The 72,089-nt window shown below is 41.8% G+C and overlaps 1 protein-coding gene across 2 annotated transcripts; it reads right to left on the bottom strand.

The window, feature by feature from the left end:
* Positions 1 to 34,322: 34,322 nt before the first annotated feature.
* On the bottom strand, positions 34,323 to 52,561 carry MMADHC (metabolism of cobalamin associated D). 2 transcript variants are annotated; one of them, XM_032769525.2, is made up of 8 exons: positions 52,477 to 52,561; positions 51,780 to 51,825; positions 47,846 to 47,990; positions 47,375 to 47,592; positions 44,013 to 44,118; positions 40,969 to 41,099; positions 38,000 to 38,086; positions 34,323 to 34,648 (listed from the first exon to the last, which is right to left on the bottom strand). In XM_032769525.2, exons 2-8 carry the CDS (start codon positions 51,786 to 51,788, stop codon positions 34,454 to 34,456), a joined length of 891 nt encoding a protein of 296 aa, XP_032625416.1. In that variant the 5' UTR covers positions 51,789 to 51,825; positions 52,477 to 52,561; the 3' UTR covers positions 34,323 to 34,453. The 2 variants fall into 2 exon arrangements, with proteins under 2 accessions (XP_032625416.1, XP_032625415.1); XM_032769524.2 differs by lacking the exon at positions 52,477 to 52,561 and adding an exon at positions 51,909 to 52,250.
* Positions 52,562 to 72,089: the final 19,528 nt, after the last annotated feature.

Here is a 72,089-nt window from a genome sequence, read left to right as displayed (position 1 = left end):
CCTGCCCTTTGGGCTCCTGGCGAGTTAATGCCGTGGCTCTCAGTTTCACATAGTTTGGCCCCATCTTGAGTAGACTTTCTTAGGTTATTAAAGCCCAATCTTGTGAGCTGCTCTGCACCCTCAGCTCCCATTGGCATTAGGGCTGCATAGGTCAGCCACTGAGATTGCAAGAGTAGTCTCTCTATATGTAAGCTGTATCTCTATATTTAATACTTTTCCTGTAGAATTTACATTTTCAATTCTTGGTTAACTGGGTGATATTTTTAGGTTACTGCTGAAGCCTCACCAAACATTACCAATATTTTGATGAGCTAGATGAGTAGAACCATCTTGACTATGCTGCAGTAGTGGCTATCCTTTTTACTAGAGAGGGATTATATTTTATTAATAGTAGTAGCATTGAAGAAAAGGTTTTGCACCTACCATTTGTGTAGTTAAATGACATATGGCTAAATTCTGTGTGTGTCTGTGCAGATGCGCTCACAGGCAAGAAAGCCCTGGGAGCCACTATGCAGACCTCATATCAAGGGAGTGCTAGACTGAGACATGGCTTGTGAACCCAGTAATGCTCTCCAGCCATAGCAGGTACAAAGCTGTGTCAGGGCACATACTCACCTTTCCAAAGCAACAGGTACAGCCACTGCTAATCATGTTCTCCAGCACCAACCCAAGCTATTCTGATGGTTTCATCGTTGCATTGATGGAATGATTCAGGCTACTTCTGCTTTGCAGCTCCATCTCCTCTAACCTCATCCCCATCAGTGCATTGCAAGTGTGCAAGGACTCAGTCTTGTCCGTAAAAGGAGATGTTGGAACTGTCAAATGAAGTTGCTACCAGTTCTGTTATATACAGATACATGGGGTTTGGTCAACAAATAAGTCAGAGTTACTGAGAATGTACAGTGTGGGAGATAGCTGTATTTATAATAGTTTTAAAAAAATACATTTTCTGAAAATGTTTACAGAGAATCTGTGCATAAGTCTCCTTTTTGCCTCAAACTCTTAGCCAGTCTGTGGATGTAGTATAATATTTTAATAGCATATAAATGTTGAGATGCTACATATTTATTTGTAGGCTCTGAACAACATATCTTCTTTTTAAATATCTGATTTTTTAAATGTTGTAAATATTGTACATTGTGTAAATAAATGAGGTTTTAAATATAAAAGTTGATTTGTCTGATAATCTCTATGTATTTTAAATTGTTTTGATAATTCCAGCTCTTCCACTAGGTTTTCTAGCCATCCTCCTCTTCTTAGAAAATAATTGCATACTTTCTTTTGTCCTTCATTAGCTTCTTTTAGGTCCCATTAGCAAAGGAAGAACCTTTGAAGACAAGAAGTACATTCATTGCTCCCACAGAAAGAAGTGCCCATGGGTCTGATCCATTTCCCACTAAACCTAATGTGAATCTTTTCATTGATTTCAGTGGGAGCTGGGTTGGATCCTATATATTTATCCTCTGGCACTCACTAAGAGAAGTCCATGGTAGTTCCATGCACAGAGTACCAGCAGGATTGGGATGTAAATGTTCCAGTATATGCTTATATTCTGTTAAGTTCAGTAATCTTCTTTCTCATGAAAATAGTAGAAGGATGTAGACTGTCAATTATTCCTCCCAGGTGATTTTGTTACTTCTAGGTTTAGGAGGAACTGCAATCATGCCAGGTTTCCAACAATCCCATATTAAGCAGTGAGTAGCTTGTGTTCTTACTGCTGTTGACATTAATTAAAATTCAGCATATAATAAAAAGTGAATATAAGGTGGTTTAAAATAGGCTTGGAAGGATTCGATTTTTAACAGTAAATGTCAACACACATAAACCAATGAAAAAAAATATTTCCATCGATAACAGAAATTTGCAGATACCACAGTAAGAAAAATGCTGCTTGAGAACTTATTAGAGTTTTTTTTAAGGATATTTACTTGGTATATTTTGACATGCAATGGTGACAAGTTATATTTTAGTGTTTATAAAGTTTTAACTTTTTGAATCTCAGCATCTCCTGTCAGCAAATAATTGTTGTCAGATCCTTCAATACCTGAACCCCCATCAATTTCCCACAACTGTGAAAATTTAAATTGGTAAAAATGGGGGGAAATGCTTAAAAATAAACATTGATCTTATCCATTGAAATTATAAAGAAAATTGAATTCTGCCAAGCCTAAAATTAGTCTAATTTGTAATTGTGTAGCTATTTCCTGCTTTCTTGATAAATTGTAATTTTCTAAACAAAGGGTCTAATTCTTCTCTCTCCCCAGTTTAACACCAGTATACCTTTCTGTTGCTTTCATGTAGTTACTCCCCATTTATATCATTATGAGCTCTGATTCAATTGCAAAAACTTCAGACAACTAAAGAACTAATTCAGACTTAAACTTCATGTGAAGCTCATAGACACAGTTTACATCTCTTTGCTCAGAAGATATTGTACTGTGCTTTCTCGTAAAGGTTTCAATTTACAGAAGTAATTTTAGCTGGTTTTCCTAGATTCATTTTTGTACCATAAAAGAAACATTTTGTTGTTAACTAGAAATACAAGATTTTCCAATGGACTTTTGTTAAGGCTGTGCTGGGATCAGCCAGCTGGTAACTCTGTATACTATCTTGATAGCATCCTGAAATTGCTTTCAGAAAGGACGACTCTCATATGGACATGAAATATAAACAAAATCCCCCAGACACTTATGAGGGTTCTTATCAGCAGCGGTATTCCTCAGATGTCCCATGGAGATCTATAGGCTTCTTAAAAAAATAAACTACCTAGTCTATGTAGCTGAAAGCAATCCAAGACAGAAAAAAAAAATAAAAGTTGTTAACGAAACAGTTTTTTATAGGTCTCTTTTACCCATTAAAGATGTTGTCTCCAGTCTGTACTAACTATTTAGTGCCTGGAGAGAGAAATGCTAAGACTACCCAAAGCTCACTATCAACCCCAAACAAATAAATGTCCTGTTTGCAATACAGTGAGTCTGCTTAAACGTCTGAAGAAAGAGGGTGGTGAGAGTCAACAGGGAATCACTGTTATATAATGGAGAGTTTCCAGAAATCGCCTCCAGAGAGTGGTCTTATGAAAAATACCAAGCTTTTTATATATGTTTCCTATAAATGGGTTTTAATGAGGGGCAGGGGGAGGTTCCCCTTCTTTTCTAGTATAGTTTACAGCAATAATAGGACTCTAGCAGTTCAAGGTTGCTGTTGGCATGGTTTCCAAATGCTATGTGTGTCTCCGTGCTTCTCCGTGCATTCATTATCCCTACTGGACTGAAGGGCAGTCAGTGAACTTGTCAGAAATGGGAAAGAAGCTTGCATAAGTCTGTTGTAGAAAGTTATAATAAAGGTCATTACAGATCACTGATCACTTTCGTGGTGGGAAAGGCTGATCTGAGGGTCTTCTGGCAGCAGAAGGTGATGCCGGGGCAAAAGAAAAAAAGACTAAACAAACTTTACAGAGGAAGGATATTACAAATGCTCGGAGAGCAAAAATGAAAATAGATCCCATTGTAAAGTGTAATTAATGCTAAATGCTTAAAGCATCAGGAAGAGTGTTTGCATTGATAGTATTCTCTCTGTGGAGTAGACGTGGGAGTTCATTAACAATTTATAAAGCAATTTTACAGGACTATTCATTAGGTCGCTGTTTGCTTGGGAGAAAGAATAATTGCATTGGTCAAGGATTTAGCAGCAATTTACAATGAAGACACAAAACAGGCCTTTGGATGTTTGCAATGTCATGGGGCATATCAAGAAAGAATAAGATTCACTATCAACAGTGAAATATTTACCTACAAGGAATAATGTGCTCAGCAGTCACATACGGGCTTTTCCCCTGCAGAGTTTCAAAATGTACCAGTTAGAAGAACAGCAGAGATGATGCAATTTATACCAATGCTCAGCTCTTTAATTATTATGTACTTGTATGCTAGTAGTGTCTACAATGTGCTAGGCATTGTCCCAACACAAGGGAAAACGCATTCCAACCCCTGAAGTAACCCACCCTCTCTCCAATTATTGCCCCGAGCATCCCACACGTTCCTACTCTGTATATCAGTCCCTGCCTTCTGCATTTCCTCACTCCCACCTTAATCATAAAATATGTACTGCTCCGAGCCCTCAGAGCTTCTGTACGCATTCCTGTTTATAATCATGCCTCATGGTCAAAGGCTCATTCATATTTCAACAGGTGCATCCAGCAACACTCAAGCACAGATTAATTACACTAAACTACAGCCCATCCCAGGCTTACAGAATGTATTTTAGCCCACCTCCTAAAGCAGCGATACTCTACTACAGGAGAGTGTCTCTGAGCAGATGTTAACATTCACAAATGTTTGTTTTACTTCTGGATCTGCACGATGTTTAAATTCACTGACAGCCAGACCAGTCAAGCTATATCAGTTATGATCTAGCTCATGTTGTTTGTCTTTAAAATCGCCACCACCACCTTTGACCTCAATCTAAAGGCCATAGGTTTCTTTCTTAAGGATAGCAAGTGGCCCATGAGGGCTCGCCTAACACCATGCACCCTATTAACTACAGTACCAGGACTACCAAATCCACAATGGATTGTCTCAGGAGCGTCCCACCTCGCATAGTAGGCTGTGGATCACATGCTTAGGCACCTGTGTCTCCCCATTCATCGTTCAGGAAGCCTAACTCAGGTTTTATAGATTGCAATGCTGTTCCTATGATTTTCAAAGTGCCTAAGTCCCTTGGTGGCTCTGGGTCTGAGTCCTTTTGTAACCTTTTTGATTTTTCTGGGCCTTGGTTTTATCTTCTCACCTTAGGAAATCCTTGTCCCAAATAAGAAAATTCACTGAATTCTAATCAGCCAGCTGCACAGTTTCTGATCCAGGGGGAGAGAGAGAGAGGGGAAAATAGTGAAAGCTCCTAGCAGTGTTGTGAATCCCACCTACCAGACAACAATATGTTGCCTACAAACCTCTCACGTGGATGTAGACCTGGGAATCATGTTATACACATTGGTGGGGGCATAGCCTGCGGGTGCCAGACATTCAGGTGCAGCGATAGAAGAGACCAAGCAGCTTGCAAACTTTTGCCTCAACATGTTTTTGTTATTGCCCTACATACTTGCTGTTGGACGGCTGCAGGGAGAGGACTCTGATGAGTAAATGGAGTCAATGGTAATTTTCATTGGCAATTTTTTGGGATGAGGAGGGCTTGGTTTGATTCAGGCTATTTTGGCCTTGACATGTGAGATCACCAGCAGAGCAAGTTGAAGAACTATTTTGTACAAGCTGACTACATGATCTATTGCATTTAAACATGTGACACAGTGGATTGCTTTCCTGTCAGAGGGTGTAATGCTGGGCAAAGACTTCATAAGCTACAGCTAACTTTGGGGCCAGATGCTCCATTGATCCCTGCCTGTGTAAAGGCTCACTAGAGATATGTCTGTGCAGCTGCAAGGTAAGAGTCCCATGGTGTGTACACAGACTCGTGCTAGCTCTGCTCAAGGTAGTGCGCTAAAAGTAGCAGTGTAGATGGGGTGGCTCGGGCTAGCTGCCTGAGCTTGCATCCTAAAAGGCGAGCTGGGGGAGGGGGTTGCGCAGGCTTGGACTTAGGGAGTCCCAGCTGCTGCCCATTTTAGGGTTTCTCCCCTGTCTCGTACTCAGTGCTCGGTACTGGATGGGACAGCCTTTTGAAGAGTGCACCATGCAGCCCACCCATCTGCCACCAGTGTGACTGCACACACAAAAATCATGCTGGGGGGGGTGGAGTGAGGGAGAGGCTCATTGCTGTCTTAAAGATGGTGCCCACTGGCACAGGTGCTGGAACTAGGGGTGCTGGAGGTGCTGCTGCCACACCCCCTGGCTTGAAGTGGTTTCCATTATATACAGGGTTTACAGTTTGGTTCAATGACCCTCAGCACGCCCACTATACAAATTGTTCCAGCACTCCTATCCATTGCATGCATCTGCGGTCATACCAGCAGGGGTGGGGAGCACACTAGCAGGGGCAGGCCCCCGCCAGTCCTGGATATGCTAGAATGTCTGGTATTCCAGGAAGGCATGAATGGCCACCCTATGTTATGTCCACACTGCTATTTTTAGTGCGCCAGCTCTTTAAACCACGTTTACCCCTCCCCACACTCAGGCTTTGTGCCTAGCCCCAGTCGTCTGGCAATGAGGCTGTAGGGTAATATGAGCTCGGTTAGCAACTACAGGAAGAAACAAACCAACCTTAAATTAAAGCTCAGAATCACTGAACTTAAATACATAAGGCCTGCTTTTGATCTTACTCCGTAGTGTGATGGATCTGTGAAACAGGGACTGTAATGCCCGTCAGCCCCCTCCTGACTCTGCCTTCCCTTCCTGCTGGCCAAGCAGTGACTGTGTTTTCTGTCAGTCCCAACCCCACTGCACTCCCCTTCCTCTGGCCAGATAAGAGATGAGACTAATGAGCGGGCCTGAACCAGGAAGTGGCTGGCTCTGTTTGGGAGGGAATGAGAGTCTCATGGCAGCAGGGAGCTGGGGAGAAGCGGCCCCAGAAACTGAGGGTGTAGCTACACTTAAAAATGCTACAGTTGTAGCACTCTGTGTGTGTTAGACACTTACTACAGCAATGGGGTGTGTGTGAGGGGGGTGTCTTGTTGCTGTAGTTAATTGCTACGCGGTAGCTAGGTGGATGGAAAAATTTGCCCATCGCACTAGCTATACCAGGCGGTAAATTGGCATAGCCACATAACTTTACACACTGCTGAGAAACGTAGCTATGTTGAGGTAAAATTTCAGCGTAGTCCAGCTCTTAGTCTGTGGACAGAGCTGCAGGTGGAACAGGCTCTGACTGACAGATATCACAGATGGGTGCAATTCTGTGTGGGACTTATGGGAGCAGCAGCGCCTGGGCAGGAAACTAGTACAAAGGGACCTCAATAAATGACACTAACTGAGCCTGACATGGAAACTCATAAATACTTATTTCCTTGAATAGAGACTAGACTGTAGAGGGCACCCAAGGCACTAGGCTGACGAGCCCTGACTCGTGATTGTGCTGCACCAGGGCCCCACAACAAGAACTGCTATTGCGCTCTTTGAACTGTAACTGTTTGGGTATTTGCAACCTTTCCCCTTTCCTGCCAGCTCTAGCAAAATCCTTTCCCTTAGCCATGTGTCTCAGTAGTTATTGGACCCCACAAGGGCTAGCATCTACAAGGCCTTGCTGCTGGAGCAGCTACAATGTTTTCCTCCAAGACACGTGACACTGAAGCTACATTTAGACTACCCTCCGTATCGGCGGGCTAAAATCGATTGCTCGGGGATCGATATATCGCGTATCATCTAGACGCGATATATCAATCCCCGAGCGCGCTTATATCGATTCCGGAACTCCACCAACCCCAACGGAGTTCTGGACTAGACAGGGGAAGCCGCGGACATCGATCCAGCGCGGTGAGGACGGGTGAGTAATCCGATCTTAGATATTTGACTTTAGCTATGTTATTCATGTAGCTGAAGTTGCGTATTTAAGATCGATTTCCCCCCGTAGTGTAGACCAGCCCTGAGCATGCTATTGGCATCCTAGAGGCTTGGGGTAGAGTGTAATCCCAATAATTACAGTATTTACACTGACGCAAGGAACACTATTTCTCAGCAAGTCAGTTGGGTTTCATAAGTGTAATCAGAAGCGGACTTCTAAGTGTGAGGCAGGACAGCGTGTTACAGAACTTCTTGAGAAATGTATTTGATTATGGTTTTTAATGCAAGCTCAAGAACAACTGCTATGGGAAACCCTGAAAAGGTGGTAGCAGCGGGAGGGGGTAGAAAAGAAGCATTTCATGTCCCAAAGAGCAACATCCTTGATTTCCTCATTTCAGAGGGGTTGTGCCAGGAACGCTTGCTCATGAGGGTAGTTTTTACTAGTGGTGGTTGAAAAAATAATAGAAAATACTTTTTATGAAACATTTGGAAAGAAAATGAACAGGCGTGGCCTAAGTGGTTGGTGTGACGTAAAGGAGCCTGAACAGTCATGGTTCAGACCATGAGTGGATGTATAGGCACTACATAGGGAAGCTGTAAGGCTACCTCCAGAGGCCTCTTTGCAATCCCTGTTTGGGGTGGGTATGGGCTGAAAGTGTGCACTGACAGTAATGCCAAGCTGAGGTGATTCCCATAAGTTTTAGGCTCCAGAGGTGAGCCCACAGAGTCTGCTATAAACTAGACAGGACCCAAGGTCTTCTCCAGCCCCCCAAAATAGCCCAGGATTGGTCAAGTCTAAAGATGGTGGAAAGCCATCATCAATTCCCTCTCCCCTGGACTGTGAGTTCAGTGTTGTACCTCAGAGCCACAGCACAGAAGCTCACCTAGTGTCATGTTATTCTGAGCACATCACTTCTGCCCATGTTGAATACCTCCAGTAGGCTGACTCCCCATCTTTTACTACATGAAATTCGACTTCTTACCCTCACCGCCAGGACTCTTCACCAGTTTGCCCTGCCTCACTGAGCTGCTCTTATCTTTTATGCTATCACCCTGCCTTCTTCACACCAGCAATGATGCCAGCCTTGATGGTCCAGTTGATTTCCCACAAATGGCTCTCTGCTGTCCTCCATACATAGAATATTCTCTTTGAATTAACCTGTAAACTCACTTACTCTTCTCCTTCAGAGCCAAAGTTTAACCTGGTTGATTTTCTTAACAAAAAGTCACAGCATTCACACTAGCAATGCTAATAGGAGTGGTTTTCAAGCTTTTTCATTTATGGACCCCCTAAAAATTTTCCAATGGAGGTGTGTACCCCTTTGGAAATATTAAACATAGTCTGTGAACCCCCAGGGGTCTGCAGATCATAAATTGAAACCCATTATTCTATGGTAATGACAATCTTTCACCGACCCCTTAGACATAGTCTGCAGACCCCTTGGGGTCCACCAACCACATGTTGAAAACCACTGGCTAATAAGATACATTTAATTGTCCATATATCACTAAAATCCCGTCGAGTTTTAAACATGTAGCATTCTATGTTTTTAGATAGAATTTCTAATCTATAAATCTGGGGTTAGACATCGAACAGATGACACTATTGTATACGCCAGCTTTGGCATATACAATATAGTCCTTATAGAGTCATAGAATTTAAGGCCAAAAGGGATCATTAGATCATTTAGTCTGACCTCCTGTATACGACAGACCTTTACATTTCAAAGAGTTATCCTATATTAAGCCAAATAACTTGTGTTTGGTTCAAGCTTATCTTCTATGTAGGCATCCAACTTTGGTTGGAAGACACCACTTCCCTTGTCAGCTTGTTCCAATGGTTAATGAGCCTCTTGGTTAAAAAATGTGCATTTATTTCTAATGTGAATTTGTCTAGATTCAGCTTCCAGCCATTGGTAGTTGTTATGCCTTTTGATGCTAGATTACAGAACCCTGCACTTGTACACTGTAATGAAATCACCACTCAATCTTCCTTTGTACAAGATAAACTTAGAGGTCAATAAATTTCTCACTGTAAATCATTTTCTTCAGCTCTCAAATCATTTTTATGGCTCTTCTCTGGACCCTCTCCAAGTTTTCCACCTCCCTTTAAAAATGTGGCCACCACAATCGTGCGCAGAATTCCAGTATCAGTCTCATTGGTGCAGTAGATAAAGGTAAACTCACCTCTCTTTTACTAGTTTTTACTCCCCTGTTTATACATCCAAGGAGAATATTAGCACTTTTTTATGACTCACTAAATCCTTTTCAGTCATTGCTTTCCAGGATACAAGCCCCCATTCTGTGGGTATGGCCTGCATTTCTTTTTCCCTGGACGCACATATATGTATGCGTCTGTCTGTATTAAAACAAACTTTGTTTGACTGGGCCCAATATACCAAGCAATTCACATTGTTTTGTATGCCTTTCCTGTCATCATCATTTACCACTCTACCTGCCATCTTTGTATCAGCCACAAAGTATATCAGCAGTGATTTTACATTTACTTCCAGATTCCTGATGAAAATGTTAAATAGCATCTGGCCTTGTACCAATCGCTGCAGAGCCCCACTAGGAACACACCCATTCAATGACAATTCTCCATTGACAACTACTTTTTTAAATCAGTTCTTAATCCATTTGCGCTCAGGTCTGAATCCATTTAACATGTGCTTTATTGGTATTGTATAGTGCTAATGTTTTAATCAGACCATCTTGGGGTATTAAGTAAAATGCCTTACAGGTTATGTCTACGCTACGAAATTAGGTTGATATTATAGAAATAAATTTTTAGAAATCGATTTTATACAGTCGGCTGAATATGTCCACACTAAGCGCATTAAGTCGGCAGAGTGTGTCCTCACTACTGTGGCTAGCATCTACTCACAGAGTGGTGCACTGTGGGTTACTATCCCACAGTTCCCACAGTCTCCACAGCCCATTGCAATTCTGTGTTAAGCTCCCAATGCCTGATGGGGCAAAAACATTGTTGCGGGTGGTTTTGGGTACATGTCATCAGTCGCCCCTCCCTCTGTGAAAGCAACATCAGACAATGGTTTTGCGCCTTTTCCCCATGCAGACGCCATACCATGGCAAGCATGGAGCCCGCTCAGCTCTGCTTACCATCACCACTGCTGTTGTGTCCTGGGTGCTGCTGTCAGCAGACAGTGCAGTAGAAATGCTAACTGTCATCATCCACTGCTTCTGCTGCAACTCTGCTGTCCCGCAGACACCATGCCACGGCAAGCAGAATCAGGCTAAAAGACATCAGCATGGGGACGATTGTCAGGAGGACATAGCTACAGATGATCCAGACAGTTAGGGCTGTGGCATCATGGCGGCACTGGGGGCTGGTTGATACAGTGGAACGTCGATTCTGGCCCAGGCAAACAAGCACAGACTGGTGGGACTGCATAGTGTTGCAGGTATGGGATGATTGACAGTAGCTGTGAAACTTTTGCATGTGTAAGAACACTTTCCTGGAACTCTGTGAGTTGCTTTCCCTCACCCTGAAGCACAGGAATACCAAGATGAGAGCTGCCTTGACAGTTGATAAGTGAGTGGTGATAGCCCTGTGGAAGCTTGCAATGCTTGACTGCTACTGGTCAGTTGGGAATCTATTTGGAGTGGGCAAGTCTACTGTGGGGGCTGTTGTGATCCAAGTAGCCAATGCAATCACTGACATTCTGTTATCAAGGGTAGTGACTCTGGGAAATATGCAGGTCATAGTGGATGGCTTTGCTGCAATGGGGTTCCCTAAATGTGGTGGGGTGATAGACGGAACGCATATCCCCATCTTGGCACCGGATCACCCTGCCAACCAGTACATAAACCGCAAGGGATACTTCTCACTGGTGCTGCAAGCACTGGTGCATCACAAGGGACATTTCACCAACATCAATGTGGGATGACCAGGAAAGGTGCATGATGCTCGCATTTTTAGGAACTTCGGGCTGTTTGAGCAGCTGCAAGAAGGAACTTACTTCTCAGACCAAAAAATTACCGTTGGGGATGTTGAAAATGCCAATAGTTATCCTTGGGGACCCAGCCTACCCCTCGCTCCCATGGCTCATGAAGCTTTACACAGGCAGCCTGGACAGTAGTAAGGAGTAGTTCAACTATAAGATGAGCAAGTGCAGAATAGTGGTAGAATGCGTCTTAGGATGTTTTAAACCTCGCTGGCACTGTTTGCTGACTAGGTGAGACCTCAGCGCAACCAACATTCCCATTGTTATTGCTGCTTGCTATGTGCTCCATAATATCTGTGAGAGTAAGGGGGAGACATTTATGGTGGGGTGGGAGGTTGAGGCAAATTGCCTGGCATCCGATTATGAGTAGCCAGACACTAGGGCAATTTGAAGAGCACAGCTAGGCGTGCTGCACATCAGAGAGGCTTTGAAAACCAGTTTCATGATTGGCCAGGCTTTGGTGTGACACTTGTGTGTGTTTCTCCTTGATACAAACCCGCCCCCTTGGTTGATTTTAATTCTTTGTAAGCCAACCATCCTCCCTCCTTCGAAATAAAGTAGCTATTGTTTTGAAATCATGCATTCTTTCTTTAATACTTTTTTAAAAATTAGATAATGGACAAGGTAGCTTGAGTGGGGTGGGGGAGGAGGGAAGGACAAGGCCACATAGTTTATTGTAGCCACACTACAAATCAAACTGCTTGAATGACAGTCTTCTGTTGCTTGGGCCATCCTCTGGAGTGAAGTGGCTGGGTGCCCAGGACCTCCCCCTCCCCACTCCCCGAGTTCTTGGGCATCTAGGTGAGGAAGCTATGGAACATGGGGAGGAGGGTTGGTGGTTATACAGTGGATGCATCAAGGGTCTGTACTCATGTTGGCTTTCCTGAAGCTCCAACACACGCTTCATCATGTTTGTTTGCTCTCCCATTAGCCTCAGCATCGTGTACTGCCTCCTCTCTTCATGCTCACTCAATTCTTTCCTGACCTCTGGCACTGAATGCCTCCAGGCATTGAGCTGTACCCTATCAGTGCAGGAGGACTGCATCAGCTCAGAAAACATGTCATCACGAGTGCATTTTTTTCACCTTCTAATCTGCACTAACCGTAGAGATGGAGCTGATTGGGGAAGCATAGAAACATTTGCACCTGGGGGGAGATTAAAAAGGGAGAATAAAATTGGGTTGACTCCTTATGCCTTCTTAATATGTGGGAATGTTTTCAAACTGCAGCGCCTCCCTTTCCCACAGCAAGCAATGGGTTGGGTTTCACATTTAAAAGGCAGGGTTGCAGTATTCAGGTAGATGTGCAGCACACACCTACCCCCCACCCCACTGTGTGGCTATTCTCTGGGATGATCTCTTCCCCACTCCCATCACCGCATGGCTATTCTCTGGGATGAGCCCTTTTAGCCAAGCGCAAACAGCCCAGCATGAACAGGGTCCTTTCAGTTCCCTTACAAAAATTCCCCTATTTCAACCAGGTGACCATGAACACTATTGCTTTTAAACCCTGTACTGTGGTTACAAATGTGCACTCATCAAAGGTGCCTTCTTTGGCTTCAGGGTCAGGGATCCCGCCTTGGGAGGCTATTGGCTCCAGGGTGATGAAAAGTTCCTGGCTGCCGGGGAGAACAGATTCACCGCTTGGCTGCTGTGCATTCTCCTCCTCCTCATCCGCAAAAATGCTCCTCCGTCTTCCATGAGACTCCCTCCTTGCAAGTGTCCTGGGATAGTGGTAGGGTCTCCACCTAGAATGCCATGCACCTGTTCATAGAAGCGGCATATGTGGGGCTGTGACCTGGAGCGACTCTTTGCCTCCTTTGTCTTTTGGTAGACTTGCCTGAGCTCCTTAACTTTCACGGGCACTGCTGTGTGTTCCTGGTGTAGCATCTGTCCAATGTGCCCTGTGTGATTTTGGCAACTATATTTGCATTTCTTCTTTTGGATCAGAGTTCTGCCTGCATAGTTTCTTCTCCCCATACAGCAATCTGATCCAGTGTCTCCCTTTTGGTCTATGCTGGAGCTCATATGCTGGAGATTCTGAGACTGCATGATCACCTGTGCTGCTGAGTGCTGCTGAGCTTGCCATGTTGACCAAACAGGAAATTAAATTCAAAAGTTCCCAGGGCTTTTCCTGTATATCTGGCTAGTGCATCGGAGTTGAAAGTGCTGTCCAGAGCGGTCACAATGGAGCATGCTGGGATAGCTCTCAGAGACCAATACCGTAGATTTGCGTCCACACTATCCCAAATTTGACCCATCAAAGTTGATTTTAGCACTACTCACCTCGCAGGGAGGAGTACAGAAGTCGATTTTTAAATTGACCTAATGCAGCTAAATTCACCCTAACCCCGTAGTGTAGACCAGGGCTAAGTATATTATATCTACACAGGCACCATTAGCAACCAAACTTGTAATTTCATCAAAGAATGAAATCCAGTTGGTTCGACAAGATCTATTGTCCACTAAATCACGGTGACTGGTATTAGTTATATCACTAGCCTTTAATTATTTACTAAATTAATCCCATATCAGTTTTTCCATTATTTTGTTGGGATTGATGTCAGGCTAATCAGTGTATAGTTCCCTCAATCATCCTTTTTGAATACTGGTATTACAACAGCACTCCTTCAGCTGGTGTAGATCTCTAGGGGTACACAAATTTACCTTGGCCCCAAGACTTAACCCTCCCACCCCACAGAAATACAACAGTCAACCTAAATAAAACTGGTGAAGGTAGCTTGAATAAACTGTCTTATTTAACTCTGCTCTTTTGCAAACTTTGCATAACTCACAGAAAGTAGAAATGAATCAGATTTTAATTAGGATAAAGTGATTTGCATTATAAGAGGGATAGTGCAGAATGTAAATGAGGCTGTATTTAAACAGAGCTAAAGTTCAAACTGTGAAAACTTATTAGAAATTATTTTGTTGATATATGCAAATAACAGAGTATTAAAAACAAAAACTTACTCCCAGGGGACTATGATTTGGACAGCTCATAACTTACTCCCAGGGGACTATGATTTGGATGTGAGCCAAACCATTTTTCTTGTGTGATTTTTTTTTTTATTCGGAGCTGCTTGGTGCCCTCCCACGCAAAACAGTGCGATAGGTGGCTAGGGATGCCAAAATATACAAAGGACAATCACGTTGTGGCACGTCCACAGCTGAGAAGAAAGTGGGGTTACAAGAAGACATGTAGACTAGAAGAACCGGTGAATATTCCACAAACCAATGCCTACCTTTAGTGCAGCCCCTGAGAGTACATGTGTGGATGTCACAATTTCATGTGAATGCAGAGTTATAGCTGTGGATCATCAATGCATGGATGTCCCCCTCTGAACCTTTGTCATGTCTGCTCTCTGTGTGGTTCCCTGATGCTTCTTTCCTCTCTCCAGAGAATGCTTAGTAGGCCAGTCACAACACATGGCAAGTTATGGCTGCCATGAGAAGCAGTAACTTTAGATGCCCCTTTCCTGTGTTCTGCAACATCACAGTTCTTTGTGGATGACCTCTCTCACCTTGTTTCTGACCCATGCACAGGGTGTAGCACACTTTGTATATGTTGTGAGCAGGACCGGCGCTAGCATTGAGGCAGCCTAGGCAGTTGCCTAGGGTGCCAGGATTATACGGGGGGCGACATTTTGCCGAGGGGGCGGCAGGCGGCTCCGGTTGACCTGACGTAGTCGTGCCTGCGGAGGGTCCGTTGGTCCGTGGCTCCGGTGGAGCTGCCGCAGTCTTGCCTGCGGACGGTCAGCTGCTCGCGCAGCTCCTGTGGACCTCCTGCAGGCATGACTGCGGAAGCTCCGTCGGAGCCAGGAACCAACGCATCCTCTGCAGGAATGACTGTGGCACCTCCACCGGAGCCGCGGGATCAGCACGGGGTATGGGATCAGCGCGGGGGGTGGCGAAATGGCTGTGAGCCTAGGGGGCGAGAAACCCTAGCGCCGGTCCTGGTTGTGAGCCTGCTGCTTCTGGGGGATTTGAGGCTTATAGCATGCTACCACCAGACATTTCCCTTGCCCCCTCACACTCAGCACAGGGGACTGAATTAGTTTGTAACACATTTCTTCATACAGCACAACAGAGGGAAGCCTGTCATCCCACAATTCACTGGTGCTATCATCATTATAAAAATCATTAATTGGAACAGTGAGATACAATAATTCCACCATCAGTGTCTTGACTGAGTCCTTTCCCATATTCTATTAATAGTTTCTTAAACCCCTAAGTGGTAGTACAGAATTCACTGGTGAATGAGTTAGATTAAGACTATGAATTTTAAAAAGAGATTTGTGTATTACAACATCATCCAAAAGCTTCTGTTCAGTCTCAGCTAGGGCTGCAAAGTTTTTAGCATGCACACTTGGAGCTATACTGATTTACAACAGCAGAGAATTTGGCCCTCTGGGTTTTGTTCAGGTCCTCCGGACTGAATGGGAAATTTTATCTCTAAATCATGTATTTCTAGGAGTTTGCCTTTAAAAAAAATCCTTGCACTTGTGAGGGGGGGCGTTGTCTGTCATTGAATCCTTGCAACTGCTTAAAATGGATGCTGCTATAATCCACATAAAGTGCCCCATATTGTTCAAGCAGACAGAAAAGCAGAAAATAGTGCAGTGCACTCCTCTTTACCAAAAATCTCAGCTTTCATAACTGTTAAAGCTCTATTCGTTATGTCTAGAAAAGAAATCCTACCCACAGACCACGTGGGGTTGGTATTTGCTACTTTATCTAATTCATTAAAGTCAATTATAGCAATCAGCTGGAGATTGGGGGTGGTGCAAAATATTCCATCAATTTTTTCTAACAGAAAATTGGGGTTTTGACTAATTAAATATTTTTTGCAAAAAGTGTCTGTTGTGAGATTTAACTGACTGTTTGCAAAGTGATTTGAGAAGGGTGGAATGGACTACAGAGGTGTAACATGTTGTTAAGAGTGTCAGGCCAAATTCCTGAGCAACAGGTCACTTTCCAAATTTCTAGCCTGATATTTACACCTGCATCAAACCATGTTACAGCCTGGTAAAGTTAAAACTAAGGGAGGTAGCCCCATGATAAGTCTTTTATTATTCCCACCCCAAATGGCTATGAAATTCTAGGTCAATTAGTACAATGATCAAGTCTTATCTCCTTTCAGTGTCATTTTCTGTTTCCTATAAAGATTCTGCTTTGCATTATGTTCCACAGAAATTCCAGTTTCCACATAACATGGTCATTGTTAATGCATTGTTTAGCATGAACACCTACCAGCATTTCGTGTTCACACAGAGTGTTATTCACATCCTAAATATAGACTTTCATTTCAAGCATTACTTTACTTAGAACAAACAGAATGTCATTGAGTGACATTAAAAAGAACTAGGAAATAAAATATACAATACCTGGAGAACGTTCATGTGAACAATAGAATAGCAAAGGGCCTTGCTCCTGCCTTAGGCTCCAATTCAGCACATGCCTAACTTTAAACTCATTGGCTTCAACGTGACTAGTCACATATACTGAAGTTAGGGAGTGCATATGGATCTCATTGCGCTGGGGCCTTGTTAAAGTTCATGGCTTTCTGAAAGCATGCCCCAAATCAGTACTGTTCTCTCAAAGGTAATGTTGCCCTTCTCGCATAGGCCTACATAATAAATTGTCTCTCCGTAGCTTTGTACAAATGTCCGTATTATAAAATGAAACAATAGGGCATTATTGTTTTTAAATACTTTCTCCAAAGTTAAACTCAGTAGCACATATTACTTTTCCTAAAGCTTTTCCTGCCTGTTGGGCTCTGCAGGTTTAGAATGAGAGATTACCTTCTTGATGAAGCGTGACATCCGGTCGCATGAAATTTCAGTCTCATAATCCTGTTAGTTTTTCATAGTAAGAATCCATAGTGATTCCACAGTCATGCACCTCGTGAAATGATATTTTAAGTCTTCCTGAAAAGAACAAAGAATTGCAATTGATGCAGTGAAGCACCTTTGTTTTAAGGGAACCGCAGCAGTTTGTTGAAGCTAATGGACATGACCAACTTGCAACTGTTCTTGTACATGGCCTTATGTTCCATGCAGTTTGCTGTAACTGTGAGCATGTCAGAGGTATGCGGGTCAGACCCTTGCTTTCTTCTATGGGTTGCCAAACCTTCTCCTTCAACGGAAGATTACAGAACAAACTGTGCAAGAAAAACCTTGTAGGGTGAATGGCACCATCAGGACAGTCCCTGGCCCCTCAGTGGTTATCAAGAAGTAGAGGAAGGACCTGACCAATTAATAACAGAACTTTGGTAACACTAGTGCTAGCTGAGAATTTTTCTATGAAGATTTTTCTGGGGAAATGCTGATTTGTCAAAATTTAAACTGTTTGTGGGAAAGGGGCATTTCAATGATTTTCAGCTTTCCAATATTTTTGAAAGGGGGTTGGAAGTGTGTAAATGTCTCACTTCAACATTTTCTAAATAAAACTTCCATTTTTTTTGTTCAAAATGACTTTTTGTTATTAACTGTAAGTTAATGTATAAGAAAGTAAATAAAAATAGAGCTCGAAATCAATACAGAACATGTTGAAAGTCTCAAAAATCAATGTTTTAAATGACCCAGTCTGAGTTTTTTCAGATTTTTTTCGGTTCATAAAACTTTTTGAGATTTTTGTCCTGATTTGGGATAGGAAATATTTTTGAAATCTCAAAGATTCTCACAGGATGGGAAAACAGTTTCCTGCCTAGCTTTAGTCAACCTGTATTTTGCACCTTTTAATATACAGAAGTAGATTTGCTTCTTTCAATCTAGCTATTGACTTTCCAGCAAGTGATTTGTTTGTTATTCCTGCCTCATGGAGTTTTCCAGCCCTTGGCCTCAAAGCTGGTATTTGCTGGTAGCAGAGTGGAAGGGGAAAGGCCATGCAGCCTCAAAGGTCCTGAATGTCCACACAGAAGAGAACTCACAGTAGTGTGAAGTTAAACACCTTCACATAAATAATCTTACATCTTCTCATTGCTGCTCTGAGCCCCCACCTTTTCCACTGACAGCACCACTTCCTCTGAACAGTCTGCCATTTGATGACTCCTGGTAGGGATCAATCCACGCTACATTATGTGTGTGCACATGGAGAACTGCAAAGGTTTTGTGTGGGAAGGCGGGGCAGATATATCACTGGGGCCCAGAAGAGCAGCTGGACTTCAAATTCATCAGGGGATGGAGGGGTGGGAAGCGACATGGAAAGGGAGAGCAAGGAGTCAACGGTAAATGGAAGGGAGACAAATTGGTTACTAGCTACTGGGGAAGGGTGTGAGGAAGTCTCTAGCTGCAGGGATGGGGAAGGATAAGGAGACAGCAGGCTTTTTCTGGTGAAGTGGCATAGTTTTCTGAAAAGCTGGGAATCATCACTTAGAAGATGCCTAACAAACAGTTTCCTGTGCAAAGTAGCCACTTAGGAGGTTATTTAGTGCTAGCTGCTGGATACTATTAAACTCTAAGATGAACATGTAGGAAGAACCTAATAATATGGATAGGCGAAAAAGGGCAGAAAAATCTGATTAGATAGGCAAGCAAGTCTAATCTGAAAATGACTATTTCTGCTGAACACAGACTGTGCTATTCACAGCCCTGTTGCGTCTGGCAGCCAGGCTACATGAGCTTTCAACTCATCGTTTTTATTGAGCAGTCTTGAATTTCTGTCAAAATCAGCCTGTGATAATTGTGGTTTTGTTGCAAAATGGCAAAGGCAATATGAGCTTTGTGGCTGAAGAAAATAAATAAATTTGGCTTCCTAATCTTATCCCGCCACAGGCATAGTTTAACAAGATCATCTGGAACAGCACTGGCCTTGGAGGACTGCAGAGATTAAAACCTAGGCCCTGGTGGGCCAACTAATGTGTTTAATCAGGTTCCCATGAAATATGAGTTGGGGGCCACTAGATGAGCATTTCAAAAAGAAGGTGCTTGTTTTGTGTGTGAGGGTAACTAAAACTGGAAATGAATCAAGCCCATTTAATCAGGATTTTTCTGCGTTAAGCTGTAGGTATTTTGGTCCATTTTAAAAATCTATCATTAATAGAAAATAGCTATTAATCGTCCAGCTGCTGCAGCACATACTATAGCAGGTGTGGCTAGCACATGCACACCTCCTCTGCTGCCAGACACAACTGGTAGATCCTGAAATTCCTTCTGTTTCAAAAGACTATCTATTTCAAGTAACCACAGAATCGTTGCCGAGAGGGTATGAGTGGGAGCAATGATTAAATGAAAAGGGAATATAATGAGTATCAATTTTAAACTAGACTCATCATGTAGCTACAGTACAGTAGGTTTTAATTTAAATACTATGGTGATAAGCATCTCACAAAATCACAAATAGATTAATTTTTTGGCCTACCTTATTATTCATAATCATATGCAATACACAATAACTATTTTGGTAACTCAGCAGATGTGCATTTGCTAGCCACACCCGCTGTAGAATGTTCTGCAGGAGTCAGCAGGCTAATCCCTGAACTAACCTGAGAAATCACTGTCATTTTTCCTACTTGAGTCTTTTAAATATTATCCTCAATTTCAGATGGTCTTGGAGTGTTGAGTAAAAAACTTTGTGACCTTTGTGTAACACGACTCAAAAGTCATTAAAATGCATTAAAAATCTCAAAATCACAATTTTTAGCATAACCTGGCACATTTTCTTGTGAAAATGGGCCCATTGTTGAGTGCTGGTAGCTTCTGGCTCATGAAAATGCAAAAATGCCATGTTCATGTTTCTGATGAGAAAATAGCAAATTTGTTGCAACTGGAAATAATGTGAAATGTTTTTCCTTTTAGGGTTCGGGTGAGGTGAGGGAAAGTAATACTGGGTATGCTTGTGAAAGCTTTGTGTAAAATTCCCTGAAACAAAAGTTGTGAATATCTCAGGGCTGCTCGGAGGAACCATTATGGATATAAATAACAAGGTTGAGTTAATGACTCAGGAGTCAAGGTTGGTCTCATGTTTGAATTATAATGCTCCCTGGCTGTAAATGGTCTGTTGCAATTCTCCATTACACCTTCTGTAAGAATGGCAGAGAGGCCAAAACTGTCTTATAACAGACTCTGCTAGCTTGTCAGAAAGGATGGAAGCACTTTGGGGCAAAGACTGTCTTTTTGCTCTGTTTGTCTAGCACCTAGCACAATGAAGCCCTGTTCCATGAGCAGGGCTCATAACCTCTACCGTACTATTGCTAAATAATAATAAAGGAGACTTCCTTTTGAGTGGCCTGGCAGAAGAACTGCCATTAAGGGTATGTCTACACAGAGAGCAATAACCTATGGTTGGCCTGGGTCAGCTGGCTCAGACTCTGGGGCTGAAAAATACCTGTACAGATGTTCAGGCTTGGGCTGGAGCCTGAGCTCTGGGACCCTGTGAGGATGGAGGTTACCACAGCTTGGGCTCCAGCCCAAGCGCAAACATCTACACAGTGATTTTTAGCCCCATAAACCTGAGTTGACTGACCTAGGTCAGCTGCACCCATGCCACAAGTCTTTCATCCCTGTGTAGACATACCCTAATTCATAATCAATGCTAGTTTCAGTCAGGACCCAATTCTGCAAAGTGCCACGTTCAGAAAAAAAATCTTTTGAGAAAACTTGTTCTGGTAAATTGTAGGCACCAAGTGTGGAGCTTACTGGTGGTCACGCTGGCTCTGCTGTGATGGCCAAACCAGGGTGGGTAAAGGGAGAACTAAAACTCTGCTTTTCACACTGACCTGTGCTGGAGGGAGAAAAGTGGCTCCATAAAGGCTGCTTGCCCTCTCACACTGTAACCCTTAATATGGGTAGTCTGTGGAGAGGAGTAAGGAGCACCTTATACCACCTTATGTTTCTGTATAGGCATGTCAATTGAGGCACGAGCTAGCCTAATGGAGCATAAAGGGTCTGTCTAGTTTACCCAGCCTTACACATCGCCTCTGAATTTTGCTCTTTATATTAATTCCTACAGCAAGGATTCTTCTCTAAATTGACAATCAAACAGCCATCCTTATTTGGAAGCCTGGCACTCTTGGCTAAGCTAGCTCAGCCACAGAACATTAATTCCTTTTCTCACTTGCACTCACATAGAATGAAAATGTTTCCAAAGATAGTGAATGTCTTTGTCTGTTGCACAGTACGGAGAAATGTGTCAGGAAGGTTCACTTTGACCACACCCTATAGACAAGTGGAGGCCAAACCTGTCTTTCCTCACAAGCCTAATTTTACAATTTAAAAAAGAGCCACAAAACCCTAACTGCAGTGGGTGTGGATGAGTCTACGTAATATTTACATTAATTGGAACTCATCACAAAATATACTAAAAATAATTTAAAAATTTCCAATATTCTTTTCTGTCAACATTTTGAAATGTTCTAATACGCTTTCTCTCTCTTATTCACTCACACACACTTTCTTCTTCTATGGCTTTCCCCAGTTCAGCTTCCTCTTACTTCTCTGCAGTGGTGCCGATTAGGGTGTACCCCCACCCCTGCCAAGGTTTTTATACTTTCTCACAGTTCCATAGGCTGTGGAGCCAGGGGGGTCACGGCCTGACACTTGTAAACAAAGGACCCCCTATTAATCAGTACAGCTAGAGTGGTCCATAGCATTGCACCAGGCATTTGGTCACTAAGCCATTGAACTTTGACCTGGCCACTCCTCCATACAGACAGGTGGCTGGGCCAAATGGTGTTGTGAGTCTGTTCCCATACGGTAGAGTTCAGGGAGTTCGCTAAGAACTTAACTCCTGGTAGCACTAGCTCATGGGCTGTGTGAGCAGGAGAGAGGTAGACCCAGGGTTCTTGCAGGAGGAGGAAGCAGAGCAGGGGACAAGTGGGCACTTGAACAGAGTACCTGCAGGCAGGGCAGGGACTGGAATTTGCCCCTCCTCTAAAGAAATATCTGAAGGGGCACCATGGTTCTCTGCTGGTCTCATTTTACTACCCAGTGCCCTTTTTGTTCAGTTTAAGTTGCACATTTTCTTCCTCTTTTTATATGCAGAGTTGCTGTAGCCGTGTTGGTCCCCATGGAGTAGCTAGGAGTGGACATTTGGATGGGGCGTGACTTTTGGATGGACAGGCAATGACAGACCGTGCTAGCTCAGCGTCTCCACCAATGCCATACCCTCTTCCACCTGCTGAACTGGGCACATGCATGGGGCAGCTCAGAAAATGACAAGGCAGAGCTACTGGCATGTAGCTTTTTGAAGGGTGGGCGCCTCACTTTGTCCTGATGCTCCAGGCTGCTGTAGCAGCACTCCACCCCTTCTCAGATTTGGGTGGGCCTGTAAGGTAAGTGGGTGGGTTGCAGCCCACTCAGGCCTACCTGTGGCTACACCCATTTGGTCCCAGGATGTTAGAGAGACAAAGTGAGTGAGGTGACATTTTTTATTGGACTCACGTTTGTTGGTGAGAGAGTGAAGTGCTCAAGCTTAAACCGAACTCTTTTTTCTGGTCTGGGAAACATGCTCAGAGTATCACAGCTAAAATATAAGGTGGAACAAATTGTTCAGCATGAGTAGTTAACACATATTTCAAGGGACCAGTCAAGATGAAGGGGCCTGTTAACCACCCTCCAGTCACAGAGAGGAAAGGAAGAGAGTGGGGGGCAAAAGGAAGTTTTGGGTGTGTGGCGGAGTGTTATAGATTGTTGTGATAAGCCATAGATCCAGTGTCTCTGTTCAGTCCATGATTTTTAGTATCTAGCAAAGTTATGAATTTAAACTCTCAGGCTTATCTTTTGAAGGTGTTGTGCAGATTGCCTTAAGGGCTGGTCTACACTACGGGGGGGTATCGATCTAAGATACGCAACTTCAGCTATGTGAATAGCGTAGCTGAAGCTGAAGTATCTTAGATTGATTTACCTTGGGTCCTCACGGCGTGGGATTGACGTCCGTGACTCCCTGTGTCAACTCCGCTACCGCCGCTTACGCTGGTGGGGTTCCGGAGTTGACGGGAGCATGTCCGGGGATCGATATATTGCTTCTAGATGAGACGGGATATATCGATACCGGAAAAATCGATCGTTACCCACCAATATGGCTGGTAGTCTGGACATACCCTTAGAGAATGAGGTCTGAGAGTTCTGATACAGAGTGATTGTTTTGTGAAAAGTGTTTACCGTAGATGATATGCCATACATCTACACAAGGATAAAAGACCTGCAGCATGACCACGGCTGGCCCGCGTCAGCTAACTTGGGCTTGTGGGTCTTGGGCTACAGGGCTAAAAGTCACTATGTAGCTGGTTAGACTCAGGCTGGATTTGACAAGATAAGGAAACTGTTTCTGTGCTTGTTTCATTTAAATTAAAAGGGCTAAAAGCAGCATTTTTCTTCTGCATACTGAAGTTTCAAAGCTGTATTAACTGTGACACTTTGACTGCTCTTTTACGGCATGTAGCTAACAGTGCTGTGTATTACCATCCAGTCATGCTTCAACAAGCCTCACAGCCTACTATTTTTATCATTCTGACTCAAGAAATAAATCACGGCCTCTGCAGAATACAAAGACAGATGGTTGGACGTTTAAAGGTAAGCTCATTGACTGAATAGACATACAATGTAGGCATTAACTTCTTCATAGAGTCAAGGTTTGTGAAAAATTTCTGTTATTTACAGCTAGTTGAACAATACAAAACATGAGTCACCAGTGCTTTTTGTGAATAAATGTATTGCGTTCACTCTGTTGTGATTATGGTGCTATGAAAAAGACAATATAGAAGTTTGAGCGCTAGGACTATAAAGCCTGCATCTGCAGTGAAAGCTCTCTTCGAAAGATCAGTGTGAAAGTTGGGCAAACTGCATAAGCCATAGCAGGAAGAACTAAAGTGCAGCAGTATAAAACTTACCCAGAATCCACCTACTCCAGTACCTGGCCTTGCCAATCAGCTCCTAAGTGACAGACCCAAAATTAAACTTGGGATAAAGCCGAGCAAAGGAAAAAGTAGGCATAACAACAGGAAAATGTTCTTAAACTGTGGAATATTTTCCCAAGGGAAATGGTGGAAGCTTCTTTCGTCAGCAAAATCATTTAAAACTAACGTGGATAAGGCACTTGTTAAAGCTCTAAAGGAACAATTGTATAGTGCCATGAACAATGAACTAGATGTGACCTATTGGGTCTTTTCCATGTCTAATATCTGTGATTCTTTGGGGAGGAGGGGAAGAGGAATCAACCTTTTATTGACATAAACAGTGCTTATTGCATTGTAAAATCACAAACAAGGGAGTGCTTAGGAAGAGTCCAAACTCATTGGGTTTCAGAGCCCAGGTTCCCACCCAACTGGAAACATCTACACTGCTATTTTTAACTCTGAGCCCCGCACACCTGAGTCAGTTGTCAGGGCTCTGAGACAAATGCGAGTTTTTCTAATTTTAATCTGAATACCTTGAACATGTAATTAATGCCACAGGCTTAAGAAACTCACCAGAGAAAGAGAAGGTGATTCTTGAAGTGCCAGTGCTAGAGAATGTATCAGTTACGATTATTTTTAGGACTGTTTAACTATGGTAAATTTCTGCCTCAGCTAGTGATAATATTGGTGCCATTAGATGACATGTTTCGAGCAAATTAAAAATGGATGTGGACTAAACAGTGTGAATGTGCATTTAGGGAAGCAAAGAAACTGTTATCAGCTTTGCTATTACTGCAATGGCTTGTGCTACTTCACCGTAAGCTTTAGTGCTTTCCTACATTTTTCCTAATGGCATGGAGAAACCATTTGCCTTTGTATCATGACAACTCACTACACCTGAGAAGAACTATGCACAAACAGAGTGAGAAACTCTCAGCATTAGCTTTGGAGTTTGGAAATTCCACACCTAGCTCAGCTATATGGTAGACATTTTACCTCGCTGATGGGTCTTCGCCCATTCATTTCAATTTTTGAACTGAAACATGGAATTCCATCATAAGCTGCTGCTCACATAAAATGATGGAGATTTCGACATTAAGCTAATTCCTATACTATTCAGTTCCATAAAGTGACTTAGCATTGACAATGCTGATGGGCTGTTGTGCCTGCCACACCCCACTCTCGTCAACCCAAAGAAACTTTGGACTAAGTATTCTCTCTCCTTTTGATAGCTAAGTTGCCCATCACTAGCACAGACATCAATAAAGAAACCTCCAAGGAATATGTGCTTTTCCTTGTGAAGGGAATGGTATTACAGATACAGTGTTGGGTCATAAGAATCCCCATTTACACAATTTGTGTATCATGCCTTAAAAGCTGTTTTGAGTCATCCACAGAAATGGAACAATTTCTTCCTTGTCTACAGGAACATACCACGTGCCACTACCCAGGAGACACTTGCAACTCTTTTCCTGAAGCAGTCTGTGCATATCTCTTGGGACTTACTACATCCTGAGTTGCCTCAAGTGTAGCCAAATCCCAAGCTATGCAAATTGATGGACAATGTGAGACTCATCATCGTTCTTGTCAAGTCAGGGACTTAGTAAGGACTCACAACTACAGTTGTGGAGTCAAGTAGGTACCTGGAGAACTTGTAAAATGCATGGGACCTGTTTCATTTGTGTTACAACTACCTGACAGTATTTTATGGAAACTGAATACAGACCATTACTGGAGTTCAAGGATGTTCCAGTAGGACTTTCTGTTCTTCTAATCAAACTTCCTCCCATCAAACTCCTAATTTCAAAGAATTGTTCTGAGAAACTTTGGTACCAGATCCATTTGATTCCATACTAGATCCAGTTGATGCTTGCCACTGATTGTTCCTGTTGTTCAGGATGTTGCTGCGTTGCCATCACCATGTTATCCCAAGAGAGTGCAAAAACAAGTTGTGCACCTGAATTTATCAATTGTTTAGTTCACGAATTGCTATTCCAGGGCAGAATAATCCTTTGCAATTTAAGCATCCATAGTAGCCCACCTACAATTTTTGTTGGGTTATATAGTGTTATATGTTAGCTATATAAATGATAAGGCATATATAGAGAGAGAGAGAGAGGGAGAGAGAGAGAGGAAGCTTTTTAAAGTAGGGAGGAGGAATGTGATGCCCTTGCCCTTTAAATGTTTGAGTATTTCCCCTCCTCAGTGAAATGCCTTACATGTTGCTTTCAGTTTTGCTAGCTGAACAATAAAGCAAGCACAGAGGACAGCTGTGTTTTTATCAGCTCCATCTGAGTCTGTATCTCCTTTTCTGCTGAGTCCAAGTATAACAATGCCTCCTTCTGCATGGAGCCCAAGGCCTTCTTGCAAGGAGGAAAGTCCCAGAGCCCAGGCTCCAGCCTGAGCCCAAATGTCTCTACACAGCAATTATACAGCACTGCAGCCTGAGCCCCACAAACCTGAGTCACTGACAGCCACGGGTGTTTAACAGTATGAAAGGCCTCAGTTAGGTCAGGGTTTCATTGTGCTGCAGGCTGTGCAGCCATATAATCAATGACAGTCCCTGCCTCATATTGTTTAGTTTAATTTTACAATCTTGGAATGAATTCAAAGACCAAACATCCTACTCTGTGCTCACACAGATTTTGAACCACCAAAACTTTCATGTTTATCTGAGGGACAAAACCCATGTGTACAGCAGCCCTATCATGGTCCATCTGTACTGCTGGGAAAAGAGAGTGGGGAAAACATATGCACTAGAATATTGTAATTGTCCAATTGTTGAAAATTTCTCCCAATAAAAACTCTCCATAAATTAGAGTACAAAAGTAGTATCCTGACTTTAGACTTATATTAATATAATTTGAATGTGAAACATCTTATGGGATACCATATTATTTGCATGACAATATGAATTAAAAATATATGTTCATGTAAGTTAAAACATAAGCTTTTTACTATAGATAAATTGCAGCAATTAGTTTAGATTGACTAAAAACCTTTAGATAAGACAAGTTCACAGTCCTAGTTTTACACAAGTTACAAGGAAAGAGTAGTTAATTTTAGAGAGGCTGCTTCTGAAGCCTTAGCTGCATTGGGTCAGCTACTTGGAGTAGTCTAAAATTACAAGCTTGCTTTCTTGCAGTTTTATTACCTACAGCATCTGCTGTTGAGTGACACCTCAATTACCAGTAAAGGGCAACAGGCTTGAAATCAAGATGGCAGACACAGAAAGGGCCTCTCTCCCTGTAGATGTATCTTTGACCTTTCAGATATTTTAAGGGCTTTTTTCACTCAGGTGTTGGGTGTGGAGAGAGAATAGAATTCTTTAGCATTTACGTTCCTGTGAATGAGGGCTGTTTGACTGTTTGGGTTATTTTTCCTGCTTTCTTCAAGCACATGTATAGAAACACTAATTTGATTTACAACCTTCAGGATCCTGTGTAAAAGCAAAGTGTGAAAGTAGGTCTTAATAAAAAAAAAGGCTTTAAAGACTGAGCCCACATGAAGCAGTTGGTGCAATTAATCTGATATTACATTTCAAAGCTTTACTACATTAATGGGTATTTTTATTCACTCCCTCTACATGACATGTGAGTGAAATGACTTAGTTATGCTATACTACAGAAAGATTAAATTAAGTGAAAAGATTTATTTGCTATCTTACAAGTTTTATGGCTAGTTAAATGAGGCTGTTACACCAGGGTAAAGACTGGGTAACTTCAGCAAAGCCCCTAGAATTAGTATAAAGGAGTGCAGGATCTGGCCTGAACTCTTTTTGGCATATCAATTATTAAAATACTGGCCATTTAGCTAACCTACTGTCCATTGCTAGTCAGACGACTGAGTGAACAAGTAAATCTTGCACTGTACCCTGTAGCTCATCAACTGGCAGCTCCAGTTTCAATGGAGACACTGTGGACTGATACTGATGTAACTGAGAACAGCCTATAGTGCTGAGATAGCCCCTTTCTGCACCAACTTTGAAATGTCCACAACACCAGGAACTGAAAACAATACCAACAACTATGAATCATAGTAATGACATATAAATCTCAAATGCTATTCACAGGTTTTAAAAACGATACATGACTACAAGATTAACTAGGATATGGGACATCTTTATGATTTTGAATCACACATCAACAAAAGGACATATTCTCCCTACTGTGCCTGTGCAGCCACCTCACTACACTGCAGCATTAGTGAAAGTTGTAATAGCTGGTTGCCAAATTCCACCCTTAAATACACACACACCACTCCCAGCTCAATGGGAGCAGCGTCAATGTGTGCAATAACAGAAGATGGTACTGTGAGTACAACAAATGCTAAAACCTAGCTTATTCTTATTATATATAACTATTGACCAAGCCATCTTTAGGTTGGGCTATGAATCCTGTCATAATTAATACTGGGTATTTCTCCCATTATAACTCACCCTTGGCCCCACTCAGGATGGGCTCCACTATTTCTGTTCACTTATAACTCCCTTTGGTTTTCCTTCCACATTAGGCAACTATTGTATATATTCCTTCCACAATGCCTCGTCAAGACCTGGGCACTGAGCACCGTTGAAGTTTCCAGTTCAGTGCTCATAAATGGAAGATTTAAAAAAGGCAACATTATTACCTTCTACTTATGATATCAGGGAATCTGATTTGAACTGGAAGAGATGAGAAGATAGTATCAAGGTGCATCCATGTTAAAGTTGAAATCAATTCAATGGTGCCAAAATCTTGTGAGCTATTTTTGTCCCAAAATGTCACAAGAGATCATCTGTTTGCATAGTGTTTTGAGCTCACAAGGCCTGTTCTTGTGAGATTCTGGCTGCATTGATTGTGAACCGGAAAATAGGGCTGTAGTGCTGTGCAATCTGACCCAACACCAAAAGCACCAGAACAACTTTGTATCTATAGATCCTTATATTCTAGAGATTTCATGTATAATTTGAACTAGTAAACAATGTAATTGCTAAAGGAACTGAAGTACCTTATTCAGTCCTGTAGCTATAGTGTGTGTTAAAAATGTGTTTACAGTTCCCACACATTTTGAAAATACTAAACCATATCCTTTTCTTTAAATACAAAGATTGATTTTCCCATCAAGATAAATAGTTTATCATGTCATGTAACAATGTATATTTTTCCTCTCGTTTGGTAATTGTACACACATAGGTGAACCTAGAATCTTACCAGGTATTGAATGGATCTTAAGCAGACTTGATATTCTGAAGAATGTATCTTTATTTTCACTTTTCTTAATTGTGATTGTGTAGTCTAATACAGTAGCCTAGGGAGAGTGACCCCTTCTGTTTTTCTAAAACAGCAGTAGTATATATTCACATACACATTTTAAACACCACCTCACCACTGATTTACTACAAACAACAAGAGGGACACTTCTAAGATCATGCTCCTTTACTGGGGCTTATTTCTACTGGGAAGCAACACTGGGTTGTAACACATTAACTAATAAGATGATGAACATGTGTTAGCACCTTGTGCAGCCAGGGACTTGTGTTTAAAATGTCAGCTGGCCATGGTCTAGCCAACTGACGTAATTTTTAAAATATACCATCTAAAATGCTAATTAACATGTTATAACACGACGAAAGGTCAGTGAGGTACTATCTTTCAGTAGACTAACCTCTGTTGGTGGAAAAGACAAGCTTTCTAACTGCACAGAGCTCTTCTCTGTGAAGCTCCAATAAAAGATATTACCTCACCCACCTTGTTTTCTCTCATATCCTGGGACCAAAACAGCTACAACGCTGCAAACAAAGGACATTATAAAATTGTGCTGACAAGTCTTTAGTATGGACTGTGTGCACCCCACACTGAAGTGAAGAAGAGAGGTCTAGGAGCAGGGAAAAGATACTGTTTCTTCTCTCCTATTTCCTACCACCAAATTTGAAGGCAACAGTGGGACAGCTGCCAGGCATCCACCATGCTTCAAGCAGCAGCTGGAGGAGTGAGGTGTTCAACATTGGTTTTGTGATAACCCACTTGCCCAGCTCCCCAGGAATGCTTCCACCAGACCCTCTTCCCACTTCTCTCACCTCTGATAGGGAAGGTTTGTTCTCCTGGGTCTACCTGCACAGCCTAACAGGGCCCTGATCTCATTTAGACACTACCACAATATTGGTAAGATTCATGAGAGGGGGGAATAGGTGCATCTTTCTGTCCCCTGCCTCATCCAGATTTTCTTTGGGTAGTTATTGTTTGAAGTAGCAGCAACCTCTTTGCTTTGCAAGATGTTACTTCTACTATGGTACCATGTCAGCAGTCATACTTATACACTCTCTAGCTGCGAAGACATGAGCCTTGGAAGTATAGAGATGTCACCACTGAACTCTAGGGCAAGTCTTGCAGACTCCTGCAGCCAGTGCCTTTTATGAGAATCATAGCATAAATGTTCACGATTTGCAAAACAATTTAAACACAAATTATTTGGCTCTACAGAGAGAGACACAAAACTGACAACCAGCTAATCAACAACTTTCTATTCCACTTTGACCTAACTGGGCAGGTAGAGGTTTTCCCTAAACTTCTTCTCAATTACAATGAGACAGGTGATAGTCAAACTAAGAATGGCCATACTGGGTCAGACCAACAGTCCATCTAGCCCATATCCTGCCTTTCAAGACTAGCCAGTGCAAGATGCTTCAGAGGGAATGAAAGTAAGGCAATTCATCCCATCATCCAGTCCCAGCTTTTGGCAGTCAGAGGCTCAGGGGCATCCAGAGTATGGGGTTGGATTCCTGACAATCTTGGTTAATAGGTTTCTGGAGGATAGGTCCATCTTGGCTATCTAATTTTTTTTTTTGAACCCAGTTATAGTTTTGAGCTTCACAACATCCCCTGGCAATGAGTTTTACATGTTGGCTGCACATTGTTTTAAGAAATACTTTATGTTTGTTTTAAACCTATTGCCTATTAATTTCATTGGGTGTCCCCTGGGTTAGTTATGTGAAGGGTTAACAGGTCTTTATTCACTTTCTCCACACCATTCATGCTTTGATAGACCTCTATCATATTCCACCTAAGTCATCTCTTTTCAAAGATGAACTGTCTCAGTCTTTTTAATCTCACCTCACTCAGAAGCTTTTCTATACCCTTAATCATTTTTGTTGCTCATCTGTCTCTTTTCCAATTCTAATTTTTATATATATATGTATTATATATGTATTGGGGCAGATATTCTCAGATAACTATCCACAACTCCTCCAAGATCTCTTTCTTGATGGGTAACAGCTAATTTAGAGCCCATCATTTTGTATGTGTAGTTGGAATTATATTTTCCAATGTGCATTTATCAACATTAAATTTCATCTGTCAGTCGCCCAGTTTTGTGAGATCACTGTCAATATATACCAATGTGCAAGACGGACAATATCCATTCCCCTCAATATCTTCTTGTGGGCAGTCACCTAATTCAACATTGTCATAAACAGATAGCTAAGGGTTAATGTCTATTTCACCTGAAAAGGGGTAACCAAACACCTGACCAGAGGACCAATCAGGAAACCGGATTTTTCAAAGCTCAGAGAGGGAATTTTAGGTGTGTGTCTTTGTCTCTCTGTTGCTCTCGGCTGTGAGAGTGAACTGTCTCTCTTCAAGCTTTCTAATCTTCTGTTTCCAAGTGTAAGTACAAAGGTAGAAGACAATAGGTTTTTATATTGTTTTTGTATTTACATTGTTGTAGTTGCGGGAATGTTTTTTAATTGTATTTCTTTTTGGATAAGCTGTTTATTCATTTTTCTTTTAAGCCATTAACCCTGTATATGGTCAACTTGATACAGAGAAAACATTTATGTCTTTTTCTTTCTTTTTTTATATAAATTTTCTTTTTAAGACCTGTTGGATTTTTTTCTGGTCAAGGGTTTGGTCCGCAGCTCACCAGGGAATTGGTGGGAGGAAGAAGACGGGGGAGAGAAAATCTCTTCGGGTTAGAGACAAAGCTGCTTTGCAGGGACTCTGAGTGAGGGGAAAGAAACTTGATCTCTCTGTTTGCATTTCAAGGAAGAAATAGGATGATCGCCAGGGCCATCCAGGGAGGGGAAGCCTGGGAAGAAAAAAAGAGGAGACAAGGGGAGGGGGTATTTCCTTTGTTGTAGACCCAGGCCTTGAGTCTGGGGGTCCCCAGGGAAGTTGGGAAACCAGATGCACCAGACACTGGAATCTGGCAGGTGGCAGCGCTATCAGATCCAAGCTGGTAATTAAGCTTGCAGGGTTCATGCAGGCACCCACATTTTGGACGCTAAGGTTCAGAATTGGGACTTATGCTTATAACAAACATTTCATTGATTAAATATCAGTTATAAATCCCATTTTCAGAATTTATCATGAAAATATTGTCAGTGTGATAATAGCCAGCACAATTTGATGCGTATCATCCATAAAAGGCTACAGTGGCGGTCAGTTCAAGTTCCCTAAGATTAATAGATCATGACAACCTTGGTCTTTAGCTATTTAGAAAATAGTAGGAAATAAAGACTTGTTATTTTATTGCTAAAATGTATTGTACAGGAATTAACCTTGCCCTTTTATTTTAAAATGTATGAACCCCATTAACAGAAATTTTGATATTAAAACAAAAACAAAAACCAAAAGCAAAAACTGATGTCAAGTAATTTAGCTAATTAGTCTTCTAGTTAATCGTTGCAAACTGCTTTTCCTCATCTTTGACAGGAATGGATGGTTTGCAACGTACAATGTTTAACTGTGTAAATTAAGAGGTGAGCTATGACTTTGTCTTTATTTAGAACAATTCTTGTGCTGTATAGTTTTAGACAAGGGGTGGGCAAATTATGGCCCGCGGGCCACATCCGGCCCACCAGCTGATTTAATCTGCTTCTCGAGCTCCTGCTGGGGAGCAGGGTCTGTGACTTGCCCCGCTCCTGCACTCCAGCCAGAAAGTGGGGGCAGGGGCCGCTGCGTGAGGCTCGTGGAAGCAGCGGCATTTCCCCCCTCCGGTTCCTATGCTTAGGGGCAGCCAGACTCTGCATGCTGCCCCTGCCCCAAGCACTGCCCCTGCAGCTCCCATTGGCCAGGAACTGCGGCCAATGAGAGCTGCAGGGGCGGTGCCTGTGGATGGGGCAGCACACAGAGACGCCTGGCTACGCCTCAGCGAAGGAGCCGGAGGGGGAAGGACATGCTATTGCTTTCAGGAGCTGCTTGAGGTAAGCGGTGCCCAGAGCCTGCACCCCGAGCCACTCCTGCGCCCCAGCCCTGATCCCCCTCCTGCTCCCTAACTCTCGACTGCAGCCCGGAGCACCCTCCTGCACTCCCAAACCTCTCATCCCCAGCTTCAATCCAGAACCTGTACCCCAAACAGAGAGCTGATTGGAGAGTTTTTGGTTAATGGTCTGACAATCACTTTTCTGTGTTTTATAATCAGACAATGCATTCTAAGAAAAGTACAGTAAGATGTGGTTAATTATTAAAATTCAGATTAGGTTAGTCAGACTCTTCAAGGAGACAGTGGTCCATTGCCACAAACGAGAAAGAACAAATAATTTATTTTTGTAATAAGATATTTGTGAAAATACATTGCTGTAGAGATCCTCATTGGAGAAGACAATTTACAGTCTTACTGAGAGACCAAGCATTCTTTTAGAAAATTAATATTAAATGTGTGCCTACCAAGATATTTTTTTAATTTCTGTGCAATAATTCAGTTGGTTTTGTAAACAGCAGTGCTTACTAATCTTGCAAACATTTCTGGATTTTATTCACGGGGATAAGGCCCAAAAACTCAAAGCATGTCTATATGGCATTGTTTTGGATAAGGGAGAAAATGCCTAGACAGCAAATTAAGACCCTCAGAACAGAGTAGGTTCATCTCCACAGCCTGGCAAAGCTATGAGCTCAGAGTGATCTTGCTAACAAGGATAGCGACAGGCATTTTAATTAACAAGCAGAAGGGGGCTGAATTATGCGTGGTGTTACACTTTCAAATCAACTCAGGACAAGGGTAACTGGCAGCTTAAAAATCATATGGCATATCTGCATACCTATAACTAAAATGTTGTCAATTAATATTGTAAATCATGTGGTGAATATGTATTGCACGCAGATTAAAATAAATAACAGTTATTTTATTATTTATAAGTGAGCATACTCTAAAACCTGGCATTTTCTGACAGTGTTTATAGACAAATTATCAAGTAAAAATACAAGTTTATATTTGACCTGTGTAAGACAGTTGCTATTTTCCACTTAATTTCTTCATGATAGGGCTTTCAGGTTCAGCACTTGTGAAAATACTTCCTACAACCACATGGGTACCCCAGAGATTATGACGAATAACTTTGCAGCAGCCAAGGTCATCAACACAGAATCCTAAATGACGGTATCGTTCATCTGTTTCAAACAGTGTGTTGTTCGTGTATGGCCCAAAAAACTGGGGAAAAAAAAAGACAATTTTCATATTTTAAAGATATTTTGATTAATCACTTCAGCATAGTGACATTCTTACAAAATAGAGGTTTAAGACTTAAAATATTACAGATCTACTTGAGTTCAAACAAAATGCAAACCTAGCAATACTAGTAACAAAACTGCTTCTAAAATCTGTAAAGTGATTTCACTGTGAATAAGCTACTTAGGATTTTTTTGGGGGGGGGGGGGGGGGCGCTGATTTTTAAAAGAGAAACACATAATTAATTCCTAGCCCCAAAAGATTTTGGCATAGGTTGTTTAAACACATAATTAAACACTTTGTAAGCTCTGTTTTGGCATAAGTACAGTGGTTGCCCTTAACAATATGTTTGGTTCTGAAATATTTTACTATTTCTTGAAGCATTCCTTAAGATAAAGAATATCCCTAAAATGGTAACATTAAAAAACAAAACAGTAGGACTTTTAAAAGGAGCCCACTGTATTAAAGTTACTTCTGAAGAGTAGTTAAAGTACATGCAAATAAGCACACCTTTTTAGAGTTAACTGTCTAATTTGCTTTACTTTCTAAAATAAAAGGCACAGGCACCCACTCTCACAGAACAGCTTGCAGGAACAGGAATTTGATTCTTAAACCTCTATATACTTTACAAATTTAACATATTATTAAGCATGCAGACTATTTTCCCCCCACTTTGTTAGAAGTAAATGCAGCTACTGAAACAGCAAATATCCAGAGTTTTTAAATGGTAAAACTACAAAATCCTGGAAAAGAAAAAGGGGGGACTCTAAATGCAATAGTTGATCCATCTTAACTACAATGATTCTAAAAGACACCATCATCCATAAAATTATTGAGGTATACTCCAATAATTCTTTTGGATTTTTCTTTGCATTTTGGAAATAAAGTGAATGACGACAACTACAGATTTATACATTTTAAAAGTATTTCCTTTTTAAAAAGATTTTTATGTAACAATTTCAGAAAACGTTATTCATAGTAAAAGTTGTAATTAAAAACAACACTTCAGAATGATTTGCATCTTCAAGGTGCTTACATATATTAATTATTCCATACAACAACATTTCTTCCAGGTGGCTATTCACATTTTATATATGAGGAAACTGGGGCACAGAGATTAAATGCCTTGTGTAAAGTGACGCAGCGGGTGTTGGGACTGGGATTAGAATGTAGAAGTTCCTGTCCCCAATCCTGTACTCATATATTCTTATTTCAGTAATGATAATATATACATCTAGTATATTTCATACTAACCAAAATAAGGAAAAAACTTGAGGCATTCATACAGACATCTATTAAAATAGGATTTAAGATGCCCAAGTCTTTTCACTTAAACTGCATATACGCAAATAGCACTTTCACATGATCAGATTTTAAACTGAGGTATTTGTGATACATTATGAAGTTCCCCAGCACAGGAACTGATTTTGAAATCTTCACTGTGAGTAGATGCACGAGTAAATGCCACCCATTGTGATTAACATTTGCAGAATAGAGCCCAGAAGCAGAGACCCCCACCTCTACCAAACTTTTAGTACAGCATAGTAGCAAGCCATCAAATTTCTCAGTAAATGCATGAAAGTGTGAGAAACCTGTAAGTTTGAACAAAAACAGAGAAAGCTATTCATTTTGCCTTAAACTAAATTAAAAAGGTGGATGGAACTAGGGCATTCAGCATCATCAGCAGTAGCCCCTTGACCAGCTTTAAAGAAAGCCCAGCTAAACCTATTATTTTTCCTCCCAACCACAGTGATCAGACTTTATTCAGTTTAAAATAAATAAATAAAAAATCTTTATACACTAAAAATGCTTAGCTCGGCAGCTACGATGGTCTAATGTGGTAGAGTTTAGAGCACTGTTTCTCTCATACAGTAGTGCATACCTGCACCAGGCTTTGGTTAAAATTTGCTTTGTAGTCTAGAATAGCATAGACCAGGGATGGTCAACTGGCTCCAAACTATGGGCATGTCAGGGTGCACCTCTGCCAACAGGGAGGCAGTAACCAAAGCTAGGTGCTGGAACCCCTTCCTTGCTGGTAAGACAGAGGGCTGGCCAGGTCAAACTTGATTGGCAGATCCCTCTTCAAATCCCTTCTCATCAGAAAACTAGGGTCTCCCATGTGCCAGGGGGCACTCTAAGCACTGATGGGGGGAGAGGAGAGGCTGGCCAGAATTTGATTGTGACCTGAGAGCCAATCAGGCACTGGTGAAGCAGTAACTGAAGCTAGGTGGTGTGGGGCAGAGTTTGTGCCTACACTGATGGGGAGTAGAGTGGTATGAGCCAACAGCTTTGCTAAAAGACTACACCACTCAGCAACCTGGCTCAATCTTTTTTTTTTTTTAATAAAAATAAATAAAATTCTGTATGACTAGGCAAAAGGTTTCAGTGGTCCTCTACAACCCTGAAGTTGCTCACTCCCGGCACAGAAAAAGGGCTGGACTTGTATATTGTGTGCTTGAAGAGGATTACTTATGTTTCAATGAAAGAAGAGCTTAGTAAACTCCACTTAACTAGACTGCACTTAATAGGCATGACAATTTTAATGACACATATTCCAGGTAGCCACTTTAACTTGATAATAAATGCCAATGGCTGTTTAATAGGGATAATATTAGCATATATTCCACAAAATGGGGACATAATTGACTAGTGCCAAGAGACTATTTTGTTATTGTTACCCAGTTGGTAAACAGCTGTGAAATTCTGTCTGGGTGTTAGATGTGCACTTTTTTGTTTTAAAGCATGCTGTAAACAAGTATGAAGAGATGCAATGTAGTCAATTTAAATTCCGTTCAGTATTCAATCTGTCTTAACTTTTTGAAAAAAGTTGCCAGCCTTAGTCAGAATCGCTATTTGAAGTATTAGCCATCTACCAGAATACTTTATACCTTAAACTAGAGCATTCTACTGTATTGCTACCGCAAAAGGGGATTTAAATACTGTTGTGCCAAGGTGTCCAAGAACTCAAATGCTATCAAATATTCCAGATAAGAAATATGCACTGATGTACTCCCACCCCACTCTGCAGTGACTGTACACTTCTAAGGAGAAGCTGGTTCATTTTCTATACTCCAATACTTAGCTTCTTTGCTACAACCATTCTTCAGAGTAACAATTGCAATGATGCTTCATGTAGTGTGGATAAAAAGTAATTGGAAACTGGGCCAAGACCATGATGTTACTTTAAGACACCAAGAGCTATCAGATGGTAAAAAGTTTTTGGTCAACACCTAAAAGAGCTGGATCTGAACCAGTAACCGACAGGTAAAAGGATCCACATACTATTATATCAGTCTCCATTCTCCACCCATTTCTTTCAGCAGAGTAACTTACCGCCAATCCTGATGACGGATCAATAAAGTCAGCCCAATAGCCTTCAGACAAAAGTGCATAGCAAATTTCCTTGGCACCATTAATGAACTAAAAAAAAAGGGGGGGGAGGGGGAAGGAAGAAATAATTACATTAAAAAGGAGTGCTCCTTTTATATGTAAATACTGAATGAATTTAAGTTAAACCTAGTGCAGAGCCTCTCTAATCTGCATCAATAAATGCCAAATTTAACATCCTTTTAAAGAAAAAGGCCAACAACAGTAAAAAGGATTAAAATTAACAACATATATTAGGCTACTACAATCACATGAGATTTCAAAGAAATTCTTTGTGCCACTCAGTAGAGGATTAACAGTTTGTTCAAGAATCATCTAATTGCTTTGATTGCTCATGCAGTTTGCAGAATCATACCTGCTAAACCTCTGTAAAAGTCAAACATTGCTTCAGTTATTTCTCTACTTCATGAGTCATTTACAGATCAAAACCAAATTTCCTAGTTTGCTACAACAAGTCATTAAATATACAACTTTTAAGTATTTCCAAAAAGTTTTGTTAGAAGAATAGGACAGCAATGCATGGTTGCTCTGAATTACAGAAGTCTAACTACAAGTCCTTTTAAACATAAGTCTGGACAGCAAACTTTCTAGTTAAAAATGTATTTAAAAATATAGTTTTATAAGTATTTGATACTTTGACTACTGAAACCAACTGTTATGCTGTAGTTAACCATTGGCAAGATTAGTGGGGAATTCAACTCTTACGAACATTTCTGGCCATGCAAAGAAAGTTGTACTGTGTGTGCTTTCCAAATAAATGGGAGGAAGCTGGTTAAGAACTTTTAAGGTTTTACAGCAATATTTTTCAGAAACAAGCAAGCCACACAAGGATGAGAACATGTCAGGCTAACATCTCACAGAAACATACACAAAGAAAGAAGTTTATATTTTAGGAACAACTTTTAGTGCAGCTGGGTGACGTGATATGGCCAAGGTTTGTTTAATGTCTCTGATGTCATCCTGTATTCATTTGTCTAATAGATTTTATTTTAAAAGAAACAAACCATAAACAAACACCATCAAAGTTGTGACACATACACCAGATTAGATACCATGTGAACACAACTGGTAAAACTATGCTGTTTTGCCTTGATACTGCAACAATAGGAACAAAAGATGTGATAGCATGAGGTCCTAGCCTAATATGTATGTATAATCCATAGGTATATTACTGAGTAGTGGAAGACCAGACTCCGTAATATTACTTAAAATTTAGACTGTATATTTATTTCCTTATTTTTTTATTAAAAATCAAAAGCTGCCCGTATAAATGTAGAAGTTGAATTTTTTTCTAGTGTTTATGCTCCAGACACAGCCCTACGTCTCAAAATTTTCAAAGAGTAATTCAGAATTTGATTAGTCAGTCAACGTCCCTTCCAGTGATCCAAAATATCAAGAGCTCTACCTTACTGTTGATCTAGTCTCCCATTTCTCTATTTAAAGGTTCAGTTGATCTGAAGACTCATTTAAACTTTAAAGTAAATCACAGACATACTAGTAAGCAATCTAAAGACAGCACTTAATGCATAAATTTTTGGTAAATCATATTTTGATCCAGTGTTGTAACGGTCTCAGAGCAATCACTTAAAGTGATGTGTTAATTTAAACTTGAGTCTTGCTACTGTAAACATCCAGATGTCTGTAAATAACCTCCATTACTTTAGCAAAAGCCTCTCACATTAAATTAGTTCTTTTGAAGTTATTTCTAACCATCCACAAAGCAAACAAATAGGCCATTTTATTGTGAATTTGTTGTTAGTAACCTTTAGGCCAGGAGGTTACATCTACACCCTTACAATGATTAGATTATAGTTGACAAGGAGGTGCACAAGGAAGAAAGAAGACAATTAATATATAATTAGACCAGATTACAATGCTAAAGACCAACAGACCATAAATAATTTAAAGACAAGGACACATTAAAATGAAGGGAATTTTAGTTTGTATGCAGTCTTCATGCTGATACTTTAGACTGCTTATTCCTTTTCCTGTAGTAACCCTTACATTGCCTCTACTCATAATTTATAAATGTAGTTTATTTCAAGGACAGTGAGTAGAACTGTTTTCATCTTAATTTCTACTGATGCTGACTCCCATCCATAATTAGATGGATTGGTAGACAAAATCATCATACAGGAAGGGAATCTATCAGTTAAAGAGATTTAAAAAACATAATCAAACATTTTAAAGGGATATATTTTAAGATAATACAGTTAAGAAAATTAGCGTCAGCAGTAAACACTGACATCTGCTGGAATATACAACAAATTCAAGTTGCTTTTTCTAGAAAGAGACCTCTAGTAGCAATTCAACTAGATTCACTTGTATTAAGCTAATGTGGAAGATTAATTTGTAAATGTTAATGACATTCAGGTTAAAAGCATTAACTGAATACATTATTAGAATATTTAAAAAACCCAATCACTGCTTTGTAGATTATAAAACAGGTTAATTTAGCAAATGCTATGAAAGGATGTGAATTAAATCATGCAAAGCAACAAAACAGCAAGAAATGCATTGCTCTTGAACTACAGTGATAAGGAATGATGGCTGTTATTCCATGTACAATATTGACCGATTATAAAACCAAGTATCTTGGGTAATATATGAAAAGGCTTTAACAGACTGCCACATAAGATGACTCCTTAACTCATCTCACCACCAAATAAGATTAATATTTAGCATTTTCATCTAAAGATATCAAAAAGAGTTTTGTAAAACCGGTAAAGTTCATTATCCCCATTTTACCAATAGAAAAAAAATTACACTTGGCTAGCTCAAGGAATTGATCTAAGAAAAGGAGAGAGTAAGTCAGTTCCAGAACTAACAACAGGTTAAAACAAACAAAATAGGGCCCACCAACAATAGATATGACCTCATAGAAGAATATGCTGACACCAAATACAAATACTTACGTTTTCTAATAACAATTCTCTCTCATCTTCCACTTCTTCACTCCATACAGTCATATCATTTTTAGTTTTCTGGGTTATAGTTAGTACTGTTAGATTATTGGCAGTCACCTCTGGAAACATTGATTCAAAGTCTAGAGAAATGGAATCAGCATGTTAGGAGTGTAATGGGTTGGTTTTGTATATTTTATGCTTTTTCTACTTCAGACAGAGTACCTCAAACGTCAGGAGCTTTTCATTCAGTGTGCTACATTTCACTTAAACTATTGTAATAATAAAACTTCATCAATCTGTACATTTTAAAATTTGCACACAAATAAGTATCTTACTACTCAGCAAAGACTTAGTAGCTGAGTTAGGTACCCAGGTATTATGCTAATGAGATGATATTCTTTTAAAAACATACTATAACATGAAGTAATTATAATTAAACTACAGGTGTTAATTATCCTTGCATTAATTGTGTGTTTACACTGTAGGCCAAGAGCTAGATTGAGAGATGGACTCAGGTGTGGTAACACAATGTCCTAACACCTAACTTTTAGAGATGTACAAAATTACTGGGATTCATAAAGCCTGGGTTAGGTGCTCAGACTCCCTCTGTAATGATGGGGAGAGAGAGGCACCTAAGAATGGGACTCACAAAAGGCAGCACGCTGACTGAAGAACTGAATAAGCTAGCTAAGGGGAGATGCTGAGGAAAAGAGTGTATGATAAACCCTGTCCCTCTCACATAATTAGGCATTGGCAAAACAGCTTACTTTAAGTACATTTGGGCTTACCTTTTCCAAAATTAGTGGGGTTTTTTGCTCACCCTGTGGGTTTTTCTGCTTTACTCCAAGGGCTACTTTTTCTCTTTTATTTTTTCGGGGGGGGGGGCAGGGGGAAGGGCATGACTGTCTCCCCACACTCAGCATCAGGACACTACAAGCCCCACTCCCACAACTTGTAATGCACATTGGAAAAAATAACCTCAACTATACATACAATACGATGGGGGCTAATTTAGCTATGAGTCAGGAAAAAGATCTTGGCGTCATAGTGGATAGTTCTCTGAAGATGTCCACGCAGTGCACAGAGGCGGTCAAAAAAGCAAACAGGATGTTAGGAATCATTAAAAAGGGGATAGAATCTCTCGCCCTTTATATAAAGAGCTCATTATGCGACACCTGCCCGCCACATTCGGATACTGTGTTCAGATGTGGTCTCCTCACCTCCAAAAAAAAGATAAATTCTAGGCACTAGAAAAGGTTCAGAAAAAGGGCAACTAAAATTGATAAGGGGTTTGAGAGGGTCCCATACGAGAAAGATTAAAGAGGCTAGGCCTCTTCAGCTTTGGAAAAGAGGACTAAGGGGGGAATATTGATAGAGGTATATAAAATCATGAGAGTGATGAGAGAAGTGGATAAGGAAAAGTTATTTACTTATTCCCATAATCAACAGAACTGGTCCCAAATGAAATAATAAGTAGCAGAGTTCAAAACAAATAAAAGGAAGTTCTTCTTCACACAGTGCACAGTCAACTTGTGGACTCCTTACCTGGAAGGTTGTGGCTGGACTATAACAATGTTTAAAAGGGAACTGAATAATTCATGGTGGCTAAGTCCAAATGGCTATTAGCCAGGAAGGGTAAAATGGTGTCCCTAGCCTCTGTTCATCAGAGGAATGGAGATGGATGGCAGGAAGAGATCACTTGATCATTGCCTGTTAGTTCACTCCCTCAGGGCAACCTGACATTGGCCACTGTCGATAGACAGATACTGGGCTAGATGGACCTCTGGTCTGACCCGGTACGGCCGTTCTTATGTTCTTAACTTTTGGGATCTTTGGACTGCTTTTTAAGACCATTTCATGCCTGTGGTCTTGAAATTTTTGGCCTGCGCATGACATGCTTAAGTTCATAGGAAGGTGCCTCTTTCTAGTTGGGATTCACAGCTAGGAGCCTTTTCCTAGAGTCTAATGGATGGAGGAGGAGGAGGAGAAGTCATTGGGCCAGAAACAGTGGGAATAAATCTATAACCTGATGGCTGGGCACTGGGAGACCAAGGATCCAGTTCTCTACCTCCAGTGCCTCTATTTATCCAAAGAGGAACAGCTTCAACAGGAGAGACTAAGGGAGACACACATCACAATATCCCATAGCCTCGTGGTTAGGGCACTCACCTGAGTGGCAGATCTCTCTTCAAATCGCTTCTCATCAGAAAACCAGGGTCTCCCACATTCCAGAGGAGAACTCTGAGCACTGATCTAAAAATTGAGGGAGGTGTGTTCCCTACCATGTATGTGGAGTTAGGCGGCCTCCGAGCATGCCTACTGGACTGAGCTCTGCAGGTGAGACAGATGCTCCTCTAACTTACCCCAGTTTGTGGACTGCACTGGGGCTTTGGCTGCCTACAGCAAGGCAGAAGAAACAGGCACCTAGGAAATTTTTACTGCAAAAACACAGGCACCTAAGTTCCTTTGTTTACCTAGCCCCAAGAGTCTTGCAATCATGCAATACCCCAAGTCCATCCAGAACTATTTCTGTTGCATGGGGAGGACTAGAAAGAGGAGAAGCCAGATAACAGGATTCAGTAGCTCCAGGGCAATTCTGCTCAAGTGAACACAGGGCAGAGGAGTGGTTCAGAGATGGCAAGTATGCCTACACAATCCATTGGATCACAAGCCTATATAAGTGCACACACAGCAGCTATGGAGGTAGTTTTGGTCAGACTAGGAGTGTACCATACCTTAAAAAAACTTCAGCTGACCTTTTAATTTTACTACCAAGTCACTAATTTTTAAATTACTTTACAAATATTGCTGTTAATAGTACAACAATTTTGCATGGAGTTTCATACAGAGTTAAGGATTTCATTATGTAAAATGTAAATCTTTGTAATCAGCCAGTAACTTGGGTTATTTTTATTGCATTTTTAATAATGTGAAGCTATAGGAACAATAATTCATATCCTCCACAACCTGGGTCTGGTGGTGAGAAATGCTATATATATTTTACTTCAAAAAAAATTAAAAAATTAAACTGTTCAAAAATGTGAAAAATGTACCTTTTCGTAACAGTTCTGGACAAGTTTGTATTGCACATTCTATCTTAGCATTTTCAAAATATGTTTCAGCATTATTTATTTGCTGTTTAGGAGGGACATCAGTGCCCTGAGGAAAATCAAGGAAATACAAATGGGTAACTTTCAGGTTCATATAATATGTGACATGATTACACAACTCCAGTTGGAAATACTATTTTAATTGTTAATCTCCAGATTCTGCAGACGTCTATTCATAAAAGTAGTTCCATTGAGTAAAGGCTGCTCACAAAAGTTTGCAACAAGTCCCTAAACCTCATCATCACTCCATTTTATAGGTGGAGAAACCGAGGCTTTTTTGAACATCAGGGTCAGTCTGTTAGAACTAGGTCTCCTGACTTCCAAGCCTACGATTTATCAAGATCAGCCTTCTCCTAAAATCTAATCCTACAACCATTGAAGTCAATTGTAATTACTGTGTAAGGGAAGCTGTAATACGAGGCCTGTGTATCATTACAAAATGTGTACATAAAAAGTATTGAACTTTTATCACCGCATTTACCTATATCATTTTCATATATTAGATGGGTCTAAATGTACCTTATATTTAATTGTACTTACATTACACCTACAGCAGTCAAATAAATGGCTAAAACAAAATGCTTTATAAATCTTTAAAGTAACACTTGTAGCATTTTCATGCATTCATAATGTGTGCTACAATTAAAAAAACTAAACAGATGTAGATATACCACTACAGGAGTTAAAACAAAAATTTACATAAAATTATGCACTGCTCCTAAGCTTGATATTTTGCAAGCATATTTAAGTACCCAACTGTTGTAGCCTCACAGCGAAAACTATCCACTATTACTGCCATATAAGCTCTTTAATAACTAAAGCTACTAATATAGGGCTCTAGTTGCTACAATCTGAGTTCTGTAGCTGCCTTTCATGTGGAAGTTCTGCAAGTTAGTTATAGGAGTAAACTGCAGTTCTTAAGAGGACAATGAAAACAGCCATCTGCTATGGAAGAGTGAAATGTTACATTAGGCTTTCCACATCTGTTCTACACTTCAACATAGATTTCTTGGCTCTTTAATCCACATATAATGTGAAGGTTATTTTATCATTAATACGGGATTCCAGCGAGCTAATGTAGCAATTTCCTTTGACAGTCTAATAATGTTGAACTAGTAAATACAGTTTCTCTCTAAGAGGACAGTACGTACAGTATGTTTGTAGAGCATCTTGAGCCACAGTGAATGCAGAGGCACATGGTCAGTCTATGAAACTATTCCTCTTAAAAAGACTCAACATTTAGGTTAGCATTTTGCTATAACATGTTAATCATCAAACAGATTTCTAGTGTATTCCTCTCTGTGTGGAAAATAACCTAGCTGATCTGCTGATCTTGCCAAAGAATTCACAAAAAGTCACTAACTGTGGTTTGGGTGCACGTGTTTTCATACTCAGATAACACTGCCGTTTTCTGACTGCTTCTCTCATGACTCTTCCTCTCTCGTTTGCCCCACATCCAACCAATCCTTCCACTTACAAGGCTTACAAATTTACAGGACACCCAACAGCCAGAGGACTAAACCTAGTTGCCAAAAACCAATTCCCTCTCCATAATTGCTGGGGAAGGAAGCAAGCTAGTATTCTTACCAAGGTGCTGTCTATTTACCCTATTCAGAGACTATCTTTTGTATCAACCTCCGGCACACAGGAGTCCAATAAATTTGAAATCCACCCCAGTACACTCTGGAAGGTAGTTGGGCCTTAGCTACTTAAACATCTCTCCTGGCTGCTCTGATGGGGGAGCTGGGTATCTCTTCTAGTCTAACCTCTAGCTGCTTTCTAGTTGCTATGGGGTGAGATGAGGTGGAGGGGTCTCTGCTACTCTACCCTTCCCTTGCTTCCATTTCCTGTTCCCAAGAAAAAAGCTTCAGTTTTTGCCTTTACTAATACTCAGAACTTTCCCAAACAGCAGCAGCGTGAAATTGACCTGATTCTTGTGTACAGCCTCCTGAACAGCAGCATTGGAAACTGACAGTGCTCTTATCAATGTTCTCTCTACAAGAGCTTGGCAAAGCTATAAGCAGCAATAGAGGCGCTGAAGCTTTCAGTCTACAGGTTTAGTTGCAGTCAGACAAAACCTGCGTCAATTACACTTGGTTCACTTTAGTTTAAAAAAAAAAAAAAAAAAAAAAAAAGCTTTGATTCCACAGAAGTTCAAGGCACTGAGCCAGAAAGCTCACTATGGGCAAATGGATTGTTCAAACTCAGGTTACATGTACACAAGAAATATCGTACAGCATTTTTACATAAAAATAGTTTATTACAACTTTTAAACTGATTTCCTATGTTTGAGGATGTCACAAAGTTCATGTGGGCTCTGGAAAGCCAATATACTAGCTCAGTGATACTCAGACTGAGGCTTGGGAGAGACAAGTGTCTCTTTAACACATCACCTGCAGCTCTTTCCAGCAATGATATTAAAACACTGTGATTTAATTATTTAACCTAAGCTATTAACCAAATCAGGTTGCTTTTACTATGTTGTTATAACCAATTGTAGTTGATAGAATAGTAATACTTGGCCAGCCATTTTGCTGTGAGATTACACACACACACACACACACACACACACACACACAGTAAATAAAATAATGAATTCACAGTATTGTGGCTTTTTTGGGTAATGTTGATCGCTAATTTGGCTCCACAACCAGTGAGGTCTCAGTTCACTGATGGCATTATACATGAGCTAAAAATTTCTTAATGTACAAGGCCAGCAAATATAATAGTCAAACTGCCTACTGTTAATAAGGCATCTCTGAAGGGAGTAACTTCAACTACAATCAAGTTTAGTTAGTACACTTCTTATGTTGGCTTTCATGAACTTTTTATTTATTTTAACATACAAGAATCACAAGCACAACTAAGGGAGACTTTGTCCTAATGAATTAGACCCATCCAATCCAAAGGAAATCATTAAAAGTTAACAATTAACACAGATCTGTTTTTTTGTAAAAACAGATCAATAAGACTAAGTCAACAATTTGTTTTAAAGTTAAATTAACCTAATCTTGTTTTCATATAGCTCATACAAATAAGCAGCTATTTAAAATGCTATTTCATTAGACATTTTGCAAAAAATATTTACATGACTCAGTGTCAGGGGTTTTAAAAGAGACAGTTGATGATTTTCTTGGGAAACAAATGTTCTGTATGATCCCTCCCCACATCTCTGTTCATATTCACCTCACATCACTTTCAGAGCACTATCAATATTCTATTTTTGGGAGATTACTCACTGGCATATAAGAAAATCAAAACACTACTACAATTTTCAGCTTCATGTATTAAATTATTGTTCTTACCTGAAACTCATTTATGTATTGTGCCATCACAAATTCATGTCTCTCACTTGATAAGGGCTCCACTAATATATCAGGCAAACTTTTATGAACATGTGTTTTCTTCTGAGAAACGGTACCATTTAGGTGACAATCAAAACCTATATTACCCGGGAGCTGGAATCTCTGGTCCTGAGGACCAAATGGTCCCATTACTTCATCTGGCCACACAGTTCTTGGACCTGTCAAAAATTGAGTGCTTACATTATTCTTCACATTGAAAAAACAGTTATTTTTAATTACTAAATAAAAACATTTGAGTGCAATCACGTAAAACAGAAAAAAAAATAATCACAAACATTAAGTGAAAAAACTAAATGTTTCACCATATTAAAAAAATGTAATTTTCTCTCTATTTATTTGAGACAGATAGTTTTTAAGATGTTGAACTCTGGTAGGCAGTAAATGTAACAAAATTTGTTTATTTTTCCTTACATATATCAGGAGGTGCAGCAGCAACATGAGGCTCATCTGAGCCAGAAGATCCTGCAGTGGAAAAAGCCTTGGGATTTACAACCCTTCTGACCAAGGAGTAAAATCCTGGTAGATAGGTCACCAGTCTTGCTCTGTTACAGAGCACCTAAAGAGGACAAAATAAGAAATGAGTGTCATCTGTTGCAAGGAAAAGTGATCAATGAATTTATATTTAACTTTTTAGAAGACAAAACTACATGTAACTCCATAGAAAAACTTATAGTTATGAAGTGTCATTAATTGTATTTTTTAACTGTAAGAATATTTTACACTTCATTAGTACTGTAAGTTTCCTATTCAATTTTGATAAAAGGAAACTGCACAATGCAAACAAAAATGCACACTGAAATACTTCCACACTTGAGCTACAGTTAGAAAGGGGTTAAAAGTCAGGACTATCATTGTGACAACACATGAATGTAAATATGTTTATGTATAGGGTCATGATACACTAGGTATCATTTCCCCTGCTGTTGTTACATTTGGAGGGGAAAAAACAAAAACCTAAAAATACAAAACAATCAGGAAAGTTGATCTTAGGATTCATCAAAATATTTTAGGTAAGTAAATACGGATATCTAATCTCAGTCCTTTGCCCTACAGACGAGCATGTTTTTAGTCCATTCCCTGGTGCAAAGGTATTACAGGATACTTAAAATAATAATAAAATGTAAAAGAATACCAAAGCGCACACAAATTTATTTTAAAACCAAATTATCAGAATGGACAGGAGTAGCAATTCAGTAACTATACCATCTACCTGCAATATTTCAACTTGAGGGACACAGTCAAGCCAAGAAAGCCTAAAGTTAGTACTGACAACATAAATTTGCTCTGCAGACACAAAACATATTTTCAGCCACGAAAAAACAGCAATATGGGTTTACAATCAGAAGGCCACATAGCTCTTGTGTATTCTGCAGAGGCATAATTTGCCACAGAATTGTGTTTCCAAGTCTAAGCATTCAAATACAAAAACAAGACAACACCTACTTCTATGATAGCAAAGAAAAGCCTTAAAAAACAAACCGAGCGTAAATGGATGCAATGTTGTCTTCCTGAGTCTGCAAACAGCCTGAAACAATAGCACTCGGAAGTGTGACCAACTCCAATTCATCTCAATGTTGTTAACTCTGAATCCTATTGATGATAAATTTAAATGTCAACATTGTTCACTATTTTACCATTGATTGGTTTAGCAAAAATATTCAGCTAACGTGCTTAAGCCCACAAATTTAATCTTCTCCCCAAATTTCAAGAACTCCAACTGCTAAGTATCTAACTGCTATAACTTCAAGCTTCCAACAACTTCTAGTTTCTCGACTTCAACAATCCAAATTATGCACTCGAAAAACAAATCTGTAGCCAATTCAAATGTTTAGGGACAGTAAACTAAATTGAATTTTAATACCAATAATAAACCATTATATTTAATTAAATAAACTCCTTCATTTTTAACATACTTAGAGCTACCACAAGATTTCCAATCTGCTGAACTGAAGTGCCCTAAAAATTCAACCTTGCTGCTTAATTTAGGCTCATCTTGTGAGACAGTATTTGGGCCTTTGTTCTACTTTCCTAGAACTGGGGGGAAATTTTTGAGAAGATTTTCAGGGTAGGACTAAATCTTAAGGCTCCAGTGCTACACACATGTATGCACACACTTAACTTTAAGCATTTGAGTAGTCCTATTGACTTTAATGGAACTGCTCACATGCTCAAAGTCAGACATGTGCATGTATGCAGGAGTGGGACTTAAACCTGTCAACCTGAACACAAAGCCTGTACATAGTAAAGGCTAGTGTACCTTACACAGACATCCTTTTTTATTACTTATCTAAAATACATATTAAACTGACAATATCTGACCAAAACCAGACATTTCTTGTATGCAGTTTTGTTGTAGTTGTGGTGGTCTAATATCTTTCATTGGACCAACCCAGGGTGGCCAACCTGAGCCTGAGAAGGAGCCAGAATTTACCAATGTACATTGCCAAAAAGCCACAGTAACACATCAGCAGCCCCCGCAATCAGCTCCATCCCCCCACTCCCAACACCTCCCACCCATTGGTGCCCTTGCCGATCAGCACCTTCCCCTCCCTCCCCGCACCTCCTGATGAGGTTTCATGGCATGCAGGAGGCTGGGAGGGGGAGAAGCGAGGGCATGGCAGGCTCAGGGGAGGGGGCAGAAAGGGGTGGAGTGGGGACAGGGCTGGTCGCAGAGCCAGGGGTTGACCAGTGAGCACCCCCCGGCACATTGGGAAGTTGGCACCTGTAGCTCCAGCCCTGGAGTTGGTCCCTATACAAGGAGCCGCATATTAACTTCTGAAGAGCCGCATGTGGCTCTGAAGCCACAGGCTGGCCACCCTTGGACCAACTTCTGTTGGTGAGAGAAACAAGCTTTTGAGGTTACACAGAGCTCTTCTTCAGGTCAGAAGCTTAAAAGCTTGTCTCTCTCATCAACAGAAGTTGGTCCAATAAAAGACATTACCTCAACCACTTTGTCTTTCTAAAGGCAAACACCACAATCTTGCAGACACTTATATGTGTACATATAAGCTTTTGACATGCACCAGTATTTGCAGGAATCTAGTCTTTAAATTGGAATTTTGGGCCCAAAATTCCTTTAAATTCAAAAGCCACATCACAGCATAGTGCAATCTGATTCCACCTCAATGCTTTACTTGAAATAGGGTACTGTTGCAAATGGGGCACCATCCAGGAATATCAAAATAATAAAACTTAGCACTTAAGGCCCAATTCAACAGACACACACCCACAAAGAATGTCACTGATGTAAATGAGATTACCTATGTTCATACTTCCATGATTAGGGCCTTACAGCATGTGTTATCCTTAGATCTCAAAGTGCTTATAATCAGTACACAATTACTTGAAATCAGCTTTAAGTAATGGCTTTCACAGCCTTGTATTTCACACTATTCTATCAAATAATTTTTGCTTAATATCAGCACAATCAGAACTCAATTTTTTAAATTACAATTTGTGCTGCCAGAACATCCTCTGAAATATCAAAATGTGCTATTTAATGTGAAAGGTTTTGTACAAGATAAATGATTTAGATTGCTGGACAATTTAAAAAAGACAATTTTCTTTTTTAAACTCTATAATAAACATTAAAATATACTCAAGACACAGAACAGACATATATTTTTAGTTTATTGTACACACAGTATAACCACTTAATCTTTACAGTTACAGTTTACATTATCACCAGAAATCCTGTGTAAAAAGATACCCTATATCAAGGGTTCTCAAACTTCATTGTGACATGACCCCCTTCTGACAACAAAAAATACCACACGATCACAGGAGGGGGGACCGAAGCATGTGCATAAGTGTTTGTAGGACTGGGGACAAATATATGAATTTATAAATCAGACTCAAAAAATTCAGCCAGTCAAATTTTTCTATCAGTCAACAATCCAACACTGTTTTTACGTTAAAAAAAGTTGCGTAAAACAGAATCTTTATGAACAACCTAACCTTATGTAGGAGAATTACACAGAATTCCACTGATGCCATGAAAAAATAAAAGAAAAAATAAGAAAATAAAAGAATCTGGTGCCACATAAAATATTAACTATTTTTTTTGTAGTTTGCATGTTGTCTTATCTTAGAGACACAAGGTGGGTGAGGTAATATCTTTTACTGGATAAACTTCTGCTGGTGAGAGACAAAGATTTTGAGCTTACATCGAGCTCTTTTTCAGGGCTAATCTTCAGCTATGAGGGGCATGTGCAGTCTTTCATGGCACCCAACTGAAGTCACAATACAAATGAAAACTAAGTTTCCTGCTTACTGCTGTTTAGCTTAATGACATCGCTAACATTATAAGCTACTGGTAACAGAGCTCAATGACTACATTACTCACATTGGCCATGTCTGAGAGTTGCTCCTCTATTTAAACAAAATTCTTCCTGAAACAGAAGAAAGAAATATTACACACCAGTGACTGGTTATATAGCGTCAGATACTATGGTCGGGAGGATGGTATACAAACCTATCTAGAACATGCACCTGCTTCCGCGCTGCTCAGGAGCCTGGCTGCACTGCAGCTCTCCAAACCGTACCGCACAATTTCCCAAACTCCGCCGACAGCCGCACTGACAGCCTGCAGGGAGCCCGGGGCCATCACACCAACATGAAACGGGTCGGACTGCAGGCAGCCCCCGCCCTTCCGGACGGCAGCACCCGCGGAGGTGGCAGGTCCCTGCCTACAACGTCGCCCCTTAACCCAACCGAAAGCTGCTCAAAGGGGAGTTTTGGACCTTTAAACTCCTGCGTCCGGCGCTGGGAGACGCCAGAGAGGGAAGCGATTTACTGCAGCCCAGTACCCGCTGCGCTGGGAGGCGGGGGCAGGCGATGGGCCATCGGCCTCGCCCGCCTTGTACCAGCAGCCCCCCCGGAGCCCGACTCAGACGCGGTTTGCCTCGGCACAGCAGCCCCTCAGGCCCAGCTCACACCCGGCGAAGGGCCCGTCGCGGTGCAGCCAGCCCGACCCACGGCCACACGAGTGTGGCCGTGCGGAAAGGCAGGCGCTGCGCTGCGGTCGGCGGCCAGGCTCCTACCTCTCTCGCCGCTCTTCCTCCAAAATGGCGCCGCGGCCAACGAATCGACTCCGGGAGCGCATCGCTGAGGAGAGCGCCGAGCTCATCCATGGCGCGGAGCGGGCTGCGCGAATCGGCTCGCGAGAGCGGCCGTTCAGTCTCCGCGCAGCAGGCGGAGCCAATCGACGCAGGCTGCATCGAGGAGGATGGGGAGATCGCCGAGTCCATTCATGAGGCGGCGGCAGAAAGGGGCTGGCTGGGGGCGCGCCGCCGCTTGGAGGCCTGTGCTGGGCAGAGGTTGCAGGGCCCAGCCGGGAGCACGGGGAGATGCGAAGCGCCGGGCGCTGTCGGTTTCTTGGCTGTGTCCCGGCCGGGCCAGCGGCCGTTCCAGGCCAGCACCGCTCTCCTGTCCCGCAGGGGGCAGGACCCCGGCCCCTGCTCGCAGCCCCCAGCTGGGGAGCCCCGGCACAGCTCGAGGCAGAGCAATGGGTCCTGGAGCTGCACTGGTGCCAGGATTGACAAGTGAGGCCCCGTCTCGTCTGTTGTTGGACCAACTTCTGTAGAGGAGAGAGACAAGCTTTCCCACCACGCAGCACTTTCCTTCAAGGGCCCATCAAAGCTATTACCTCACCCAACATGCTGGGGCCAACATGGCTCCTACAACCCTGCAAACAGCTTAACTTGGGCTTTGTCTAGGCTACAAAGTTTTCTTGGCAAAAGGCTGCTGCTTTCATTAAAATCACTCTTGCACATCCACACTAGCTCCTTGTGTCAGCAGCCTGCAGCCACGCAAGCAGCTCTTGTGTGCACCAGAGAGCAGTGCACTGTGGTACCTATTCTGCTGTGCAACTGGCTGCAGGGTGCTTTGGGATGGGTTTGCAGTGCCTCATGGGGCAGGTAGCCTCACATGATACAGGTTTCTCAAGCCCTTCCGGGAGCACCCTAGTAGAGTGTTGGCCCCTTTTTCAATTTAAAGGTATGGGGGGAGGGAGAGAAGAGTGGTGTGTCTGGGGAAGGGGAGACAACAGGCTGCCCAAGCTATCCGGGGAAGGGGGACACCCCCACCCCACATCAGCCCCTGGCTTGGCTCCACACAGCAGTCTCTCTTGAAGCAGCCCGCTCTGTGGGCCTAGGATTCTGTGATTCCCTCTAAGTCCTACCACAGCCTACTCAGCTGCTTGGAGCAGCATCTTGAGCAGCTCTTTGAGCTCTCTATGCTGAGGAATGTCAAAAAGCAACACTGCAGTGTCTCCCCCACCCCCAGTAGCAGTCTGCCTGGTGCTCTGTTCCTAGTGCAGGACAGAACCAGAGGTCAGCAACATGTCCGTGGTAAAAATTTTGAGATTTGTGCTAATTTTTCAAGAAACACTGAATGACGTAACCCTCTCCACACACTGTCTGTCACTAAATAGGGTATTTTTGCCAAGTCTGTCACACAACATTGTGATGCTGACCCCTGGGCAGAACAGGAGCATTCAATGCTAATGATTTGCTCTTTGTGGAGCAGCACACTCAGCTGTCAGATACTTCCCAGAGATTTGAAAGGAGCGGGGTGCATGCTTGCAGGGCAGCAGAAATGGAAACAATGAGCAGAGCAGTTAAGGTGGGCATTGTGGGATACTGGCGGAAGCCAGTTCTGTCAACAAAACAAACAGCAGTGTCTATGCTGATGCTTTGTCCCTTTAACTTTGCTGCAAAAGGCTTTATGCCGCTTGTTGAGGTGGTTTTATTTTGTTGGCAAAAGGCAGCTTTTACCGACAAAACTTTGTGATGTAGACAAGATCTTAGACTCAGGTAGATTGATTTAAAACAATATACTGTAGAAATAGAATGGGAGAGAAAAACTAGTGTGTATTTGGAATGGAGTCCAAGGGGCAGCAAAGAAGAATATCTCAGCCATTTTGATTTCCCGCTATAGCATAGGCAGGTAGTGGCCAAGATCCTTGGTCAATGTCACTGCCAGGATTAGAAATGTAAAGGGAGGATTTCCCAGCTCTTGCTCATTCCTTTGTGCCATACCACTGGTTTTATGGCATTACTCTTGGAAGATTTGGAAAGATTAAGGAATGAGTTGCTTATAACATTACAAAACTATTGTACAAAACATTGAAATTAAGATATAATTTCCAAATCAATCTTCTATCTAATAAATTTATTGAGGTAAATGTTTCATGAATGTTCAGTATTTTTGCTTTATCTAATTACACTTTGAATGGGACAGAAGCAGGTCAGACAGGAACAGATATGAAAATCAAACCAAATTATACATTTTCACAGTATAAACAAAGAAGAAATTTGGACCCTATATGTCACAGTATATTTCTAAACACGGGATTATGATACATTTATCCTGCAATGAGGTTCATGAGGTCTGTCCTTTACAATTCTGATTGCAGGATTAGGGCCTTGTTTCATACGTTCATAGCAAAGGAATTGAAACAGAAGAGTCATAGGGAGGAAGCAGTCAGGGAAATGAAGTTATGTGGTTACTTAGTAAATGTATACATACAATTTTAAAATAGCTTTTAATAAACCAGCTGCTTCCATAACAAAACCAGGGTGAAATCCTTAATCCATTGAACTCAGTAGCAAAACTCTCATTGACTTCAGGGAGGTCTGGATTTCATCCTAAAATTCCAATGCAGACAAAAGGTAAATTGCTCTCCAACTGCCCCATCTGGGGTGGGGGTGGGGGGGGCTCATCTGGACCAACAACTGAGGAGGTGGATTAAATGTACTGGAAGCAGCATTCCACAGCTGGATATTGCTTAGAATTGAAGGACTCAAGGCTGGGTGCAGTGGCAGTCTAAAAAATTCCATATTTGAGCTGCTGTATAAATTGTTTCTGGGCATTTTAGGCATTCTAAATACTTGAACATGTGCACAGGAGCCGGAAGGTGAACACCATTGCACTTTATCAGTACTGTAAACAAGTTCAAATGCAATTCATGTCCTAAGGAATAAAACTTATTTAATTGGCAAAAAAACAAAAAAACAAAAACTAATCGAGCAAAACCAACCAATCAAAACAACATTTTCTAAGGTACCATCTAACTCTGATCTTCCAGTATATCTTGTCTATCTGTGTCTCATAGATTGTAAACACTATGGGGGCAGATACGATTTTTTTCTTGCACAGTGCCAAATATGTCAGCGCTTAAATAAAAAATAGCAAGAAGAAAACAGTGAGTATTTGAATACACTAACATCAATGGAATGGAGAAAAAACACCTGCTGTCTTCCACATCCTAGTATATCAAGGAGATGTGTGTGAAATCTTACCTACGTGCATTAGGGATATGCACTGTGGCCCTATCCAGCACAGCATTTAAACTTAAAATTAAGCACTTTAAGGACTTTACTGGATCAGGGCCTAAGAGAGGAAAGAGAATAGCAAAAACAAAGTGATATCTGAATAGACAATGGGGAGAGAGAGATAAAGAGAGGTCAGTGAAAGTTCTGCAGCCAATCAATATTCACAGGACTTTCTCATATCTGTGGGTGTTCACTGAGATGCCTATCCACAGTTTGATAGTGTCTTTGTATCTGTATGCAGAGGCACCCTTGGTGTCAAAGAGCTACATTTTGCCCTCCTTTCCCATTCTGTATATACCTGGGTATCAAGATGCTCACAGTTCCGTCCGCTACCTCCAAAATGCATTTGTTCTGAATGACCAGACTTTTCTCTACACTAAATGGCCCAATAACAATGATGTAGTTGAAACCAGGCAATCACTACATTCTTGAATGAATTAACACAGAAAAATGATAAAAGACACCGTGTCACCTGTGAGCAAACACTTTTCACAAAGTGATCACTCTAAATCTGACCCATCAGTGCTCATTTTCAAAGGAAACCTGCACAACACTTTCAAAGATGAGCCTGGGATCTTAAATTCATAACTTTGTTAGACACTAAAAATCATGTTCTTAATAAAGGCACTGGATTTACAGCTTATTACAACCCCTTTTTGTCCTATAACTACAGCGGTGTTGATGGGCCACTTCACCTTGAATGGTCCCATAGAATGTGTGGTAACTACTTATGCTAAATTATCTGTTTGAGCTTGTATTTAGCTGTGACACTCTGAGTACCTTTCCCAGACCTGAAGAAGAGGTCTGTGTAGCTCTCAAAAGCTTGTCTCTCATAACCAGAAATTGGTCTAATAAAAGATTATCTCACCCACCTTGTCTCTCCAATATCCTGGTAGTGATACACTTACAACACAGCAAACGGGCTTTTCTCTGTAAGGTGATCTTAACCTGCTGAAAGAGCCTGGAAACTACTTAAGTGCAGTCCCTGCTGTCTAGTCAAAAAGACAGTTGTTTATGGTCATTATTTTATTGGTACTGGCACATCTAAGATGCTCAACATGACATTTGTAGGGCTAGGCTCAGGATTTGGACACAAGAGTATAGAGATAAAACGTATCTTTTATTGTAGTGTGGTGCAGTACTGTTTATGTCCACCAGGTAGCAGTAGCTGTTAACAGAAAGTCTGTGTGCAGTGAAGAAGAAAACTTAAGCTATGGTTATTTTAGGCTTTGGGAATAGAATGAAGAAAAATGAATAAAAGTGTGTATTATTACTGAACAAAACAAAGGGGGAGGTGTTCAAAGGCACAAAGGGCAGTTAGATACCTACTGCCGTTTTTGTCTTTGGAAATCTCCATTAGAAGTGCTGCATGTTTTCCCAAAGCACACTCTGCAAAATAATAATAAAAAGACATTGTCTATTTTCTTGTGTTAACAAAACCTACCAATCCTCCTTTTGGGGGGAACTGGTGTCAGATCTGCTTGGGAGGCATGAGCTTTTTCATAAACAACCACATTGGGCTAAATGATGTAATTCCATTGGCTCAGTTTTAAAATTATATTTATTCATTTACTTGCTAATTCATAATATTCATCACAGTTTGTTTCCCAGTCAGTGCAGACTGCTGAGACTACTGTGTACATGCACATACATCAACACACTCACTGTCTGAACATGAATCTCTATTGTGTTCTGGGCCCATTATGCTCCTCTAGCACATCAAGGGAGCTGGAAGTCCAGCAGATCATCTGGCCCCCAGGAAATTCTGCCATCATAGGAGGAATCCCCAGATGGTGTAGAGAGGGTGTAATGCAGGGTTTCTCAAAGAGGGGTCGCCGCTTGTGTAGGGAAAGCCCCTGGCAGGCCCGGCTGGTGTGTTTACTTGCCCCATCCGCAGGTCCGGCCAGTCGCGGCTCCCACTGGCTGTGGATAGCTGCTCTGGGCCAATGGGAGCTGCTGGAAGCGGGGCCAGCACATCCCTTGGCCTGTGCCACTTCCAGCAGCCCCCATTGGCCCAGAGCAGTGATCCACAGCCAGTGGGAGCTGAGATCGGCTGGACCTGCAGATAGGACAGGTAAACACACCGGCCCGGCCCACCGGGGGCTTTCCCTACACAAGCAGTGACACCTGTTTGAGAAACCCTGGTGTAATGGCTCTATATTGCTCTCTACACAACCCACTGATGTAGTGGGTGAAGGTCCTCAAACTTGTACACAGAGGGCCCAGCTGGCCCAAGAAAGGGGGAAATGCAAAGATGGCTTACAGCCACTTTTCTTACTCCACGCCCCGCAACCCTGCACTGAGCATAGCTTGGCTAGAACAGAGGATTAGAATCTTTACACCTGTAGCTTCCAAAAGGTTCCGGCAGGTTCATGCCTTTCTCCGTATTCAATGACAATTATACTATTCTCTGTTTCAAACAACACTGAGGTAAAGCATGCTAAAAAAAACTTTAGGGCGCACCAGCAGGGTCTGCATGCTAATGCTCAACACGTTAGTGCGCTTTAGAAATCACAACTCCATTACTCCTCTATGTAGATGAGCCCTTGGTCACTCAAGTTAATAAATTTAGGATCATTTTGGGATAGTCTCCACTACCACATTACATCAGCACAGCTGCACCAATGTGGCCATGCGGCTGTAACACGGCTGGTGAAGACACTTCTGTACTTATGGGAGAGCACTCTCACACTCCTGAGCAATGTAAATTACATCGACTTAAGCAGTAGTGTAGACAAGCCCTGTGATTCCTCCCTTCTCTCAAGTCCTGTTGCTTTTCCTTCTAGATCTCCAAAATTTGTCCCTTCATCTCTGTACCCATTTTTGAATCTCTGGTGCATTCCCTGTTATTTTTGACTTGGACTGTGATAAATGTGTCCTCTCTGGCTTGAAGTTATGCAACTAATCATGTAGGTTTGCCCTTGCTTGCTGCTCTGATATCAGCCTACATCTCAAATCCCTTTACAGGGCTTCTTCTTGTCTCTTTCCACTTCGAGTTCAAACACTCCATCTTCAGCCTCAAACCTCTGCGGAGTGCCCATCTCTGCCAGCATCTTGGCTCTTGCTAAGTCTACTACAGACTGTCTCATGTAATATATTCTTCCAAGTGCTTTCATCACAAAACCATCTCCACCAAACAGTTTTGAACTCTTTTTCATTCTGTCCCCACGTCTGAAATAGCCTCCCTCTTCCAGTGTGTCACTCAACCTTATTATCTGTGTACAAGTTCCTCCCAAAGCCTTCTCTCTTTGTGCCACGTAACAGAGATAGCCATTCACCCTAGCTCTCCTGCCTTCCCTCAGAATCCTATAGTTTAGCTTGCTTTACAATAGAAATATAATGCTAGAATTTGATGGCCGGGGATGGGGAAACCCTTGGAACTAGCAACATGTGCCAAAGATAAAGACCCAATGCTTTACGTTTATGTAGCATTCTTTTCCCCAGCCTTTATCAGTATTTTGTCTAATTTAGATTTCACGATCTTTGGGGCAGGGTTATCCCTGGTATATCTGAAAAACACCATGCAAACTAATGGCACTATTTAAACACTGAAATAATAATACAAAGGGAAAGAGGTTTTGTCAAGGTTCTTTCCCCACTCTGAACTTTAGGGTACAGATGTGGGGACCTGCGTGGGCACCTCTAAGCTTAATTACCATCTTAGATCTGGTATCGCTGCCACCACCCCCAAGCACTACTTTTCTTCCCTGGGTAGTCTTGAGAGACTTCACCAATTTCCTGGTGAACACAGATCCAAACCCCTTGGATCTTAAAACAAGGAAAAAATCAATGAGGTATTTAAAAAAAGGCTTTTAATTAAAGAAAAAAAAGGTAAAAGAAAACCCTCTGGGAGAGATTAGCATACCAGCTACTCTCACAGACAACAGATTCAAAACACAGAGGATGTTCCCTGGGCAAAAACTTAGTTAACAAAAACACCCAGAATACCCAAATTTGATAATTCTCTTAGTGGTACCAAGACAAGTTACAAAGAAAATAAACATAAACCTATTTATCCCTTTCTAAAACTTACTACTCTGATAAGAGGCTGGTTCCTTGATCTTTTTCACTCCGGCTGAAACTGAAACTCTAAACAAAGGAAAACTTCCTTCCTTCCTTTCGAAACATCTTGTTCCCCCATTGGTTCCTCTAGTCAGGTGTCAGCTAGGCTAAGTGAACTTCTTAACCCTTTACAGATAAAAAAGGCATTAACCCTTAACTATCTGTTTATGACAGGCTTAATGCCACAAAACCTCTGTACTCTGAGGCTCGAGGGTATGTCATTCTAGCGCTGTAATGTGGATGCAGCATACACCGACAGAAGAGTTTTTTTTTTTATTAGGATATGTCTACACTACGAAATTACTCTGATTTTAGAGAAGTCGATTTTTGGCAACAGATTGTATAAAGTCGAGTGCATGTGTCCACACTAAGCACATTAATTCGGCGGTGTGTGTTCATAGTACCGTGGCAAGCATCGACATTCTGAGCGGTGCACTGTGGTAGCTATCCCACAGTTGCTGTCGTGCCCGCTGCCCATTGGAATTCTGGGTTGAGCTCCCAATGGCTGATGGGGCCAAAAATTTGTCACGGGTGGTTATGGGTAAATGTCGTCAGTAAACCCTCCCCCCGTGAAAGCAATGGCAGACAATTATTTTCCGCCCTTTTCCCTGGATTGCCCGAGCAGACGCCATAGCATGGCAAGCATGGACCCCATTCAGCTCACCACAGCAATTATGAGCACTGTAAACATCTCCTGCATTATTGTGCAGTTTATGCAGAAAAAGAAGCTGAAATACCAGGCGAGGAGGCGACGGCAGCGCGATGACAAGAGTGATGAGGGCATGGACACAGACTTCTCTCAAAGAGCAGGCCCCAGCAATGTGGACATCATGGTGTTATTGAGGCAGGTTCATGCCATGGAACACTGATTCTGGGCCTGGGAAACAAGCAGAGACCGGTGGGACCGTATAGTGTTGCAGGTATGGGATGATTCACAGTGGTTCCAAAACTTTCGCATGCATAAGGGCACTTTCATGGAATGTTGTGACTTGCTTTCCCCTGCCCTGAACTGCAAGAATACCAAGATGAGAGCAGCCCTCACAGTTCACAAGGGAGTGGCGATAGCCCTCTGGAAGCTTGCAATGCCAGACAGCTACCAGTCAGTCGGGAATCAATTTGGAGTTGGCAAACCTACTGTGGGGGTTGCTGTCATGCAAGTAGCCAGCGCAATCACTGAGCTGCTGCTATCAAAGGTAGTGACTCTGGGAAATGTGCAGGTCATAGTAGATGGCGTTGCTGCAATGGGATTCCCTAACTGTGGTGGGGTGATAGATGGAACCCATATTCTTATCTTGGGACCGGACCACCAAGGCAGCCAGTACATAAACCACAAGGGGTATTTTTCAATGGTGCTACAAGCACTGGTGGATCACAAGGGCTATTTACCAGCATCAACATGGGATGGCCAGGAAAGGTTCATGACACTTGTGTCTTCAGGAACCCTGGTCTGTTTAAATGGCTGCAGGAAGGGATTTATTACCCAGACCAGAAAATAACAGTTGGGGACGTTGAAATGCCTGTAGTTATCCTTGGGGATGCCATGGCTCATGAAGCCGTACACAGGCACCCTGGACAGTAGTAAGGAGCTGTTCAATTAAAGGCTGAGCAAGTGCAGAATGGTGGTACAGTGTGAATTTGGATGTTTGAAGGGTCGCTGGTGGAGTTTGTTGACTCGCTCAGACCTCAGTGAAACCAATATTCCATTGTTATTGCTGCTTGCTGTTTGCTCCATAATTTCTGTGAGAGTAAGGGGGAGACGTTTATGGCGGGGTGGGAGTTGAGGCAAATCGCCTGGCCGCTGATTACATGCAGCCAGACACCAGGGTGATTAGAAGAGCACATCAGGAAGCGCTGCACATCAGAGAAGCTTTGAAAACCAGTTTCATGACTGGCCAGGTACAGTGTGACAGTTCTATTTGTTTCTCCTTGATGAAAACCCACCCCCTTTGGTTGACTCTAAAATTCCCTGTAAGCCAACCGCCCTCCCCCTTTGATCACAGCTTGGAAATAAAATAAAGTCACCGTGATTTAAAAACCATGTAGTCTTTATCAATTGATTATAAAAATAGGGAGATAACTCACAAGGTAGCCCAGGTCACTGGGTGGGGTGTGGGAGGAAGGGAGGAGGAAGGAAAAGGCCACTTCAATACTTGTTGAATGACAGCCTCTGTCCACTGAGGTGGAGTGTTGGGTGCCTGGAACCCCCGCCTATGTTCTTGGACATCTGGGTGAGGAGACGACTATGGAACTTGGGGAGGAGGGACGGTGGTTAAACAGGGGCTGCAGTAGCAGTCTCTCCAGCTGATGTTCCTGAACCTCCACCAGATGCCAGATCATGTCCGTTTGTTCCCACAGTAGCCCCAGCATTGCATCTTGCCTCCTCTGATCTTCCTGCAGCCACTTCTCCTCACGTTCACTGTCCGCTTTCCTGTCCTGTGCTATTGTGTCCCTCCACACTTTCTGCTGAGCTCTTTCAGTGTGGGACGCCTGCATGAGCTCAGAGAACATTTCATCGCACTTGCATTTTTTTGCCGCCTTATCTGAGATAGCCCTTGGGACGGAAGAGGGAGGCTTGAAACATTTGCAGCTGCAGGAGGAGAAAAAGGGAGAGAAGTATTTAAAAAGATACATTTTACAGAACAATGGGTATACTCTTTCACGGTGAACAACACTATTCACATTACATAGTACATGTAATTTTGGTACAAGGTCATTTTTTGCATCTTATATTGAGTGCTTGTGGCTTTGGTGTTAGAGATTAAACATGCTGGGCAACAGAATTCAGCTTGCAGGTGGCCATGGTAAGCCATAGTCTTTCAGCTTCTGAAACCTTCATAACAGCAGCGCTCTCCTTTCTCATACTAAGCAAAGCCCGTTGAGTTGTCCATTTAGGGCTGCAGTTTTCATGTTAATGTGCAGAAGCAGAAACCAAACTAACCCCTCCCATCCTTTTCTCTGGGACGACTGCTTTAACCCTTCCCACAACTGCACCGTGTGGCTGGTATCAGGGAAGATCCCTGCTAGTCAAATGAGAACAGTTGAGCATGAAGCCCGCCCCCGATCCTTTTCTCTGCAATGATCGCTTTAACCCTTCCTCAACCACGTGGCTTGTATCAGGGAAGATTTCTGCTAGCCAAATGCAAACAGCTTAGTGCCAATGCTCTCCCTCCTCCCCGCTTTGCTAACTGCGGGGAGGATTTCTTTTCAGCCACAGGCAAACAGCCCAATAGGAACGGCCACCAATGACTGTCCCCTTAATTAAATTCCCGTATTTCAACCAGGTTACAATGAACTATATCACTCTCCTGAGGATAACACAAAGAAATAAAGAACGGATGTTGCTTGAATGCCAGCAAACACCGGGACCATATGATGCCAGGCTTTGTCATGCAATGATACCAGATTACTTGCTACTAGCATGGCACGGTAAAGTGTCCTACCATGGAGGACGAAATAAGGCTGCTTTCCCCAGAAACCTTCTGAAAAGTCTTTTAGAGTACCTCCAGGAGAGCTTCATGGAGATGTCCCTGGAGGATTTCTGCTCCATCCCCAGACACGTTAGCAGACTTTTCCGGTAGCTGTACTGGCCACGAATTCAATCCAAGTCCTCAGGGCAAATTAATCATTAAAAAACGCTTGTTTTTAAACCATGTTTTATATTTACAAAGGTACACTCACCAGAGGTCCCTTCTATGGCGTCATGGTCCAGGATACTGCCTTGGGAGGGTTGGGAAGGTATTTTAGTCAGAGTGAGAAAAAGATCCTGGCTGTGCGGGAGAATGGTGTGCTGTGCGCTTTCCTCAACCTCGTCCTCCTCCTCCTTATCTTCCCTGTCCGAAAGTCCTCAGGCATGGCGACTGAGAGTACCCCATCATCAGAGTCCATGAACAGGGGTGGGGTACTGGTGGCGGCCCCCCCTAGAATTGCCTGTCAGTGTAGAAGCAGCATGTCTGTGGCTCTGTCCCAGAGCGTCCGTTTGATTCTTTGGCTTTCTGGTACACTTTTCTTAGCTCCTTAAGTTTCACGCAGCACTGTGTTGAGTCCCTGTTGTGGCCTCTGTCCATCATGGCCTTGGAGATTTTTTCAAATGTTTTGGCATTCCGTCTTTTGGAACAGAGTTCGGATAGCATGGAATTGTCTCTCCATACAGCGATCAGATCCAGCACCTCCCGTATGGTCCATGCTGGAGCTCTTTTTCGATTCTGCGACTGCATGGTCACCTATGCTGATGAGCTCTCTATGCTGGGCAAACAGGAAATGAAATTCAAAAGTTTGCGGAGCTTTTCCTGTCTACCTGGCCAGTGCATCCAAGTTCAGATTGCTGTCCAAAGTGGTAACAATGGTGCACTGTGGGATAGCTCCCAGAAGCCAATACTGTCAAATTGCATCCACACTAACCCTAATTCGAACCGGCAATGTTGATTTCAGAGCTACTCCCCTCGTCGGGGAGGAGTACAGAAATCAGTTTTAAGAGCCCTTTATGTCAACAAAAATGGCTTTGTTGTGTGGACAGGTGCAGGGTTAATTCGATTTAATGCTGCTAAATTCGACCTAAACTCATAGTGTAGACCAGGCCTTAGTGTAGGAACACCACTACCCCAAACAATACTAATTATCTTGACAGAAGCCCTCTTCCATCAACATAGCTGAATCCACTCTGGGGGTTATGTTGGCATGATTATGTCTGTCAGGGATGTGTTATTGCTGGATGTGTAAGAGCTGTATGCTGCTTCCCTCTACAGTAGAAGAGAATCACCCATAAAACATGTTTGAAGTAACAGGATTAAAAAACTTTTCTATTATTTTTGCTGTTTCATTGCTGTCTGTTCAATGCAGTGATGTTGGTTAAGTATAGGTGAATTTAAACGCCTGTCTTCAAAGTAAAAAGTTTAGATGTCCATATCCCTTAGCGACTGAACACTTGACATAGTCTTCAGTTTGTTTCAGTTATGAAACAGCTCCTTTGAGATGATTGCTTTGTTCTGCTGATGCATTATTAGCATAAAATAAATCTACAGGCTTTGGTGCATGGCTCAAAATCTAAAAATCAGAAAAAAATAATATAGTAGCTTCATTATTCATAGAAGTCACATCCATCCAGTTACAATCAGAGGGCTCCTGCTCCCACTGAATTCAATGACAGCTTTGCTACTAAGTTCAGTCGAAGTAGGAGTAGATCTTTTATATTACATTTTAAACAATGATGATTTATAATTTCAGCATTTTCATGCATTCATTTTTCCACAGAACAATTGCACACAGTTGCTTGGTGCACTTGCCAATTGGATTATTTCTATGTTATCACAATCAAATCTCATTTGCTTGCAAATTAATAATTGTGGTGGAACTCTGAACTTCAGTATAGAAAGATTGAAGACATGCAATTTTAACTCTATAGACATTTCAATTGTTTTCTTCTCGCATAAAACTTTTCTAGATTCTGCTTAGTCTGTATTGACTTGGACCCAGGCAATCCCAGTTTTAACAATACCATAAGATTAACACTTCAAGTTTCTCAAATCAGTCAATGGTTTGTCCTATTCCCTCTGAAATGTATGGCATGAATTCATAAACATCAATTGCAAAGAAGTTGCTGCCAAATTCAAAGGAGACAGCAAAATCAAATGATCCAATTACATATTTATCAAATATTAATCATGACAATCTTTCAGTCCTTTATAGTGCCAACATTCCTCTCCCAGAGTGTCAGGAAAGTAATTAGTAGCTGGTTTTGATTAAATTCTTACCTTGGAGATGACATTTTTCAGTTGGAAGAGAAATGCACACAGACAAAAGATTTTTAACTGATTCTTTACTTTAAAATGTTTTGAGGCATATCTATAAATTGAGTTTGCTGAATATTTATTAATTTGCAATTGAGGAAACGTCATAACATTGGGCAGAGGCACACAGAATCCACATCAGAGACTGTTCCGAAATATACGGGCTTTACACAATACTGTAATCCAGCAATTAAAATGTTAATCATCTCACACGGTAAAAACGTGGGCTAACCTGGAGTACTGTGTTCCTACAGACTGTTAAGTTCTACTCTGTTTAATATAGCTGCATTAAGCAACATGACTCCACATCCGTCACATGTTGTTTGTTTTCTCATTTCCTTTCCAGAGCGAGACGCATGTGGAATGGAGTGTCTTGTTTTGGTAGGATTGGTTTTGTTGTTAATGATACCTGTTGCTATGTGTTTGTGTTAGAGAAGCATCAAAGAAATATACCTTGCTCTTGGAGTTGAAAGCGGTGAGGTTTGTGATACAAGTTCCTGGGAAGAGGGATACAAGTTGACACATTTGTAACCCTTCTGCCCCTCTGAGTTGGCAGCAACAAGGGCCGGGTTCAGTGTCCAGGGGTTTTGTTTCAATAACACAATGCAAAACTGGCTCGAGACCCCACCCAGTGACCTGGGACAATTACATACCACTCCCCTCCGGGAGCCTCTAGGAGGCAATACTTCCCCTCTCGCAAGCACAGAGTCTGAATGTAGCAAAATCCTTTTAANGGCTTTGTTGTGTGGACAGGTGCAGGGTTAATTCGATTTAATGCTGCTAAATTCGACCTAAACTCATAGTGTAGACCAGGCCTTAGTGTAGGAACACCACTACCCCAAACAATACTAATTATCTTGACAGAAGCCCTCTTCCATCAACATAGCTGAATCCACTCTGGGGGTTATGTTGGCATGATTATGTCTGTCAGGGATGTGTTATTGCTGGATGTGTAAGAGCTGTATGCTGCTTCCCTCTACAGTAGAAGAGAATCACCCATAAAACATGTTTGAAGTAACAGGATTAAAAAACTTTTCTATTATTTTTGCTGTTTCATTGCTGTCTGTTCAATGCAGTGATGTTGGTTAAGTATAGGTGAATTTAAACGCCTGTCTTCAAAGTAAAAAGTTTAGATGTCCATATCCCTTAGCGACTGAACACTTGACATAGTCTTCAGTTTGTTTCAGTTATGAAACAGCTCCTTTGAGATGATTGCTTTGTTCTGCTGATGCATTATTAGCATAAAATAAATCTACAGGCTTTGGTGCATGGCTCAAAATCTAAAAATCAGAAAAAAATAATATAGTAGCTTCATTATTCATAGAAGTCACATCCATCCAGTTACAATCAGAGGGCTCCTGCTCCCACTGAATTCAATGACAGCTTTGCTACTAAGTTCAGTCGAAGTAGGAGTAGATCTTTTATATTACATTTTAAACAATGATGATTTATAATTTCAGCATTTTCATGCATTCATTTTTCCACAGAACAATTGCACACAGTTGCTTGGTGCACTTGCCAATTGGATTATTTCTATGTTATCACAATCAAATCTCATTTGCTTGCAAATTAATAATTGTGGTGGAACTCTGAACTTCAGTATAGAAAGATTGAAGACATGCAATTTTAACTCTATAGACATTTCAATTGTTTTCTTCTCGCATAAAACTTTTCTAGATTCTGCTTAGTCTGTATTGACTTGGACCCAGGCAATCCCAGTTTTAACAATACCGTAAGATTAACACTTCAAGTTTCTCAAATCAGTCAATGGTTTGTCCTATTCCCTCTGAAATGTATGGCATGAATTCATAAACATCAATTGCAAAGAAGTTGCTGCCAAATTCAAAGGAGACAGCAAAATCAAATGATCCAATTACATATTTATCAAATATTAATCATGACAATCTTTCAGTCCTTTATAGTGCCAACATTCCTCTCCCAGAGTGTCAGGAAAGTAATTAGTAGCTGGTTTTGATTAAATTCTTACCTTGGAGATGACATTTTTCAGTTGGAAGAGAAATGCACACAGACAAAAGATTTTTAACTGATTCTTTACTTTAAAATGTTTTGAGGCATATCTATAAATTGAGTTTGCTGAATATTTATTAATTTGCAATTGAGGAAACGTCATAACATTGGGCAGAGGCACACAGAATCCACATCAGAGACTGTTCCGAAATATACGGGCTTTACACAATACTGTAATCCAGCAATTAAAATGTTAATCATCTCACACGGTAAAAACGTGGGCTAACCTGGAGTACTGTGTTCCTACAGACTGTTAAGTTCTACTCTGTTTAATATAGCTGCATTAAGCAACATGACTCCACATCTGTCACATGTTGTTTGTTTTCTCATTTCCTTTCCAGAGCGAGACGCATGTGGAATGGAGTGTCTTGTTTTGGTAGGATTGGTTTTGTTGTTAATGATACCTGTTGCTATGTGTTTGTGTTAGAGAAGCATCAAAGAAATATACCTTGCTCTTGGAGTTGAAAGCGGTGAGGTTTGTGATACAAGTTCCTGGGAAGAGGGATACAAGTTGACACATTTGTAACCCTTCTGCCCCTCTGAGTTGGCAGCAACAAGGGCCGGGTTCAGTGTCCAGGGGTTTTGTTTCAATAACACAATGCAAAACTGGCTCGAGACCCCACCCAGTGACCTGGGACAATTACATACCACTCCCCTCCGGGAGCCTCTAGGAGGCAATACTTCCCCTCTCGCAAGCACAGAGTCTGAATGTAGCAAAATCCTTTTAATAAAGGAGGGAAACAACGTGGCATCATATTGAGGAAACACCACAAACAGTATTCATAACATAAACCATGAGCAAAAGACCCACCAAGTAAGTTTTGGCAATGTCCTTTTCCCCTTAGGGTCGTAAGTCCAATCACCGCAAAGTCCAACAACCCAAAAGTCTCTGTCCCTGGTCAGTGCTGCCCCAGCGTTCAAAAGTTTATCTTCAGAGTTTTACCCCCCCAGCCTGGGAGGGCTCCTTTCCACCCCCTGGCTGGACCCCAGTGCACCTCTGGCTCTGGACAGTCTCTGGTTCCAACCACCTGTGGGGCCTTGCCTGCCTCCCGAGAGCTGAGCTGCTTGGGAATGGTGCAGAAGCCTGGCCAGTCTCAGCCAGTTGGGGCGGACAGTGTAGGGGGCTTGGCTGGGCCCCTCCAGGCAAGTAGGTCCTGAAGGAGCCTGGCCAGGGCAGGCCCTAGCCTGGCTGATCGTGCCACTCCCCAGGGCAGAGCGATTCCCCACCCCAGGACCAGCCCTGGCTGTGCTCCCAGCTCAGCCTGGCAAACACAATTGCCTCCCAGCAGGGTTGGTGAGTGCAGCTGGGAGGCAGTGCATGGGGAAGTGGGTCTCTGGGGGGCCTGGAAGGGGGTTCTGGGCTGTAATTTGGCAAGGAAGATCTCTGTGTGTTGGGGCACTAGGGAGTGGGGGTTATGTGTGAGGTGCTGGGTTGTTGTACTGGGGCTGTGGGCAGGGGGGTGCTGGGCAGGGGTGGTGTGCAGGGCACTGTGCATTTGTATGGGGGATCTGGGAAGTCACTGACCATAGTGGGTCAGGAAGGGAGGGGCCCTCTGGTCATAGGGAGTCAAGGAGGTTTTGCAGAGGTGCCAACTTTCTGATGCTCTTAGCAGCAGTTGGAGCATGCCCCAGAGGGTTGAGGGAGCATGACTCCATCTGCTAAGAGCACTGCTTTAACCCCTTCTGCTCCAGTGCGGGGCCAGTCCGCCCCATCACAGATGCCTAATTTAGAATGGCAGAGGTTAGTTAAATAGCTAAATAAATAATGAGTGAGAAATATTTTAAAAATATATTTTTAAAGTGATTAGTACAAGTGACTGTCACTGTATCAATCTGTGTGCCGTAGTGAATAGTGCTGGTGCTGGCCACTTATGCAACAGCCTCAATTAAATTTCATTAAGACTTAGGTAAACTGAAATTAATTGATTTGTGGTCTCCAAGAGGTGGCGCAGGGGTGGGAAGAGGCAGGATGGGAGTAGGGCCTGAGGTAGAGTGGGAATCTCCTTGTATTATTTAGGAATAATTAAGGGCCGGATTTTCAGAAATTTAGGATATGCACTACAACCTTTGATTTCAGCTGGAAGTTTAGGTGCTCAGAGCTTCTGAAAATTAGGAACAAAGTTTTAACATAGTAACTATAGTTTTAACAGAAGTCAAAAGGGCTCTAAGCAGGTACAAGGGTCTGTCTGCTTGGAGCATCTTGCTTGCAGGATCAAGACCTAAGAAACTGATTGGTTCAGCACATACAATTTCATCCTGTATATTTATTATTTTTATCTAACGTGCCTTTTTAATGTAAAACCCATACTTCTTGTCCTATGTTTGCCTTCCCATCAGTAGTAGAAAGCTCAGGCCCTTACTATAGAACTGTAATTAGGAAATAAATTAGATTGATTTATAGAGTGAAAAAAAAAGAAATTCACCTAATTATTATTTTTTTCCATAAGAAATGGCCCTTAAATTAAAATAACACTGTAAACATAGGTATCTTCCAGTCTACTTTAGGTTCACTTAGATATGGAGGCAGGGTACTGGAGACAGGAAAAAAATGTGGGTTGTTAATCTGTCCTATACTCCTATCCAGTGGTTTTTGCATTTCTAGATTTTTGAAGATTTTCCTCATAGTACCTGCATTTCCTCTGTGCAAGTTGTTCATTTCCCTTGGTCAGAAATCTTTAAGCTTTATGCTGTTCCTTATTCTTGATGTTATTTATTTTATTTTCAAGATTTATTTTTTTGGAATTTCCAGCTGTCTCCTTCACACAATCTGCTGAACCTGTAGTCCTTGCATTTGAAATGAGGAACTGCTTCCAACTGTTACAGAAATGGTAATGAAAAAGAAGGGAGGAGATGTCATATATCATCTTGCCAATGGGATGACAGAGGGTATGTCTGTGCTACGGGATTATTCTGATTTTACATAAACTGGTTTTGTAAAACAGATTGTATAAAGTCGAGTGCACGCGGCTGCACTAAGCACATTAATTCGGCAACATGAGTCCATGTACCGAGGCTAATGTCGATTTCTGGAGTGTTGCACTGTGGGTAGCTATCCTGTAGCTATTCCATAGTTCCCGCAGTCTCCCCCGCCCCTTGGAATTCTGGGTTGAGATCCCAATGCAAAAACAGTGTCGTAGGTGATTCTGGGTAAATGTCGTCACTCAATCCTTCCTCTGTGAAAGCAGCGACAGACAATCATTTCGCGCCCTTTTTCCCTGGATTGCCCTGGCAGACGCCATAGCATGGCAACCATGGAGCCCATTTTGCCTTTTGTCACTGTCACCTCATATCACAGTAGTGAGCGATAATCACGAAGATGCATGACCATCTAAAATATCTACAGTGCGGCTGGTTAGGCTAAGCTATCACAGCGAGCTATTCAACTCAAAATCACAGCCAAACATTCAGTCACCAAGGAAAGTACCGAATCATAAGGGACAACCCTTAAACACTATTCCACATAACAAAGTCGATAATCGGAATACCATATACATACTCCGTGGGTAGCTATCGCTGTAGCGCCTATTCCACATAGTTTCGCACCGCCGCCCAGAGTCGTCCCCGCCCCGTGATAATCGGTTGAGATCCCAATGCAAAAAAACAGTGTCGTAGGTGAATTCCCTGGGTAAGTTATGTCGTCACAACTAGTTGGTAGGTAGTTTTCCACCATCTATTTCACCCAAATCTTTAATCCATGTAGCCCGAACCAGCTCATTTAAAAAGCAACATACCTCTCTTCCTCTGGAAAGCAGCCCGACAGACAAAGCGACAGAAATCTCATCAATTATCGGCCCTTGCGTTCTCCCCTTTTTCCCTTGGATTCATGCCCCGTGCGGGCAGACAATCGGCACACATAGATGGAGGCAACAAAGCCCTATCCCAGGAGCCACATTTTCGCGCTATTGTCACGTCAACCGAAGCAGCTTCGTTCTTGAGGTGTACTTGCGTAAGAGTGCTGGCGAAAACTCACGATAACGGCGTACTGAGTAAGCCATAAACCACAAACTGTGTGCTTAAGTGATTTACAGAGAAGACTTAGCGAATTCTGTGAAGCAGTCACAGAACAAACAGCATGCATTCATATTGCCATTGCAAATGGTTACGGCAGTTAGAACGTTACCGCCATACCCTATTGCAGAACCAATCTGGTACCATCGCAATTTTGTAAATATGTGGCAATAGATATGATGGGTTACTATCAGCTCATATCTAATACCCGTCTGCTGCTGTCATGGTTTGCCGAGGAGCCCCTAGTTGGGTTAAACCCACTGAAGAGTTGGGAGACCAGCCAAGCGCGATTCCTAGGACAAAAACAGTGGAACATTCACTCCCCCTGGCCTCCGTTCAATAATCTACACCCCATCATTAACATGTATTTATGTCTAAAATAGAGTTCAGTCCATGCCGAGTAGAAGAGTGAAGACCAAAATGGAAGACGCCAAGAGA

This window comes from Chelonoidis abingdonii, chromosome 10 (genome assembly GCF_003597395.2).
Source record: "Chelonoidis abingdonii isolate Lonesome George chromosome 10, CheloAbing_2.0, whole genome shotgun sequence".
Lineage (NCBI taxonomy): Eukaryota > Metazoa > Chordata > Testudines > Testudinidae > Chelonoidis > Chelonoidis abingdonii.
The sequence above is the reverse complement of the archived record's forward strand: the minus strand, read 5'-3'. Positions and strand labels throughout refer to the sequence as shown.

Coding starts and splice junctions, on each gene's coding strand:
- MMADHC (XM_032769525.2), bottom strand. Junction 47,593..47,845: donor TGCTGCACCTCCTGATATAT/GTAAGGAAAAAT, acceptor AATTTTTGACAG/GTCCAAGAACTGTGTGGCCA. Junction 34,649..37,999: donor ATCCGTCATCAGGATTGGCG/GTAAGTTACTCT, acceptor TTTTTTCCCCAG/TTTTTTGGGCCATACACGAA.